General features: G+C 42.7%; 2 protein-coding genes across 5 annotated transcripts in view; both read right to left on the bottom strand.

Moving 5' to 3' along the window:
- The window catches only part of BTBD10 (BTB domain containing 10), a 58,762-nt gene extending 56,543 nt beyond the window's left edge, over positions 1-2,219 (bottom strand). Inside the window, exon 1 of one of the 4 annotated variants that reach the window (XM_077287223.1) lies at positions 2,082-2,219. The gene's annotated coding sequence lies outside the window, so the exon portion shown is untranslated. Of the gene's footprint in view, positions 1-1,940 lie in introns of all 4 variants that reach the window. The other 3 variants (XM_077287221.1, XM_077287224.1, XM_077287222.1) reach the window with 3 other exon arrangements.
- A 29,224-nt stretch (positions 2,220-31,443) lies between these two features.
- On the bottom strand, positions 31,444-37,402 carry PTH (parathyroid hormone). Its single transcript, XM_077292615.1, has 2 exons — positions 37,119-37,402; positions 31,444-32,985 (listed from the first exon to the last, which is right to left on the bottom strand). Exons 1-2 carry the CDS (start codon positions 37,202-37,204, stop codon positions 32,688-32,690), a joined length of 384 nt encoding a protein of 127 aa, XP_077148730.1. The 5' UTR covers positions 37,205-37,402; the 3' UTR covers positions 31,444-32,687.
- Positions 37,403-72,089: the final 34,687 nt, after the last annotated feature.

Raw genomic sequence — 72,089 nt, 5'->3', positions numbered from 1 at the left:
AGCCTAAATGTTAAAAACATTCTTTATGTCAGTTTGTTAAAATGCCTAAAATAGTTTATAAGTCAGAATACCATGCCAATTGTTCCAGCACACACATAGGCTCATTCAGCCGATCGCTATCCTGTCAGACTCCTTCATAAACATGTGTGTTCACATTCCCCAAATTTACTGCCATAAGGAAGAAGTTATAAGCCGCCAACAGAAGAGCTTATAACCAATAGAAACAGATTGAATCTGAAGGCTTCTATTTTTCCTTGCCAGCATACTTCAAAGGTCTGCAACCTCACAACAGATTATCAATGTGATAGAATGGCAACATGTATGGCATCCTGCAAGGCTATGGTGCCATTACAACAGCCAGGAAATACCATAAAACATGAAGCTCCTTCAAGACTGTACAAAGGAGCTACAGAGTTGCAAAATGAAGCAGATAACACAATCGGCAACAAATTATCTGGCGCTTCCTGCTCTCTATTGTGTGCACCATGTATCACTTCCTTACAAAGTCACAGACCAGAAAACACGTCATGTGACGCTCACAGACCACTAAGCTCATCATGTACTGAGAATATGAAATTAGACCTCAAACCAAGGCCAGAAAGCGTAACATTGGCACCAAACTGGGAGAAGGAGCAACACTGCACTTGTCATGTGCAAGACCCAAGCAGAGGGACAAGCGCCCTATCTGCATTCATTTCCTATGCACCATGACCTGTGCATGGCCCAGTCTGCAGTGCACAGCTGCCTGACCGGAAAACTGCGATTCCTTTCCTACCGGCATCTCTTCTAGTTAGTAGGCCCACCATGACATCACATGTCACAAAATCACCCTTGGCCTACTAATCATGAGAGGCGAGCGGCTCGCAGGGCACTGGTCTATGGCCCACAGGCTACCAATGTGCCCTCAGAATCAGGATCCTGCAAATCATTATGCTCATCTCTAGTCTCCAGAAAAGAAGCCATAAGCTTATTCTCCCCCAAATTATAGATTTTCGGAAATGTCCTATGATAGATTAAGCTGTTCCACATACAATCACGACCCCCAGATACTGAGACTACCGGCCCCCCGCTTCTCCAAATCACATTTCCCACATACACTACATATTGTACAATGGTGACAGAGGCGGCACAGAGCTACACCGAGGGGAAAGGCACTGTGCCCCACTGGGGGGGGGATACAGAGTTACACCGAGGGGAAAGGGGGCGCCCACGGAAAAGGCACTGTGCCCCCACTGGAGGGGATACAGAGTTACACCGAGGGGAAAGGGGGCGCCCACGGAAAAGGCACCGTGCCCCACTGGAGGGGATACAGAGCTACACCGAGGGTAAAGGGGGCGCCCATGGAAAAGGCACTCTGCCCCACTGGGGAAGGGGGGGATACAGAGCTACACCGAGGGGAAAAAGGCACCCACAAAAAAGGCACCCACAGAAAAGGCACCCACAGAAAAGGCACCGTGCCCCACTGGAGGGGATACAGAGCTACGCCGAGGGTAAAGGGGGCGCCCACGGAAAAGGCACTGTGCCCCACTGGAGGGGATACAGAGCTACACCGAGGGGAAAGGGGGCGCCCACGGAAAAGGCACTGTGCCCCACTGGGGGGGATACAAAGCTACACCGAGGGGAAAAAGGCACCCACAGAAAAGGCACCGTGCCCCACTGGAGGGGGGGGGGGGGAAAACACACAAAAGATATATATATATATATCTATCTCTGTCAGGGGGGCACACATGGCACATACCCCCAGCACGTACTACAGTAAACACCCCCAGACAGTGATTATTGCCCACAGTCCTGTGACACCTCCTGTAGCGCAGCCCCACAATCCTCACACCCCACGTACAAAGCCTGCCCACCCGGTCACCCCACAGACACTGTACCCTATTCCTGTCACAATACGGCTCCCTCTCCCGCGCACTGCCCGGCAGCCCCGACAATCCCACCTCACACGATGCTCCGCCGCCTCCCTGCTCCCTCAGCGCAGCGACCTCCCCCCACGTCCGGTCTCTCCGGTCCCGTCACTCCTCTTATACACACAGCCCCGCCAGGCCCAGACACCGCGGACTGACGGCCACCAACCTCACCTTCCGTCCGCCCTACACCGCCATCAGCGCCGCTCTCCCCAGACGCCGCGCAGCCTCAGTGCGTCAGCGCAAACACAGGACACCAAATATCGCGAGAAGAGGCTAAAGCGGGATCCAGCCACAAAATCCCGCGAGAACTCCAACCAAAGCTGCTGCATGAGACTGCGATAAATCCTGACGAGATTATTGTCTGTCACTCACATCTCAGGTGTGACTGTGAGCGACAGCAGAGAACGAGAGTGCAGCACAGCTATCATGTGTAGTCACTGACACCCCCGTGTGCGACAGGAAGGCTGGGGATTACATCATAGCGGGTATAGTAGTATAGTATAGTATGGCGGGCAGTACTATATAGCAGTTATATTCCTGTACATAGGGGCAGTATTAGAGTGGTTATATTCTTGTACATAGGGGCAGTATTATAGTAGTTATATTCTTGTACATAGGGGCAGTATTATAGTAGTTATATTCTTGTACATAGGAGCAGTATTATAGTAGTTATATTCTTGTACATATGAGGCAGTATTATAGTAGTTATATTCTTGCACATAGGAGCAGTATTATAGTAGTTATATTCTTGTACATACGGTGCAGTATTATAGTAGTTATATTCTTGTACATAGGGGCAGTATTATAGTAGTTATATTCTTGTACATAGAGGCAGTATTATAGTAGTTATATTCTTGTACATAGGGGGCAGTATTATAGTAGTTATATTCTTGTACATAGGGGCAGTATTATAGTAGTTATATTCTTGTACATAGGAGCAGTATTATAGTAGTTATATTCTTGTACATAGGGGGCAGTATTATAGTAGTTATATTCTTGTACATATGAGGCAGTATTATAGTAGTTATATTCTTGCACATAGGAGCAGTATTATAGTAGTTATATTCTTGTACATACGGTGCAGTATTATAGTAGTTGTATTCTTGTACATAGGGGCAGTATTATAGTAGTTATATTCTTGTACATAGAGGCAGTATTATAGTAGTTATATTCTTGTACATAGGGGGCAGTATTATAGTAGTTATATTGTACATAGGAGCAGTATTATAGTAGTTATATTCTTGTATATAGGAGCAGTATTATAGTAGTTATATTCTTGTACATACGGTGCAGTATTATAGCAGTTATATTCTTGTACATAGGGGCAGTATTATAGCAGTTATATTCTTGTACATAGGGGGCAGTATTATAGTAGTTATATTCTTGTACATATGAGGCAGTATTATAGTAGTTATATTCTTGTATATAGGAGCAGTATTATAGTAGTTATATTCTTGTTCATAGGGGCAGTATTATAGTAGTTATATTCTTGTACATGGGGCAGTATTATAGTAATTATATTCTTGTACATAGGAGCAGTATTATAGTAGTTATATTCTTGTACATAGGGGCAGTATTATAGTAGTTATATTCTTGTACATAGGAGCAGTATTATAGTAGTTATATTCTTGTACATAGGAGCAGTATTATAGTAGTTATATTCTTGTACATAGGAGCAGTATTATAGTAGTTATATTCTTGTACATATGGGCAGTATTATAGTAGTTATATTCTTGTACATAGGGTCAGTATTATAGTAGTTATATTCTTGTATATAGGGCAGTGTTATAGTAGTTATATTCTTGCACATAGGCGCAGTGTTATAGTAGTAATATTCTTGTACATAGGAGCAGTATTATAGTATTTATATTCTTGTACATAGGAGCAGTATTATAGTAGTTATATTCTTGCACATAGGCGCAGTGTTATAGTAGTAATATTCTTGTACATAGGGGCAGTATTATAGTAGTTATATTCTTGTACATAGGAGCAGTATTATAGTAGGTATATTCTTGCACATAGGCGCAGTGTTATAGTAGTAATATTCTTGTACATAGGGGCAGTATTATAGTAGTTATATTCTTGTACATAGGGGCAGTATTATAGTAGGTATATTCTTGCACATAGGCGCAGTGTTATAGTAGTTATATTCTTGTACATAGGGGCAGTATTATAGTAGTTATATTCTTGTACATATGGGCAGTATTATAGTAGTTATATTCTTGCACATAGGCGCAGTGTTATAGTAGTAATATTCTTGTACATAGGGGCAGTATTATAGTAGTTATATTCTTGTACATAGGAGCAGTATTATAGTAGGTATATTCTTGCACATAGGCGCAGTGTTATAGTAGTAATATTCTTGTACATAGGGGCAGTATTATAGTAGTTATATTCTTGTACATAGGGGCAGTATTATAGTAGGTATATTCTTGCACATAGGCGCAGTGTTATAGTAGTTATATTCTTGTACATAGGAGCAGTATTATAGTAGTTATATTCTTGTACATAGGGGCAGTGTTATAGTAGGTATATTCTTGCACATAGGCGCAGTGTTATAGTAGTAATATTCTTGTACATAGGAGCAGTATTATAGTATTTATATTCTTGTACATAGGAGCAGTATTATAGTAGTTATATTCTTGCACATAGGCGCAGTGTTATAGTAGTAATATTCTTGTACATAGGGGCAGTATTATAGTAGGTATATTCTTGCACATAGGCGCAGTGTTATAGTAGTTATATTCTTGTACATAGGAGAAGTATTATAGTAGTTATATTCTTGTACATAGGGGCAGTATTATAGTAGGTATATTCTTGCACATAGGCGCAGTGTTATAGTAGTAATATTCTTGTACATAGGGGCAGTATTATAGTAGTTATATTCTTGTACATAGGAGCAGTATTATAGTAGGTATATTCTTGCACATAGGCGCAGTGTTATAGTAGTAATATTCTTGTACATAGGGGCAGTATTATAGTAGTTATATTCTTGTACATAGGGGCAGTATTATAGTAGGTATATTCTTGCACATAGGCGCAGTGTTATAGTAGTTATATTCTTGTACATAGGAGCAGTATTATAGTAGTTATATTCTTGTACATAGGAGCAGTATTATAGTAGTTATATTCTTGCACATAGGCGCAGTATTATAGTAGTTATATTCTTGCACATAGGCGCAGTGTTATAGTAGTTATATTCTTGTACATAGGGGCAGTATTATAGTAGTTATATTCTTGTACATAGGGGCAGTATTATAGTAGTTATATTCTTGTACATAGGGGCAGTATTATAGTAGTTATATTCTTGTACATAGGAGCAGTATTATAGTAGTTATATTCTTGTACATAGGGGCAGTATTATAGTAGTTATATTCTTATACATAGGGGGCAGTATTATAGTAGTTATATTCTTGTACATAGGAGCAGTATTATAGTAGTTATATTCTTGTACATAGGGGCAGTATTATAGTAGTTATATTCTTATACATAGGGGGCAGTATTATAGTAGTTATATTCTTGTACATAGGGGCAGTATAATAGTAGTTATATTCTTGTACATAGGAGCAGTATTATAGTAGTTATATTCTTGACCACAACACAGTTTTGAGCGGGCACCATTTAACCAAAATATATATATAAGGGGATCTCCTAATGCATATCTCATATAGATACAACCACATAAAGAAAAGTATATGCATACAAAGAATGGGATCACCACATCAATAATAAAGTACAAAAAATTCAAGTTTTATTGCTGAGAACATCACACAAAAAGAACATCAAAAACAATTTAAAAAGCCCAAAAACATGGGTAGAGGTTACAGGTCCACTCAATAATAAATAGTAAATACCACAGAAGACATTGTACAGCCAGTTACAATAAAGTACATATTAATAGAATCATGTCTTTATAGCCAGATATTTTATACATTGTGCATGCTACTTTTTCTAGAGAGTGTCATTTCTCATAGGTATAATAAATATCACACTTGCAAAGCACCTATCCGAAAACCATCATACATGGCTGAACAGAATGCCACATCATATATTTGGTCACCAGGGTGTAACAAGTGGTAGACATCCCACACAATTTTCACCCAGAGCTCTCTAGTCTTACCCAACCAAGCAGGGAAATAACCCCTCAGATACTGGCATAGTAGGCAAGATAACCTCTGTAGGCTGTGTCAGTGAGAAGACCCACGCGTATCGACGCCTAAAGCGTCTTCCTCAAGGTCAGTAATCCAATGGTGATATGTTCCCAGTATTTAAGTAGATAAGTCAGATTCAGTTTACCTGTCAGGTGAGTAGAATAATGGCGGCGCAGACACATGGATACATCGGATCAGCGTGTTATGGAGGCTACTGATTAAGCTCAAAAGTTTTCTCATGAACTATAAGAGCTTTAGAATGAATATACCTTCGCCCATTCAAAGAACGCATACTTTGCCGCATACCTAGGATGGCAGATATATCCATCCTTAAAAAAGGCTCCTAGTTATGGAGATAGACCTCCCGTTGTTACAAACGGGTTGCCATGGCAACCACTGTAAACAGCACATTGGCGCATGCGCAGATATAAAGATAGCATACATACTGCAAGTGCTACTGCGCAAACGCCAACAATGGCAAAAAAGGCAATAATATACTAACGCATGCGCAATCAACGCTGCTTTATCCAGAGGTTTAATATATATATAAAACAACATGGTAGAAGGAACAAAAAATGGAGACAAATGACCACTAAAAAGTAGTTCGTCCTCTACTAAGAACGGGCTGTCAGAAACAGCCCTTTTGTAGATTGCATTATTTTCATCATGCACGTAGGTCAAAAAATAGAATGCCTGGCTATAATAGCCAATAAAGTCCAGGATCGCAGGTAACACAGCAAATGTATACATTATTAATGCCATAGATAGCAAGTAAAGGCATAATATACAATGGTCATTCCCTATATCGGGGAAAATGCCTCGGAAAGTGGAATGCATTTTTGTAGAAAAAGATAGTCATTAGGGATGTTCTTCACAAATTCCCCATGTGTACTGACAGGTTTGGACCCCTGGGTATCAATTTAATATGATGCCATGAGATCCAGTAATATGAATGTGTCTTCTTGAGACTACATAAAAGATATTTGACATTCCGTTAGGCCCAACCCTTTTACCACAACTAAGCTGTTAATTGCATATTGTATTTCAAGATGTATTAAACAAAGTAAATCAATATAATTATCTGTACAGTTTTAGGTTGAGTTAAGAAGTTGTAACTAGCTAAAGTAGCAAGAAGTGTCAGAACAAAAAAAAAAGAGAAGGAGAGGGAGGAATCCTTGAAGAGTCTTGAAGGTATTTCCGTAAATTCCTTGAGTAGATTTCTGTAATTTAAAGATGGCACATCTCCCACTAAATACAAAAGAAAGAAGAAGAAAAAAATTTCATGAATATCCAATACACATGCAGATCATATATAGCTGTACCCATGATAATCAACAAGAAACATAGGACTCGTCACTATAGTTTCTTGTAAAAACCTGTGTACAGCAATTCCTCATTTAGTCCAACTGGTGTTAGGCTTTTAAGCTCGTAAATCCAACGAGATTCCCTTCTTAACAGTTCAGTTAATTTTACCCCTCTAATACTGGGGGTGACTCCCTCCAACCCCATAACTCGGAGGGTCCTTGGGCTACCATTATGGTGTTCTAGAAAATGGGACACCACAGAAGAAATTTGTTTCCCCTTCTCTCTATCATTTCTAGCCTTTTTTAAAGGGAACCTGTCACTTGAATTTGGCGTGACCAGTTTTGGGTCATATGGGCGGGGTTTTCGGGTGTTTGATTCACCCTTTCCTTACCCGCTAAGGCAATATTGCCTTGCGCTGGCGTGTACTCCAGAGGACAGAGAATGAACTTCAATCCAATATTGCAGCCAGCATGCAGCCAGCGGGTAAGGAAAGGGTGAACCAAACACCCGAAAACCCCGCCCATATGACCCAAAACTGGTCCCGCCAAATTCAGGTGACAGGTTCCCTTTAAGGATGGATATATCTGCCATCCTAGGTATGCGGCAAAGTATGCGTTCTTTGAATGGACGAAGGTATATTCATTCTAAACCTCTTATAAGAGGAGCGCCGTTCGCGCATGCGCAATGCGATACCTCTCCAACTTCCGGTTCATGAGAAAACTTTTGAGCTTGCGCAGTAGCCTCCATAACATGCTGATTCGATGTATCCATGTGTCTGTGCCACCATTATTCTACTCACCTGACAGGTAAACTAAATCTGACTTATCTACTTAAATACTGGGAACATATCACCATTGGATTACTGACCTTGAGGAAGACGCTTTAGGCGTCGATACGCGTGGGTCTTCTCACTGACACAGCCTACAGAGGTTATCTTGCCTACTATGCCAGTATCTGAGGGGATATTTCCCTGCTTTGTTGGGTAAGACTAAGGGTACCGTTACACAAAACGATTTACCAATGATCACGACCAGCGATACGACCTGGCCGTGATCGTTGGTAAGTCGTTGTGTGGTCGCTGGGGAGCTGTCACACAGACAGCTCTCCTGCGACCAACGATGCCGAAGTCCCCGGGTAACCAGGGTAAACATCGGGTTACTAAGCGCAGGGCCGCGCTTAGTAACCCGACGTTTACCCTGGTTACCATCGTAAATGTAAAAAAAAAAAAAAACGTACATACTCACATTCCGGTGTCCGTCAGGTCCCCTGCCGTCCGCTTCCCGCACTGACTGTGAGTGCCGGCCGTAAAGTGAAAGCAGAGCACAGCGGTGACGTCACCGCTGTGCTGTGCTTTTACTATCCGGCAGTCAGTCAGTGCGGGAAGCGGACGGCTAGGGACCTGAGGGACACCGGAATGTGAGTATGTACGGTTTGGTTTTTTTTACATTTACGATGGTAACCAGGGTAAACATCGGGTTACTAAGCTCGGCCCTGCGCTTAGTAACCCGATGTTTACCCTGGTTACAAGCGAACGCATCGCTGGATCGGTGTCACACACACCGATCCAGCGATGACAGCGGGAGATCCAGCAACGAAAGAAAGTTCCAAACGATCTGCTACGACGTACGATTCTCAGCGGGGTCCCTGATCGCTGCTGCGTGTCAGACACAGCGATATCGTATGGATATCGCTGGAACGTCACGGATCATGCCGTCGTAGCGACCAAAGTGCCACTGTGAGACGGTACCCTAAGAGAGCTCTGGGTGGAAATTGTGTGGGATGTCTACCACTTGTTACACCCTGGTGACCAAATATATGATGTGGCATTCTGTTCAGCCATGTATGATGGTTTTCGGATAGGTGCTTTGCAAGTGTGATATTTATTATACCTATGAGAAATGACCCTCTCTAGAAAAAGTAGCATGCACAATGTATAAAATATCTGGCTATAAAGACATGATTCTATTAATATGTACTTTATTGTAACTGGCGTCCAGATGTTACAGCATAGTGGAGGGAATTTCATGAAATCCTGTCTCCACTATGCAGTAAAAGACGCATGCGGCACACCCGAGAAAACACATGCGGCGCGTCTTTTAACCCCTTCACCCCCAAGGGTGGTTTGCACGTTATGGACCGGGCCAATTTTTACAATTCTGACCACTGTCCCTTTATGAGGTTATAACTCTGGAACGCTTCAACGGATCCTGGTGATTCTGACTTTGTTTTCTCGTGACATATTGTACTTCATGATAGTGGTAAAATTTCTTTGATATTACCTGCGTTTATTTGTGAAAAAAATGGAAATTTGCCGAAAATTTTGAAAATTTCGCAATTTTCCAACTTTGAATTTTTATGCCCTTAAATCACAGAGATATGTCACACAAAATGCTTAATAAGTAACATTTCCCACATGTCTACTTTACATCAGCACAATCTTGGAACCAAAATTTTTTTTTGTTAGGGAGTTATAAGGGTTAAAATTTGACCAGCAATTTCTCATTTTCACAACACCATTTTTTTTTAGGGACCACATCTCATTTGAAGTCATTTTGAGGGGTCTATATGATAGAAAATACCCAAGTGTGACACCATTCTAAAAACTGCACCCCTCAAGGTGCTCAAAACCACATTCAAGAAGTTTATTAACCCTTCAGGTGTTTCACAGGAATTTTTGGAATGTTTAAATAAAAATGAGCATTTAACTTTTTTTTCACACAAAATTTACTTCAGCTCCAATTTGTTTTATTTTACCAAGGGTAACAGGAGAAAATGGACCCCAAAAGATGTTGTACAATTTGTCCTGAGTACGCTGATACCCCATATGTGGGGGTAAACCACTGTTTGGGCGCATGGGAGAGCTCGGAAGGGAAGGAGCGCCGTTTGACTTTTCAATGCAAAATTGACAGGAATTGAGGTGGGATGCCATGTTGCGTTTGGAGAGCCACTAATGTGCCTAAACATTGAAACCCCCCACAAGTGACACCATTTTGGAAAGTAGACCCCCTAAGGAACTTATCTAGAGGTGTGGTGAGCACTTTGACCCACCAAGTGCTTCACAGAAGTTTATAATGCAGAACCGTAAAAATAAAAAATCATATTTTTTCACAAAAATTATCTTTTCACCCCCAATTTTTTATTTTCCCAAGGGTAAGAGAAGAAATTGGACCCCAAAAGTTGTTGTACAATTTGTCCTGAGTACGCTGATACCCCATATGTTGGGGTAAACCACTGTTTGGGCGCATGGGAGAGCTCGGAAGGGAAGGAGCGCCGTTTGACTTTTCACTGCAAAATTGACAGGAATTGAGATGGGACGCCATGTTGCGTTTGGAGAGCCACTGATGTGCCTAAACATTGAAACCCCCCCACAAGTGACACCATTTTGGAAAGTAGACCCCCTAAGGAACTTATCTAGAGGTGTAGTGAGCACTTTGACCCACCAACTGCTTCACAGACGTTTATAATGCAGAGCCGTAAAAATAAAACAAACATTTTTTTCCCACAAAAATTATTTTTTAGCCCCCAGTTTTGTATTTTCCTGAGGGTAACAGGAGAAATTGGACCCCAAAAGTTGTTGTCCAATTTGTCCTGAGTACGATGATACCCCATATGTGGGGGGGAACCACTGTTTGGGCGCATGGGAGGGCTCGGAATGGATGGAGCGCCATTTTGAATGCAGACTTAGATGGAATGGTCTGCAGGCGTCACATTGCGTTTGCAGAGCCCTAATGTACCTAAACAGTTAAAAAAAAACACAAGTGACACCATTTTGGAAAGTAGACCCCCTAAGCAACTCATCTAGATGTGTTGTGAGAGTTTTGAACCCTCAAGTGTTTCACTACAGTTTATAACGCATAGCCGTGAAAATAAAAAATAAAAAAATTCTCCCCAAAATGATTTTTTAGCCCCCAGTTTTGTATTTTCCCAAGGGTAACAGGAGAAATTGGACTGCAAAAGTTGTTGTCCAATTTGTCTTGAGTACGCTGATACCCCATATGTGGGGGGGAACCACCGTTTAGGCGCATGGGAGGGCTCGGAAGGGAAGGAGCGCCATTTGGAATGCAGACTTAGATGGATTGGTCTGCAGGCATCACGTTGCGTTTGCAGAGGCCCTAATGTACTTAAACAGTAGAAACCCCCCACAAGTGACACCATTTTGGAAAGTGGACCCCCTAAGGAACTCATCTAGATGTGTTGTGAGAGCTTTGAACCCCCAATTATTTCACTACAGTTTATAACACAGAGCCATGCAAATAAAAAATATTTTTTTCCACAAAAATTATTTTATAGCCCCCAGTTTTGTATTTTCCCAAGGATAACAGGAGAGATTGGACCCCAAAAGTTGTTCTCCAATGTGTTCCGAGTACGCTGATACCCCATATGTTGGGGTAAACCCCTGTTTGGGCGCACGGGAGAGCTCGGAAGGGAAGGAGCACTGTTTTACTTTTTCAACGCAGAATTGGCTGAAATTGAGATCGGACGCCATGTCGCGTTTGGAGAGCCCCTGATGTGCCTAAACAGTGGAAACCCCCCAATTATAACTGAAACCCTAATCCAAACACACCCCTAACCCTAATCCTAACGGTAACCCTAACCACACCTCTAACCCAGACACACCCCTAACCCTAATCCCAACCCTATTCCCAACCATACATGTAATCCAAACCCTAACCCTAACTTTAGCCCCAACCCTAACTGTAGCCTTAACCCTAACCCTAGCCCCAACCCTAACCCTAGCCCCAACCCTAGCCCCAACCCTAACCCTAGCCCCAACCCTAGCCCCAACCCTAGCCCTAACCCTAGCCCCAACCCTAACCCTAACCCTAGCCCTAACCCTAGCCCTAACCCTAATGGTAAAATGGAAATAAATAAATTTTTTAAATTTTTTTATTTTTCCCTAACTAAAGGGGTGATGAAGGGGGGTTTGATTTACTTTTATAGCGGGTTTTTTAGCGGATTTGTATGATTGGCAGCTGTCACACACTGAAAGAAGCTTTTTATTGCAAAAAATATTTTTTGCGTTACCACATTTTGAGAGCTATAATTTTTACATATTTAAGTCCACAGAGTCATGTGAGGTCTTGTTTTTTGCGGAACGAGTTGACGTTTTTATTGGTAACATGATTGGGCACGGGAGATTTTTTGATCGCTTTTTATTCCTATTTTTGTGAGGCAGAATGACCAAAAACCAGCTATTCATGAATTTCTTTTGGGGGAGGCGTTTATACCGTTCCGCGTTTGGTAAAATTGATAAAGCAGTTTTATTCTTCGGGTCAGTACGATTACAGCGATACCTCAATTATATCATTTTTATTTATGTTTTGGCGCTTTTATACGATAAAAACTATTTTATAGAAAAAATAATTATTTTGGCATCGCTTTATTCTGAGGACTATAACTTTTTTATTTTTTAGCTGATGATGCTATATGGCAGCTAGTTTTTTGCAGGACAAGATGACGTTTGTAGCGGTACCATGGTTATTTATATCCGTCTTTTTGATCGCGTGTTATTCTACTTTTTGTTTGGCGGTATGAGAATAAAGCGTTGTTTTTTGCCTCGTTTTTTTTTTTTTTTTTTACGGTGTTCACTGAAGGGGTTAACTAGTGATATAGTTTTATAGGTCGGGTCGTTACGGACGCGGCGATACTAAATATGTGTACTTTTATTGTTTGATTTTTTTTATTTAGATAAAGGAATGTATTTATGGGAATAATATATATATATTTTTTCTTTATTTAGGAATATTTTTTTTCTTTTTTTTTTTACACGTGGGAATTTTTTTTTTTTCTTTTTTACTTTGTCCCGGGGGGGACATTACAGATCGTTGATCTGACAGTGTGCACAGCACTCTGTCAGATCACCGATCTCACTTACAGTCGTGCAGGCTGCAGCTTTCATCTGCAGCCTGCACTGCACCCGGAAGTAATCCCTGCAGGACCCGGATGCAGCCCCGCGGCCATTTTGGATCCGGGGCCTGCAGGGATAGGAGGTAGAAGACCCTCGCAGCAACGCGATCACATCGCGTTGCTCCGGGGGTCTCAGGGAAGCCCGCAGGGAGCCCCCTCCCTGCGCGACGCTTCCCTGTACCGCCGGCACACCGCGATCATGTTTGATCGCGGTGTGCCGGGGGTTAATGTGCCGGGGGCGGTCCGTGACCGCTCCTGGCACATAGTGCCGGATGTCAGCTGCGATAGGCAGCCGACACCCGGCCGCGATCGGCCGCGCTTCCCCCGTGAGCGCGGCCGATCGTGCTGGACGTACTATTCCGTCCTTGGGAATTAGGGCCCACCCCACATGGACGGAATAGTACGTCCAATGGCAGAAAGGGGTTAAGAACGCAGCATGTCCTTACATTGCAGAAAAAACTCAAGGACAACGCAGGTGACCTGCCAGTGACCTCAGGTGCAGATTCGGTCAGGATATTACTTGCATAATATCCTGACCAAATCCTGAAGCAATCCTGAACGTGGACACATACCCTTATAGTAGTTATATTCTAGTACATAGGGGCAGTATTATAGTAGTTATATTCTTGTACATAGGAGCAGTATTATAGTAGTTATATTCTTGTACATAGGAGCAGTATTATAGTAGTTATATTCTTGTACATAGTGGGCAGTATTATAGTAGCTATATTCTTATATATAGGGGCAGTAACTATAGTAGTTATATTCTTGTACATAGGAGCAGTATTATAGTAGTTACATTCTTGTACATAGGAGCAGTATTATAGTAGCTACATTCTTGTACATAGGAGCAGTATTATAGTAGTTATATTCCTGTACATAGGGGCAGTATTATAGTAGTTATATTCTTGTACATAGTGGCAGTATTATAGTAGTTATATTCGTGTACATAGGGGCAGTATTATAGTAGTTATATTCGTGTACATAGGGGCAGTATTATAGTAGTTATATTCTTGTACATAGGGGCAGTATTATAGTAGTTATATTCTTGTACATAGTGGGCAGTATTATAGTAGCTATATTCTTGTACATAGGAGCAGTATTATAGTAGTTATATTCTTGTACATAGGAGCAGTATTATAGTAGTTATATTCTTGTACATAGTGGGCAGTATTATAGTAGCTATATTCTTGTATATAGGGGCAGTACTATAGTAGTTATATTCTTGTACATAGGAGCAGTATGATAGTAGTTACATTCTTGTACATAGGAGCAGTATTATAGTAGTTATATTCCTGTACATAGGGGCAGTATTATAGTAGTTATATTCTTGTACATAGTGGCAGTATTATAGTAGTTATATTCTTGTACATAGGGGGCAGTATTATAGTAGTTATATTCTTGTACATAGGAGCAGTATTATAGTAGTTATATTCTTGTACATAGGGGCAGTTGTTGTGAATTCTATTTTTGGGCTCCCTCTAGTAGTCACAAGCGGTACTGTGTAGTGTTGTCTTTCTGCAGGTTGGCTGCATCAGCTGGTTCGTTATCCTTGGTTGGTTTCCTATTTAGCTCACCTGGAGACTCAGTTCCTTGCCTGCTATCAATGTATTCAGTGCTCTTCAGATTCCTTGTGTCTACCTTGCTCCCAGTCTCTCCAAGACAAGCTAAGTTTTTGTTTGATCATTTTTTGATTATTAGTGTTCATTATGTTTTTAGTCCAGCTCGCTAAAATGTGATTTCCTCGCTTGCTGGTTGCTCTAGGGGACTGAGTTTCTCCCCCCACACCGTTAGTTGGTGTGGGGGTTCTTGAAATCTCAGAGTGGATATTTTGTAAGGGTTTTTTACTGACCGCATAGATTCCCTTTTCTATTTTCTGCTATCTAATATTAGTGGGCCTCATTTGCTGAATCTGCTTTCACCCCTGTGTATGTGCCTTCCTCTTACCTCACCGTTATTATCTGTTGGGGGCTTCTATATCTTTGGGGATTATTTCTCTGGAGGCAAGAGAGGTCTTTTCTTTCTCTCTAGGGGTAGTTAGTTCCTCAGGCTGGCTCGGGACGTCTAGGATTTTTAGGCACGTTCACCGGCTACTTCTAGTGTGTTTGGATAGGTTCAGCTTTGCGGTCAGTCCAGTTTGCCACCTCCCTAGAGCTCATAGACGTCAAAATGGGTTGTGCTTTTACTGTGGTGATTCTACTCATGTTATCTCAGCATGCTCTAAACGCTTAAAAAAGAAATCTAAACCTGTCACCATTGGTACTATACAGCCTAAATTTATTTTGTCTGTTACTTTGATTTGTTCTTTATTGTCCTACCCGGTTATGGCTTTTGTGGATTCGGGTGCTGCCCTGAATCTGATGGATTTGTCGTTTGCCAGGCGCTGTGGTTTTGTCCTGGAGCCTTTGGAATTTCCTATTCCTCTGAGGGGAATTGATGCTACGCCATTGGCTGAGAATAAGCCTCAGTATTGGACGCAAATGACCATGTGCATGACTCCCGTACATCAGGAGGTGATTCGCTTTCTTGTTCTGCATAATTTGCATGATGTTGTCGTTTTGGGTCTGCCATGGCTGCAAGCTCATAATCCAGTTTTAGATTGGAAAGCTATGTCTGTGTCAAGTTGGGGTTGTCAGGGAATTCATGGCGATACTCCGTTGGTGTCTATTGCTTCTTCCACTCCTTCTGAGGTCCCTGAGTTTTTGTCTGACTACCAGGATGTATTTGATGAGCCCAGGTCCTGTGCCCTGCCTCCTCATAGGGATTGTGACTGTGCTATAAATTTAATTCCTGGTAGTAAATTCCCTATGGGACGACTTTTTAATTTGTCTATACCAGAGCATGCCGCGATGCGGAGTTATATAAAGGAGTCTCTGGAGAAGGGACATATTCGCCCATCCTCTTCCCCTCTTGGTGCAGGTTTTTTTTTTGTGGCCAAGAAGGACGGTTCTTTGAGACCTTGTATAGATTATCGTCTTCTGAATAAAATCACAGTCAAATTTCAGTATCCTTTGCCACTATTGTCTGATTTGTTTGCTCGGATTAAGGGTGCCAGTTGGTTCACCAAGATAGATCTCCGTGGTGCGTATAACCTTGTGCGCATTAAGCAGGGAGATGAATGGAAAACAGCATTTAATACGCCCGAAGGCCATTTTGAGTACTTAGTGATGCCTTTTGGACTCTCTAATGCTCCTTCTGTGTTTCAGTCCTTCATGCATGACATCTTCCGAGAATATCTGGATAAATTTATGATTGTTTATCTGGATGACATTTTGGTCTTTTCTGATGATTGGGAGTCCCATGTGAAGCAGGTCAGGATGGTGTTTCAGGTCCTGCGTGCTAATGCTTTATTTGTGAAGGGCTCAAAATGCCTCTTCAGAGTACAGAAGGTCTCCTTTTTGGGTTTTATTTTTTCTCTTTCTACTGTGGAGATGGACCCAGTTAAGGTCCAGGCTATTCATGACTGGACTCAGCCCACGTCTGTTAAGAGTCTTCAGAAGTTCTTGGGTTTTGCTAATTTTTACCGTCGTTTCATCGCTAATTTTTCTAGCGTGGTTAAACCTTTGACGGATTTGACCAAGAAGGGTTCTGATGTGACTAATTGGTCTCCTGCGGCCGTGGAGGCCTTTCGGGAGCTGAAGCACCGGTTTTCTTCAGCTCCAGTCTTATGTCAGCCAGATGTCTCTCTCCCCTTCCAGGTCGAGGTTGATGCTTCTGAGATTGGAGCAGGGGCTGTTTTGTCGCAGAGAAGCTCTGATGGCTCTGTGATGAAGCCATGTGCTTTCTTTTCAAGAAAGTTTTCGCCTGCCGAGCGGAATTATGATGTTGGTAATCGGGAGTTGTTGGCTATGAAGTGGGCATTTGAGGAGTGGCGACATTGGCTCGAAGGAGCTAAACATCGTGTGGTGGTCTTGACTTATCACAAAAATCTGATTTATCTTGAATCTGCCAAGCGCCTGAATCCTAGACAGACTCGTTGGTCGTTGTTTTTCTCCAGTTTCAACTTCGTGGTCTCATACCTGCCTGGTTCGAAGAACGTGAAAGCTGATGCACTTTCTAGGAGTTTTGTGCCTGACTCTCCGGGAGTTTCTGAGCCGGCTGGTATTCTCAGAGAGGGAGTGATTTTGTCTGCCATTTCCCCAGATTTGCGACGAGTGCTGCAGAAATTTCAGGCGGATAGACCTGACCGTTGTCCACCAGAGAGACTGTTTGTCCCGGATAGATGGACCAGCAGAGTTATTTCCGAGGTTCATGAGTTATTTCTGAGGTTCATTCTTCGGTGTTGGCGGGTCATCCTGGAATTTTTGGTACCAGAGATTTGGTGGCTAGGTCCTTCTGGTGGCCTTCCTTGTCGCGGGATGTGCGTTCCTTTGTGCAGTCATGTGGGATTTGTGCTCGGGCTAAGCCTTGCTGTTCTCGTGCCAGCGGTTTGCTTTTGCCTGTTCCGAAAAGGCCTTGGACGCACATTTCCATGGATTTTATTTCGGATCTTCCAGTCTCTCAGAGAATGTCGGTCATCTGGGTGGTGTGTGATCGTTTTTCCAAGATGGTCCATTTGGTGCCCTTGCCTAAGTTACCTTCTTCCTCCGATTTGGTTCCTCTATTTTTTCAGAATGTGGTTCGCTTGCACGGCATTCCTGAGAATATTGTGTCTGATAGAGGATCCCAGTTTGTGTCCAGGTTTTGGCGGACTTTTTGTGCTAAGATGGGCATTGATTTGTCTTTTTCGTCGGCTTTCCATCCTCAGACTAATGGCCAAACCGAGCGAACTAATCAGACGTTGGAAACTTATTTGAGATGTTTTGTTTCTGCTGATCAGGATGATTGGGTGACTTTTTTGCCATTGGCCGAGTTTGCCCTTAATAATCGGGCTAGTTCTGCTACTTTGGTTTCGCCTTTTTTCTGCAATTCTGGTTTCCATCCTCATTTTTCCTCGGGTCAGGTTGAGCCTTCTGACTGTCCTGGGGTGGATTCTGTGGTGGATAGGTTGCAGCAGATTTGGAACCATGTGGTGGACAATTTGAGGTTGTCACAGGAGAAGGCTCAGCGCTTTGCCAACCGCCGCCGCGGTGTGGGTCCCCGACTTCGTGTTGGGGATTTGGTGTGGCTGTCTTCTCGGTATGTTCCTATGAAAGTCTCCTCTCCTAAATTCAAGCCTCGCTTCATCGGTCCTTATAAGATCTTGGAAATCCTTAACCCGGTGTCTTTTCGTTTGGATCTCCCAGCATCGTTTGCCATTCATAATGTGTTCCATAGGTCTTTGTTGCGGAGGTATGTGGTACCTGTGGTTCCTGTTGTGTATCCGCTTTTTGGGCTCCCCTGGTGGTTGCTGGTGGTACTGGTGACTTGTTTGCACTTTGCTGCTTCTGTTCACCTGCTTCCATCAGTGTTTGGGAGTTTCCTATTTAGCCTTGCTCTCCAGTCATTTCCTTGCCGGTCATCATTGTAACCAGAGTCTTTCGGTTGCATGTTCCTGCTACTAGTCTGCTGATCAGCTAAGTGGACTTATTGTCCTTATCGTTTTTGTATTTTTGTCCAGTGTACAGTTTTGTCATTTTCTGTTGCTGGAAGCTCTTGTGGTCTGATATTGCCACTCCTGTGTGATGAGTTGACACAGGAGTCTTAAAGTAATTTCAGGATGGTTTTTTGAAAGGGTTTTCAGTTGACCGTGAAGTCCTCTTTTGTATCCTTCTGCTATCTAGTAAGTGGACCTCTCTTTGCTAAATCTACTTTCATACTGTGTATGTCTTTTCCCCTGAAATCACCGTTAATATATGTGGGGGCTGCTATCATCTTTGGGGAATTTCACTAGAGGTAAGCCAGGTCTGTTTCTTCCTCTACCAGGCGTAGTTAGTCCTCCGGCTGGCGCGTGGCATTTAGGAAGCCGTAGGTATGCTCCCCGGCTACTATTAGTTGTGTGGTAGATTTAGCTCACGGTCAACTCGAGTTTCCATCACCCGAGAGCTCGTTCGTTATTTATATGTTTCTAACGTTCCCTTGCCATTGGGAACCATGACAGTATGACCGGCCCGTGTTAAACTTGATTGTGTACTTGGATGATATTTTGATTTTTTCTGATGACTGGGAGTCTCATGTTCAGCAGGTCAGGAGAGTTTTTCAGGTTTTGCGGGAGAATTCTTTGTGTGTAAAGGGTTCAAAGTGTGATTTTGGGGTTCAAAAAATTTCCTTTTTGGGGTACATTTTTTTCCCCTTCTTCTATTGAGATGGACCCTGTCAAGGTTCGGGCTATTTACGACTGGACGCAGCCTACTTCTCTGAAGAGTCTTCAGAAATTCTTGGGCTTTGCTAATTTTTATCGTCGATTTATAGCTGTTTTTTCTGGCGTTGCTAAACCTCTGACGGATTTGAGTAAAAAGGGTGCTGATGTTGCCAATTGGTCCCCTACTGCTGTGGAGGCCTTTCGGGAGCTTAAGCGCCGCTTTTTGTCTGCCCCTGTGTTGCGCCAGCCTGATGTTTCTCTTCCCTTTCAGGTTGAGGTCGATGCTTCCGAGATCGGAGCGGGGGCGGTTTTGTCGCAGAAAAGTTCCGACTGCTCAGTGATGAGACCTTGTGCGTTCTTTTCGCGAAAATTTTCGGCCGCCGAGCGAAACTATGATGTGGGTAATCGGGAGCTTTTGGCCATGAAGTGGGCATTTGAGGAGTGGCGTCATTGGCTTGAGGGTGCCAGACATCAGGTGGTAGTTTTGACTGATCACAAGAATTTAATTTATTTGGAGTCTGCCAGGCGCCTGAATCCTAGACAGGCACGTTGGTCGTTGTTCTTTTCCCGGTTTGATTTTGTGGTCTCGTACTTACCGGGTTCTAGGAATGTGAAGGCAGATGCTCTTTCTAGGAGTTTTGAGCCTGACTCTCCTGGGAATTCTGAACCTGCTGGTGTCCTTAAGGATGGGGTGGTTTTGTCTGCTGTCTCTCCAGATCTGCGACGTGCTTTGCAAGAATTTCAGGCGGATAGACCTGATCGTTGTCCGTCTGGTAGACTGTTTGTTCCTGACGATTGGACCACTAGAGTCATCTCGGAAGTTCACTCTTCTACTCTGGCAGGTCATCCGGGAATTTTTGGCACCAGAGATTTGGTGGCTAGATCCTTCTGGTGGCCTTCCCTGTCTCGAGATGTGCGTGTTTTTGTGCAGTCTTGCGATGTGTGTGCACGGGCCAAGCCTTGTTGTTCTAGGGCTAGTGGGTTGTTGTTGCCCTTGCCTATTCCTAAGAGGCCTTGGACGCACATCTCTATGGACTTTATCTCGGATCTCCCTGTTTCTCAGAAGATGTCTGTCATCTGGGTGGTGTGTGACCGTTTTTCTAAAATGGTTCATTTGGTGCCATTGCCTAAGTTGCCTTCCTCATCTGAGTTGGTCCCTCTGTTTTTTCAAAATGTGGTTCGCTTGCATGGTATTCCGGAAAACATCGTTTCTGACAGGGGTACCCAGTTCGTGTCTAGATTTTGGCGGGCAGTCTGTGCCAGGTTGGGCATTGATTTGTCCTTTTCGTCTGCATTCCATCCTCAGACCAATGGCCAGACGGAGCGAACTAATCAAACTTTGGAGACTTATTTGAGGTGTTTTGTGTCTGCGGATCAGGATGATTGGGTTGCCTTTCTGCCGTTGGCGGAGTTTGCTCTTAATAATCGGGCTAGTTCTGCCACTTTGGTTTCTCCTTTCTTTTGCAATTCAGGGTTTCATCCGCGTTTTTCATCTGGTCAGGTTGAATCTTCGGATTGTCCTGGAGTGGATGCGGTAGTGGATCGGTTGCATCGGATTTGGGGACAAGTGGTGGATAATTTGGAATTGTCCCAGGAGAGGACTCAGCAGTTTGCTAACCGTCGTCGTCATGTTGGTCCCCACCTTCGCGTTGGGGACTTGGTGTGGTTGTCTTCCCGTTTTGTCCCTATGAGGGTTTCTTCTCCCAAATTTAAGCCTTGGTTCATCGGTCCTTATAGGATTTTGGAGATTCTTAACCCTGTTTCCTTTCGTTTGGACCTCCCGGCATCTTTCGCTATCCATAATGTGTTCCATCGGTCGTTGTTGCGGAGATATGAGGTACCGGTGGTTCCTTCTACTGAACCTCCTGCTCCTGTGCTGGTGGAGGGTGAATTGGAGTACGTCGTAGAGAAGATCTTGGACTCCCGTATTTCCAGACGGAGACTTCAATATCTGGTTAAATGGAAAGGCTATGGTCAGGAAGATAATTCTTGGGTAACTGCCTCTGATGTTCATGCCTCGGATTTGGTTCGTGCCTTTCATAGGGCTCATCCAGATCGCCCTGGCGGTTCTTGTGAGGGTTCGGTGCCCCCTCCTTAAGGGGAGGGTACTGTTGTGTATCCGCTTTTTGGGCTCCCCTGGTGGTTGTTGGTGGTACTGGTGACTTGTTTGCACTTTGCTGCTTCTGTTCACCTGCTTCCATCAGTGTTTGGGAGTTTCCTATTTAGCCTTGCTCTCCAGTCATTTCCTTGCCGGTCATCATTGTAACCAGAGTCTTTCGGTTGCATGTTCCTGCTACTAGTCTGCTGATCAGCTAAGTGGACTTATTGTCCTTATCGTTTTTGTATTTTTGTCCAGTGTACAGTTTTGTCATTTTCTGTTGCTGGAAGCTCTTGTGGTCTGATATTGCCACTCCTGTGTGATGAGTTGACACAGGAGTCTTAAAGTAATTTCAGGATGGTTTTTTGAAAGGGTTTTCAGTTGACCGTGAAGTCCTCTTTTGTATCCTTCTGCTATCTAGTAAGTGGACCTCTCTTTGCTAAATCTACTTTCATACTGTGTATGTCTTTTCCCCTGAAATCACCGTTAATATATGTGGGGGCTGCTATCATCTTTGGGGAATTTCACTAGAGGTAAGCCAGGTCTGTTTCTTCCTCTACCAGGTGTAGTTAGTCCTCCGGCTGGCGCGTGGCATTTAGGAAGCCGTAGGTATGCTCCCCGGCTACTATTAGTTGTGTGGTAGATTTAGCTCACGGTCAACTCGAGTTTCCATCACCCGAGAGCTCGTTCGTTATTTATATGTTTCTTACGTTCCCTTGCCATTGGGAACCATGACAGGTTCCTTCTGTTGAGCCTCCTGCTCCGGTGCTGGTCGAGGGCGAATTGGAGTACGTGGTGGAGAAGATTTTGGATTCTCGTATCTCTAGACGGAGGCTTCAGTATTTGGTTAAGTGGAAGGGCTATGGTCAGGAGGATAATTCCTGGGTTGTCGCCTCTGATGTTCATGCGGCTGATTTGGTTCGTGCCTTCCACGCGGCTCATCCTGATCGCCCTGGGGGTCTTGATGAGGGTTCAGTGACCCCTCCTCAAGGGGGTGGGTACTGTTGTGAATTCTATTTTTGGGCTCCCTCTAGTGGTCACAAGCAGTACTGTGTAGTGTTGTCTTTCTGCAGGTTGGCTGCATCAGCTGGTTCTTTATCCTTGGTTGGTTTCCTATTTAGCTCACCTGGAGACTCAGTTCCTTGCCTGCTATCAATGTATTCAGTGCTCTTCAGATTCCTTGTGTCTACCTTGCTCCCAGTCTCTCCAAGACAAGCTAAGTTTTTGTTTGATCATTTTTTGATTATCAGTGTTCATTATGTTTTTAGTCCAGCTCGCTAAAATGTGATTTCCTCGCTTGCTGGTTGCTCTAGGGGACTGAGTTTCTCCCCCCACACCGTTAGTTGGTGTGGGGGTTCTTGAAATCTCAGAGTGGATATTTTGTAAGGGTTTTTTACTGACCGCATAGATTCCCTTTTCTATTTTCTGCTATCTAGTATTAGTGGGCCTCATTTGCTGAATCTGCTTTCACCCCTGTGTATGTGCCTTCCTCTTACCTCACCGTTATTATCTGTTGGGGGCTTCTATATCTTTGGGGATTATTTCTCTGGAGGCAAGAGAGGTCTTTTCTTTCTCTCTAGGGGTAGTTAGTTCCTCAGGCTGGCTTGGGTCGTCTAGGATTTTTAGGCACGTTCACCGGCTACTTCTAGTGTGTTTGGATAGGTTCAGCTTTGCGGTCAGTCCAGTTTGCCACCTCCCTAGAGCTTGTCCTATGTTTGTTACTTAGCTGGAGTAATTTGTGATCCTCAACCACTAAGGATCATAACAGGCAGTATTATAGTAGTTATATTCTTGTACATACCAGCAGTATTATAGTAGTTATATTCTTGTACATACCAGCAGTATTATAGTAGTTATATTTTTGTACATAGGAGCAGTATTATAGTAGTTATATTGTTGTACATAGGAGCAGTATTATAGTAAAAACAAAAAAGAGGAGAGGCCAGCACTGCTTATGGTCAGGACACAATACATAAGGTGCACATGCACATAACTAAACATTTGAAATGCTAAATGTCTCATATTTGAAATACAGTTAGAATTCAGTATGTGCATGTGCACCTTTTTGTATTGCGTTCTGACCATAAGCAGTGCTGGCTTCTCCTTCTCCTTCACACCGGATCCGTTTTTTAGCAAATTTGCCGGATTTAGCCTGAAACAAAAAACCTGATGTGTGAAAGCAGTATTATACAGTATTATAGTAGTTATATTCTTGTACATAGGGGCAGTATTATAGTAGTTATATTCTTGTACATAGGGGCAGTATTATAGTAGTTATATTCTTGTACATAGGGGCAGTATTATAGTAGTTATATTCTTGTACATAGGGGCAGTATTATAGTAGTTATATTCTTGTACATAGGAGCAGTATTATAGTAGTTATATTCTTGTACATAGGAGCAGTATTATAGTAGTTATATTCTTGTACATAGGAGCAGTATTATAGTAGTTATATTCTTGTATATAGGGGCAGTATTATAGTAGTTATATTCCTGTACATAGGAGCAGTATTATAGTAGTTATATTCCTGTACATAGGGAGCAGTATTATACATAGAGAGTAGTATTATAGTAGTTATATTCTTGAGGCAGTATATATTGTAGTACATGTAAAGTGTTGCTGTCGGTTCAGAACTTGCAGCAGCATGCCTATATCTGTCAGGCCGGTTTCACACATCAGTGGCTCCGGTACGTGTGGTGACAGTTTTCTCATGTACCGGAGACACTGACTCACGTAGACACATTAAAATCAATGTGTCTCTGCACATTTCAGCGTGTTTTCATGGACCATGTGTCCATTTGAAAAACACGGAGACATGTCAGTGTTCGTGGGAGCGCACGGATCACACGGACCCATTAAAGTCAATGGGTCCGTGTAAACACGTACCGCACACGGATGCTGTCCGTGTGCCGCCCGTGTGCCCACTGAGTACCACACGGACCCTGCAGGAGACAGCGCTACAGTAAGCGCTGTCCCCCCAGCGTGTGGTGCTGAAGCCGCCATTCATTTCTTCTCCCCAGCAGCGTTCGCTGGAGAGAAGGAATGAAAAATCAATGTTTTTTTTATTATTTTTGTGTTTAAAATAAAGTTCCCTGTCACCTCCCGCCTCCCACCCCCTGTGCGCCCGTTCGCTGGCATTAAAATACTCACCCAGCATCCTCGATGCTTCCTCTCAGCGCCGCAGCTTGTCCTGTATGAGCGGTCACTTGGTGCCGCTCATTACAGTGATGAATATGCGGCTCCACCTCCCATAGGGTGCTTCAGCACCACAAGCAGGGGACAGCGCTTACTGTAGCGCTGTCTCCTGCATGGTCCCTGTGGTCCTCAGTCGGCAGACGGCTGCCGCACGTGTGCCACACTGATGTGCCACGTGAGCACACGGACACACGGACACGGATAGCTCCGGTACCGATTTTTCCGGTACCGGAATTATCTGGACGTGTGAGACTGGCCTCAGCAGCTTCTGTCTCCTCTTCCCCCTCCCCTTTCCATTGAATTGTATAAGCACCAACTGTCATCTCCAATCTCAGTAATGTGAAAGTCTAAATTCACTGCAGACAAATTTAACCTGCAAATTGAGAGTATTGATAATGAAGATCTGTCCAGGAGGAGAAGGAAGTGGATTTCTTTGTTATGTTATAAAGTTACTTATTTTCACACATTCTGTTGATTTTTTTGGAAAAATCTAATCTATATGCTTTACATTGATCTTGTATTTTCTATGTTGGGGATTTCTGTCTTTATCAGCATGCGTAATGGGGTTGAAGCTCTTGTACACAAAATGTATTATATTGCTTTATATATTGCTAAATCCCCTTTAAGATGTCAATAATGAAAACTGGTCAGCAGATGAGTTATTAAATTTATAGTAACGATTGATGCTGCTTCCTTTTGCCTTTTTTACACTTTTAAATCTGATTTTGCAGAAAATTTATGGATTGCGTGTGCCATTTTTGAAGAATTTAACCAAAACATGATTAAAAATATCAGAACACAAAAAAAAGAAAAACAGCAAATGATGACTCTGAGCCTAAGATTTTATGGTAGATTTTTTGTATCTGTTTATTGCTAGAGATGAATGATATTTAGCAGTTGCTGATATTTTATTCATGTTATAGCTTATACCTGGACTTTTTAGAGTTTTGTGTGTCCATCAAGAATGTGTGACAATTTTGAAAAAAATAAAATTGGAGTTCGGGCAGAGGTTTTATGGAACTTGTAATGGTGTCGGACTCCCTCTGATTTGATATTGATGATCTTTGCTGAGGAGAGATCATCTATATCAATAGATTGGAAAACTTATTTAACCTCTTAACAACCAAAAAATGATATATCTATAACTGGGCAGGTCTGGGTGTGTGGAGCGGCCTCAGGAGCTGAGCCTGCTCCACAAGCTGCTGATGCAGGCTGGATTAAATAGCAAGTATCTGTGTGTAATGCTCCTGGTGTTGCAGTGTATATCATAAGCGATCAGACAATGGGAGAGTCAAATCCCTTATGGGGACTAAAAAAGTTTTAAAACTTCTAATCACCACCACCTTCTCCCCCACTAAAAATAAATTAAAATTGTTTAGTTTTGCCTTATCTGTAAAAGTCCAACTGATCAAAATATACAATACATCGAAAAAAGAAAAATAAATCAAAACAGATTTTCAGGAATAATACTTCTGTAAAACAAAATACAATAAGAAGCGATCAAAATGTATCCCAAAATGGTATCATCAGTTCGTCATGGAAAAAACAAGCCCTCACATAACTTCATCAGTGGAAAAATAAAAACGTTATGGGTCTTGGAAAATGATAGCAGAATAATCAAATGATTATTTATTTTACAAACTCCTAAAAAAAACTGCTATGGAGAATGATGCTTCCAGGTCATCTTTACTGCGGAATCAGCACCGTTCGTAAAAAAATAAAATCCAAACAAAATATGGCAGAATTTCATTTTTTCTTAACATTTTATCCCACTTGAATTTTTCACCTTTTTCAGTACATTATATGGTAAAATGAATGGTGTCACTCAAAACTACAACTTGTACCACAAAAAAAAAAACCCAAGCCCTCATATCTGGAGGAGAGAAATAAATGAAAGCACAAAAACTAAAAATCAGCCAGGCATTAAGGGGTTGCAGTAAAATTCCTATATTCATAAAACCGCTGGTATACTCAGTGTGTCAATGAATTGTAAGTTGCATGTTACAAGTGATCATTTTTCTGTGATAATGGTATATTTACCAGCAAGGATTATATTAACCAATGATCCTCACTTGCCTGCTTCTATTTTCGGGACAAGTATCATGTTATTTTTATTGCCTTACTGCAGATATGCGCCCAATATATCTGTATGACGATAAATTTGGATACATCCCGCACACTCATTTTAAGCTGAATCCTTTTCAGCCATATAATGGGATGTGGGTTATAGGGATGATTTACAGATTTGATGCAGAATAATGACACTTGAGGGGCTGCACACCAGCCAAAGTTCCTCCACTGACGGTGTCACCGGTGTAACCACTTTTTTAGTGCCATCAGATTGACCACATGAAAGTGTTTTCTGTTTATATGAAGCGTAATGGCTTCAATACAATGCAGCATCAATACTAATTCGATGTGGGTAACCCTCTCGGAAAGGCACAGTTCAGTACTTTTATTAGCAGCTGTCCCTGGCATTACAGTGATGTCCTATATGATTTTTTTTTTTTTTGCATTGGCGAGTTTGATTTGCCAATAGTATCACAGTAGGATATACAGTAAGGACCAAAAGTTTGGACACACCTTCTCATTTAAAGATTTTTCTGTATTTTCATGACTATGAAAATTGTACATTCACACTGAAGGCATCAAAGCAAAAGGTGGCTACTTTGAAGAACCTAGAAAATAAGACATAATTTAAGTTGTTTTACACTTTTTTGTTAAGTATATAATTCCACATGTGTTAATTCATAGTTTTGATGCCTTCAGTGTGAATGTACAATTTTCATAGTCATGAAAATTCAGAAAAATCTTTAAATGAGAAGGTGTATCCAAACTTTTGGTCTGTACTGTATCTACATTTTTATTTTTTTGCAGACAGTTTCTCCACAAAAAAAAAGGATTCGTGAAATGGCACAATCACCGTAAGGGGTCTCCGATAATGGATAGTGTCATGATCCAGGCCAGGTTTTGTATCCTCTCTCTCTTTGCCGATCTGGTCATGTCAAGGGTTAACTTTTCTCTGCCTTGTTCTTGCATCAGATTAGCTATTTCCACTGCATCCTGCAGTCAGTGTCAGTTATAGTTTCTGCCTACGGTGTGTGTAGCTGACTCTGCGTACCCTGATTCATCCTGTGTCAGGACTCTGAACATTTTTTACCTTTTGTGCATTACTGCCCTTTTCCAAGATGGCGCCTTTGGTCTCATGTGCACTGTGTCTTCCTGCTATAAAACTCCACCCCAGCCTTCAGTCTGTGCTAGAGTATTCTGACTTGCATCCAGCTCCTGACCTCTGATTACTCCCTGGCTATATACCTGCTCCTGTGAACCTGTGTGGTGATCCTGCTACTCTGCTCTGAGTTCCTGCTGCATACACCAGTTTCCAGTAATCCTCCTTCATCTGCTGCTCGTGTTTACTTCCATCTCATTTGCTGGACGTGTAAGCTGTTTCTGCTCTGCAAAAACCTGAGACTATTAACCAGGCCTCCCTGGTTGAGCTAAGATATGATTTGAACTGCCTTATAAGCTTATCTATCTGTGTTTGGACTAAGACAAGGATTTATTCGTGTCAAGTATCCTCAAGAATAACTGTGCTTCATAGACTTTCTGCTTGATTGCATTTTCCTCTGAAGTTTCCTGTAGACTGCTAAGCTGCGTTTAATATTTACACCAAGTGTTGTGGACTTGAGTTTCTCTCTGCACCTGTTTGAATCACTGTGTGATAATATAGACTTTACCACTTATAAAACTGTGTCCTGTAGTTGTCTTGTTCCACGCAAAGAGTCTCCTGAGTTATCCCCTATAATTATTACATCCTGCTGCTTTTTCTGACTGTACTTGTGTCTGTTTATTCCCCTTTCCATCCCGACTCTGTGTTCCCCTTTCGTGTTTGGAAACCCTGGTACCTTGGACTTGGACCTGCTGTTTTGTCTCTTGTCTTTGGCATATCTGCTCCTGACCGGTATTGACCCATTTGGCTTGTTTCTGACTCTGTGCTTGGTTATTCCTTTGGTACTTCGCTACAGACTAATATTGACCCGGCTTGTTTTACTATTCCGCTGCCACCTGGTGGTGGCCTCGCTGCTGTGCTGCAGGTCTGTTCCTGCTGTGCGCAGTCCTCCGTCCCCTCTATTGCCATCTAGTGGAACTGCATCTACCTGCATAGCAGCAGTGTAACAGATAGCACGCGTACCCTAAAAAAATGGTGTGTGAAATCAGCTTTACTCCTACCTTTCTTTTTCTGAGCTCCTCTCATATGATTTATTAACACAAATTTCAGCTGTCAGTAGTCTTTTCTGCTTTCTCCATCGGAATTGCCGGAGACATATGTAGCGCGCCCATCCCTGCTACATTTAGAACAAGACTGCAGAGCCTCAGTTTCAGGGCTCAGGATCGCTGGGGTTTCACACGGTCGGACCCCTAATAACCATTTTTTTTCCTTTCCCATGGATAGGGGATAACTTGATTTTTTGTGGGGAATATACTTTTAAAACCATGCATTTTCAGAACGAAAATCACATTTCCATTATTCAGACTATAGCTCAGTGTAATGTACAGGATTCCTGGATATGCAGAATACTGCAATTATTACACATGTAACAGATTTCCCATACAAATATCTGTTTTATTAATTACAGAATAGAAAAATATGAAAACAATAAGTTATGCCCGGTACTTTACATTATAAAAAAATAAATACAATTAAAGTGCTTTTTACATAAACAGAAATGACCATAAAAAAACCAAAAACATTTTGTCTTGTTTCAGTGGAAAATGAAGATGACTCGAACACCAAAAATGTGATGACAAAGATTTGTCTAGAATAGTCCGAGACGCTGGTGCAAACACTAAAAACCCACTACGTCTAAAGGAATGTAAATCTTATACAAATAAAAGGGTTAAAGGAGATTATAAAATATGAGGAAACTTCAAAGGAAAACATCTTATTAAGTAAATGTCACAAGAAGTGTTTTATTGCCCATTTATAACCACTATGAAATTTTAAAAAAACGTAGTAAATATCTCTGGAAAGGCTTTTATTCAAGTACACTGCCTTGAAACAGTATTCATATCACATTGTTTCACGTTACGCCCACAAACTTAAATGTATTTTATTGGGATTTTATGTGATATACCAACACGAAGTAGCAAGTATTTGTGAAGTGTAAAAGAAATGATACACGCTTTTCTAATTATTTTAAATTGTGAGATGCATTTGTATTCAGCCCCCCAGAGTCAATACTTTGTAGACCACCTTTTGCTGCAATTACTACTGCAGTCTTTTGGGGTCTGTCTCTACCAGCTTTGTACACCTAGAGGTGACATTTTTGCCCCTTCTTCTTTCCACACTCGCCCTCGCTCAGTGAGATTGGATGGAGACGTCTGTGAACAGCAACTTTCAAGTTTTCCAACAGATTCTCAACGGGATTTAGGTTTGGACTGTGACTGCGCCGTTCACACACATGAATATGCTTCAACCTAAACCATCTATTGTAGCTCTGGCATGATGTTTAGGGTTGTTGACCTGCTGAAAGGTGAACCTACACCCCAGTGTCAAGTCTTTTGCAGCCTCTAACAGGTTTTCCTCCAGGGTTGCCCTGTATTTAGCTACATCCATCTTGCCATTAATTCTGACAAGTTTCCCTGCCCCTGCTGAAGAAAAGCCTCCCCACAGCATGATGCTGCCAACACCATGTGCGATGGTAGGGAGGGTGTTTTTAGTGTGATGTTTTCTGACATACATAGTGTTTTACATTGAGCCCACAAAGTTCTATTTTGGCCTCATCTGACCAGAGCACCTTCTTGCATATGCCATGTAGGGGACACATCGAGCATGTGAAGGTGCTCTGGTAGATGAGACCAAAGTAGAACTTTTGGGGCCAAATCCAAAACGGCTATGTATGGCAGAAAAGTAGCACTGCATATCACCCTGAAAACACCATCACAAACATGGTGGTGGTTTCATGCTGTGGGGAATCTTTTCTTCAGCAGGGACAGGGAAGCTGGTCAGAGTTGATGGCAAAATGGATTGTGCTAAACACAGGGCAATTCTGGAGGAAAACCTGTCAGAGGCTGCCAAAGACTTCAGACTGGGGCATAGGTTCACCTTCCAACAGGACACCTTATACATCTTGCCAGAGCTACAATGGATGGTTTAGATCAAAGCATATTCATGTGTGTGAACAGCGCAGTCACAGTCCAGACCTAAATCCCATTGAGAATCTGTGACAAGACTTGAAAATTGCTGTTCCCAGACATCTCCATCCAATCTCACTGAGCGAGAGCGAGTGTGCAAAGAAAGGGCAAAAATGTCACCTTTAGATGTGTAAAGCTGGTAAGACAGACCCCAGAAGACTGCAGCAATAATTACAGTGAAAGGTGGTCCTGCAAAGTATTGACTCTGGAGGCTGAATATAAATGCACCTCACTTATAGTGTTAAAATACAGTATAATGCAGCAATTGCAGTGACAGGTCGTCCTACAAAATACTCAGGGTGGGGGGAGGGCTGAATACAAATGCACCTCAGAATTTTCAGATTTAAATTATTAAAATAATTAGAAAACTGCATCATTTCCTTTACGCATTACAAATACTTGCTACTTTGTGTTGGTAAATAACATAAAATCCCAATAAAATACATTTAAGTTTGTTGTTCTAACATGAAAAAAATGTGGAAAAGTTCACGGGGTATGAAGACTTGTTTCAGGCACTGCAAATAAACCATTTTCTAATAAATTAAAACCTGAATACCAGTTTACTGTTTATATAGATATAATATTCAGAAACAGATGAGTGAAGATGCAAAATAAGTAACATATGTACACACTGACTCCAACAGTAGAATAGTGAGTGCAGCTCTGGAGCATAATACAGGATGTAACTCAGGATCAGTACAGGATCAGTAATGTAATGTGTGTACACAGTGACTGCACCAGCAGAATAGTGAGTGCAGCTCCGGAGTATAATACAGGATGTAACTCAGGATCAGTACAGGATCAGTAATGTAATGTATGTACGCAGTGACTCCACCAGCAGAATAGTGAGTGCAGCTCTGGAGTATAATACAGGATGTAACTCAGGATCAGTAATGTAATGTATGTACACAGTGACTGCACCAGCAGAATAGTGAGTGCAGCTCCGGAGTATAATACAGGATGTAACTCAGGATCAGTACAGGATCAGTAATGTAATGTATGTACGCAGTGACTGGACCAGCAGAATAGTGAGTACAGCTCTGGAGTGTAATAGAGGATCAGTACAGGATAAGTGATGTGTATATATACACAGTTACTCAATGTAGATTATATCTAAATGTAAACAGTAAAATGGTGGGAAATTGTTAAAGGGTGGCATAGGCAGGTCAACCTTGTATTGGTCATCAATTGCAATTCAGCTACTATATTTGGCAGTGGGAGAACAGGGTGGAGACTTCAGAGTAATAAGATGCTAGGCGATCATTTATGAAAACTGAACAATTGGCGATGTGGCCAGTACTAACCACCAGTAATAACCAATTTTAAATCCTTAAAGCTTGGTGAAGATAATAGTTGAACTTTGACCAAATGTGTTTGCCCTAGTTCTGACTACAAGGAATGCAGGAAAGATAAAAAGTAAATGAAGATACAAGATACAGGCACATACTTAAGTTTCTATGCACTATGTCGTGACCACAGAGGGGTAGTATACACATTTTGCATTAAAAGAAGTACTTCTGTCAGTTTTGGGGGGCAATCAGTGGTGAACTAAGGATGTGTATTACAAATATCCCAAGATTTCGGTATCAAATATTGGCAGGTATATAAACAATATGATAGAGGGGAGGTTTGGTCTTTACTATTCTTTCTCTTTGCTATAGTAAGCAATATAAAAAGGCATGTTCTGTACTGAGTGTGGGGGGATATCACTGAATGTCGGGCTTTAAGTAGTTCTCTATGTTGGGTTTCATGCCGTGCCTGTGAGATTTCTTCCCGCTTGTTCTCTGGTTGGCAGGCTGTTTGGTCCGGTTGTCCACTGACTTATCTTTCTTGTGCGTTTTCTGCGGTTTGCTTTCAGCCACCTTGGCAGTGGCTTCCTGAGTGGTGCTGACGGATGCTGGGTACAGGTTCTGCAACTTCAGCTGCAACCACTCCTGTCTCTGCAGCGTGTGCCTGAAATCTCCATAATTGTGCATGAGCTGCATCTCGCTTACTGCTCGCCTCCTGGAATAAATACATACAAATCAGGGTTTTTCAGAGCAGCAATTTACCAATTTACCTACATAGTTTTATAGGTTGCATTTTTTTGCATTTTGCATTTACAGGTTGCATTTTTTGTTGTTGCAATGTACCTAATATTTGCAGCAAAATACACATACACTGTATTTATCAAAGGCATTGCGTACATATATATATATATTTAAGTATATATATATATATATATATATATATATATATACTGTATATAGAACCTATTTGTGTGATCTTTTAACTGGGCTGACAGCAGTAAGTCCAAGTCCTGCATCTGTTGTAAAACTACCTAATTGTGCTTGTTGCATCATCCATTGAGCATTCCCATTTTATTACGTTTTTTTTCTTTTGGATAGGTGATAATTTGTTGAGGGGGTTCTCACTGATCTCGAGAAAGGGGCTATGAAGTTCTTCATTTAAATCGAGAGAGAGCCGCACATCTATGCCACCTGCTTAACTGACAGCTGCTTTACCTGAAGTCACACATTGTCAGTCCAGCAGGAGGAGATGGCGCTGGGCTGGGAATAAAGCTGGAGTGACAGAGGCTACAGTTTTATTATAGTTGTTTGCATATCAATTAAAACGCTGATATCTTAGTAATGAGAGAACTGACCGGCCACGTAAATGTATTGCTCGACTTGTCTTTGAAAGAACAACATGCACATAAAAATAGTTTGGGGTGTTAAATCCTGCCGGCCAATTACCTTTAAACAACAATCACATAAAATTTGACACCAAAACCCAATAAGAAATCACTTCACTATGAAAAACCAACAGTGAGTAGTTGATCAATATTTGTTAATCATTCTACTAAAAAAGAACACAATAATATTAAATAAAGAAGAAATGGACTAGATTTTTGCCATCACAGGATAGCCTCAATAACCAAGATACAAAGTGATAGTCAATAAATGCTGGACAAAACAGTTTGGTGTATTTGCTCACTTTTAAACTTGGGCAAACCTGACGGGTTTTACAAGAGGAAGACGCATCAGGACATATCAGCGTTTCTTTTTGTCCTAAATCACCTTTTTTGTTGTTTCCTGAACGCTTGCTCCATCAGTTTTATTTGACAGCGGTTTTTTTTTTTTTTTTTTGCTGTTTATTGTTTTTGGTTCGTCTTTTTTTTACTGGTATTTTCCTGTTTATTTATTCTCCATTAAATAATGAAGAAACTGCTAGTATTTTCTGAAGCGAAAATGCTGGGAAAATGCTCAAAAATATGATTGGAGCCTTCCAATTGACTTGTATATTAAAGTACAGAGCGTTTTCCTGAGCAGATGCTGCCTGAAGAATGGTCAGCTAACTTGGCATCTTTGAAGTTTGAAGTGGTAAAAAGACGCTCAAAAGCCTGAACATATGCACAGCAAGTCATTTTCACGTAACAATGTATATGTTAATTCTTTTGAGCATTTTCTGAGCTCTTTTTCAGGTGGAATCTGACAGTCCCTAGTGGTTCCTACGTGAGCTAAGATGGCCATAACCACAGATTAGATGATGGCAACTTGGACCTAGGCTACCTGAAAGGCCGTCAAGCACTACACGTTCCTCCTAAACAACCGGAGAGCAGAGTGTAAATTACCTACATAAGGGAAAGTGTGCTGAAGTAGAAATAGATCCCTGAGTGAGTAAAACAAACCATGAAATGCAAAATAAAGGGTTAAATACGTAATGTTAGGGAATATGCCACCTACTTCCTAAAAAGACACAGAAGATAGGTGCAGGATAAAGAACATAAAAGACCAGCAGAGATGATAAACCCTAGCTGGTCTTTCACTGACTTGAGTAAACTACAGCAGTATGTCTGGAAATCCAAATGAGACTATCACCAGCAGGGCGAAAGTATATAAAGCCTCACAAGAAAGGTGATAGGGCAGACAAATGAGTAAATGAAAACACCTGTTACCCTAAAAAGACAGAAGCAAGGATAACAAACTAAACAACAGGAGCAAAGTGTATCTGCTGTGGCTCAGGGCACAGAGAAGCCGACCACAAAGCAAAGGCTCAAGGGATTGAACTCAGACACATGATAATACTCTTATTGTTCCTATTTAGCCATACACAAAGATCCTTCCTAATCTCAAAGGTTGGCATCCGGAAATATCGGCTGAACATCTTATCAGTTGCTTACATTATGAGTTATATTAATTGGATGATTATTTTTAGCAAACTTCCTGCGGTAATCTTGCTTATGGTTAGTTAAATTATGGGGCATTGGCAGGGAAAGCCAAAAAAAAGTGGAAGCACCGTATCATTTATATGCTACATGGCGCCAACCACTGCACTTAGGAGGGGTTTTTGTGTAGGGCTAAATAAAGACAGCAACACGTTTTTTTTTGTCCAGCACGTATAGCTATTATTTTTCCACCTGTTTATTGAGGCTAATTGAGGCTATCCTGAGATAGATAAAATTTGTCCTATTTCCTCTATACATAAAATTGTGTGCTTCACTAGTAGCGTGACTGACAAATATTGGTCAACTTTTCACCTTTTGAGTGCCATAGTGATTTTCTTATTGGGTTTTAGCATCAAGTTTTATTTGATGCAAATGCAAATCTAATAAAGAGCATGGTCCCAATTCATCATCGTTTTTTGTACACTTTTCTGTAGTAATATCTTCCATTAATTTTTGTCTTTTTGGATTTTTCCTCAATAACTTTGCTTACATACACTCACCGGCCACTTTATTAGGTACACCTGTCCAACTTCTTGTTAACACTTAATTTCTAATCAGCCAATCACATGGCGGCAACTCAGTGCATTTAGGCATGTAGACATGGTCAAGACAATCTCCTGCAGTTCAAACCGAGCATCAGTATGGGGAAGAAAGGTGATTTGAGTGCCTTTGAACGTGGCATGGTTGTTGGTGCCAGAAGGGCTGGTCTGAGTATTTCAGAAACTGCTGATCTGCTGGGATTTTCACGCACAACCATCTCTAGGGTTTACAGAGAATGGTCCGAAAAAGAAAAAAAATCCAGTGAGCGGCAGTTCTGTGGGCGGAAATGCCTTGTTGATGCCAGAGGTCAGAGGAGAATGGGCAGACTGGTTCGAGCTGATAGAAAGGCAACAGTGACTCAAATCGCCACCCGTTACAACCAAGGTAGGCCTAAGAGCATCTCTGAACGCACAGTGCGTCGAACTTTGAGGCAGATGGGCTACAGCAGCAGAAGACCACACCGGGTACCACTCCTTTCAGCTAAGAACAGGAAACTGAGGCTACAATTTGTACAAGCTCATCGAAATTGGACAGTAGAAGATTGGAAAAACATTGCTTGGTCTGATGAGTCTCGATTTCTGCTGCGACATTCGGATGGTAGGGTCAGAATTTGGCGTAAACAACATGAAAGCATGGATCCATCCTGCCTTGTATGGAGCATCTTTGGGATGTGCAGCCGACAAATCTGCGGCAACTGTGTGATGCCATCATGTCAATATGGACCAAAATCTCTGAGGAATGCTTCCAGCACCTTGTTGAATCTATGCCACGAAGAATTGAGGCAGTTCTGAAGGCAAAAGGGGGTCCAACCCGTTACTAGCATGGTGTACCTAATAAAGTGGCCGGTGAGTGTAGATGCTTTAGAGACAGATTCATGAATTGCTACTTTTACCAAATGTAAAAAAAAAAAATTGTGGATCTCACACCAGTCACTCCTCACTGGAGAAAGGATTCTGGAGGAGTTTAAATTTGTGGTGCTTTTTAGTACCAAAAGATGCAAACACTAAAGGCAAAAATAAAGAACGCTTTTGCTACAAATTCATGAACCGCATGAGCCCTTTTTGATGAATTTAGCTTAAAAAAAACAGCAGAATTCAGAAGTAAAAAAAACAAAAAACAAGAAAAGTGACTTTGGTAAGTCACAAATGATGAATAGGTGGCCAAAATGTTTTTAGAAGGGTAAGTTACTGTGTTTAGTTGGTTTCGCACTTATTGGCCCATCAAGTAATGTTATTCCTTATGATGTGTCTAGGGTGATGGATCTATTTACTATACCAAAAACAAACAAACATAAAACCAGAACACAGAATGCTCGTCATGTTTGGTGCACATCTTCTATTATTTTCATTAAACAGTTGCAAAGATTTTAAGGAAACCGCAGAACACTCACGTCACAGGTTTTCCTTCATATCCAGAGAAGAGCGACACTCCGCACAGTATGAGCCCAATTTTGGTGAGGTCTGTTATAAAATTCATGGCGGCTGCAAAAAAAAAAAAATCACATCATTTATGTTTGTTTCATTATTCCAAGAGAAAAGAATGTCAGCACTGACTATGAAGACAAAATGAATATACATCGAATCCCTGCGGTTTATTCAGCACCAAGTCTAAACACTGCAGACAAGATGTAATATACGAGGAATACGAAGACTAAAGGGAGAGACACTTGTAGACTCTCCGGGGCAGAGGGGGTGGAAGTCATTATTAGAGGACCGCGTTCAGATAACGTCGTGTCCCAGCATGCTCGGGTGTTATCCGAGTATCTTGGGTGTGCTCGAATAATATGTTGGAGTCTCTGCGGCTGCAAGTCTTGAGGCAGTTCGACAGCCGGAACACATGCGGGATTGCCTGTTTGTTAGGCAGCCGCAACACATGTGGGGATTGTCTAACAGCCGCTAAACCTGCAGCCGCAGGGACTAGAACATATTTTCTGAGAACGCCGAAATACTCAGATAACACCTGAGCATGCTCGGATAACATATTATCCAAGCACATTCGCTCATCAATAATAGGCAATGAAGAGACTGGACCCCATTGTAAGGATCCAGTGCCTCATTCTAAGGATCGCTAGAGGTCAATAGGGATAGAGGATAACTTTAAATTCTGGGACCACCCTTCAAAAGGTTTAGGCAGATGGCCATATGAATGGGACCACAATGCTCAGATTTAGATTGTGAGCCTCATCGGGGACAGCGATGATAATGTGTGCGAACTGTAAAGCGCTGCGGAATATTTTAGTGCTATATAAAAATAAAGATTATTATTATTATTACAGGCCGTGGCTCTCCCAACCAGAGCGTGAGAGCTGCATAGAAATGTATGAAGCTGTCCGGCTCAGGTCAGGAGAGCCGCGGCCAATCTGAGCATTACGGTCCGATCTCGGTCCAACCGTTAGGATGTGCTCATGCACTGCAGCTTTATTACATTTATTCATCAGTGATTCTTGCTTTCAAAAATGCAAAAAAACAATATTTCATGTAAGTGCATTAATTATAATAATAATAGTAATTTTATTTCTACAGCGCCGACATATTCCGCAGCACTTTACATTATAGAGGGGACTTGTACATACAATAGACATTACAGCATAACAATAAACACATAGATCAAAACAGACACCAAGAGCAATGAGGGCCCTGCTCGCAAGCTACAAACTATGAGGAAAAAGGGGAGACACGAGAGGCGGATGGTAACCTTTGCTTTCGTTGTTCGGACCAGCCATAGTGTAAGAATCGGGTGTTCATGTAATGCTGCATGAACCGGTTACCAGCCAGAATGTGTGAAAGTACAGACACAGAGGGCTATTAAATGCATAAAGCATGTGAGAACATGATGCGAGGAACCTGGTTATGGTAAAAAATTTTGAATGGGCAACACAGGGATAGTTATATTAATGCGTTGAGACGGTAGGCCAGTCTGAACAAATAAGTTTTTAGGGCACACTTAAAGCTGTGGGGATTAATCGTATTAACCTGGGTAGTGCATTCCAAAGAGTTGGTGCAGCACGTGAAAAGTCTTTGAGACAGGAGTGGGAGATTCTGATTATTGAGGATGTGAACCTCAGGTCATTAGCAGAACAGAGGGCACGGGTAGGGTGGTAGGCTGAGACCAGGGAGGAGCTGTAGGGTGGTGCTGAGCCATGGAGAGCTTTGTGGATTAGGGTAATAAGTTTATACTGGATTCTGGAGTGGAAGGGTAACCAGTGGAATGACTGGCACAGGGTAGAGGCATCAGTGTAACGATTGGTGAGGGATATGATTAATTAATGTTAATTCTAACATTGCATTTTTTGTCCCTTCCGATGCTTTTATCATGTGGTTTATTTATTATCTCATTGAGACATGAATGGAGAAAATCACAGCCTCATAGAAATTACAGGAAAACTGCATACCTACCATAGTCTGAAACTTCATCTACTAAGTGCATGTGGGTTTACAATGTGTTACATTATGGGCTTTTACCATCATTTTTAGCCATCACATGTGAATGTGCCCTAATGTCACTGCATAACAATCTGGATATTCATCAGAGAATCAGGGAATGTCTTGATGTAATTACTAATTTGGGTGGCAGCTCTCTATGCTGTAGACCCCCAGATGGGGAATGCTCTGTGTCAGATGCTTCTCTCATCACATAAAAATGAGCAGATAATATTTCATTTGTTTTTGCTACCACACTGACCAGACAGGATCTAAAACTTCTGAAGAATGTTAAGCACTTTTCAAGGGACCATTTGCAAATAAATCAATCCGATTCCGGAACAGTAACCTATCTGAAATGCAATGTCCGTTGCATTGTACAAGTCATATCACTGAATTTCTCCACACCACGATCCACAATCCAGGTCCCTTATTCACTGTTCTACCAGAATGAAATCTGCACCTTGCCGACATCCTGAGCTCTGCTGTAATGACTGGTCTCCCTTCTAGATACATTTTTGGCATAAATCACAGTCCCATCTTCATCTCTATTCTCTTTCTTACTCTGTTCATTGAGATCAATGCAGAGAAGAAGGATGTTAAATGCAGTCATGTCAAGGACCAACACTGAGCTCTGGGCAAGTGCGTAAAGCCCATTTACACTGATTGGTTTCTGCCTATAAATCAGCACTGGGTTAGGTTCCCAGCTAAGAGAATCCCCTTATCGCGATTGCTGGGTGAACATGAATTGGCCAATTTATACACTAAGTATTCTCAATATTTCCTATTATCTAGTGCAGCAATGCAATTCAAATTTCATATATTTCATGTTTACATGCTATAGCGCTACAGAGTGCTACTTTATTTGTTGGTTATATATGGAGATGGATACTCTTAGTTTGCACGCCCATTTTTTGTTTAGAAGTGTGTTGTGAATTTGGTTTCTGGGCTCCCCCGGTGGTTTCTGGTGGTACTGCACTTGTGTGCTTCATCTCCTCTGTTCACCTGTTTTCCATCAGTATGTGGGAGTTTTCTATTTAGCCTTGCTCCTCAGTCATTTCTATGCCGGCCAACAATGTTACCAGAAGCCTTTCTGTTGCATGTTCCTGCTCCTAGACTACTATCAGCTAAGTTGGACTTGTTGTCCTAAGTTTGTTTTGCATTTTTGTTCCAGTTCTCTGTGATTGAATATTTCTGAGGCTGGAAGCTCTTGTGAGCTGAAATTGCCACTCTGGTGTCATGAGTTGATGTTAGAGTCTTAAAGTAATTTCAGGATGGTATTTTGAAAGGGTTTTCAGCTGACCGTGAAGTTCCCTTTTCTGTCTTCCTACTATCTAGTAAGCGGACCTCAATTTGCTAAACCTATCTTCATACTTCGTATGTCATTTTCCTCTAAAATCACCGCCAATATATGTGGGGGCTACTGTCTGCCTTTTGGGGAAAATTTCTCTAGAGGTAAGCCAGGTCTGTATTTTCCTCTGCTAGGGTCAGCCAGTTCTCCGGCTGGCGCTGGGCGTCTAGGGATAAAACGTAGGCACGCAACCCGGCCACTGTTAGTTGTGCGGTAGGTTTAGCTCATGGTCAGCTCGAGTTCCCATCTTCCTAGAGCTAGTCCTTTTGTATGCTTAATTACGTTCTCTTGCCATTGAGAACCACGACAGAAGTGATGGTCAGTCTTTTGATATTTATAAATCAGCCCTGATCACATATCTACTGTAGGGCCGGCATCCCTGCACACTTATCCCCTCCCCCTGCAGGGACGCAGACTCACTCGCTGCCATTTCCCCCATCCCCCACTTCTTCATCTGGCTGCTGCTCGGGGTCTGCTCACAACTCGCAGATCCCTGGGCAATGTGCTTAGGGCATGCACGTGCTCCCTCCTCCTTTCAATGGCTGGGAGACACTTATTATTTAAGGCACCTCCACCTGAATGGAGGTGCCTGAGCAACGTCTTAACTCGGTTGTCTGTACGCTTGCTAGTTGTCTGGTCCCCAGTTCCCACCAGTCAATTTACCTGTCCTGTACCTGTCTGCCCATATTTGCCTTGTGTCCCTGTATTCCAGCCTTGCCCGCCAGCACCTACCTGCCTGTACATTAGCCATGCCCACCAGCACACACTTGCCTGTATATCAGCTGTGCCTGCCAGCACCCTCCTGCCTGTATACCAGTTGTTTCAGCCTGCACTTGTCATGCCAGTCTGTATACCAGCTGTACCTGCCATGCCAGTCTGTATACCAGCCACACCTGTCTACACGTGCCCTGTTTCCCAGTATTCCTGTCGTACCTGTTGTGAATTCCGTTCTCGGGCTCCCTCCTGTGGTCGTGAATGGTACTTTGGTGAGTTCTGTCCTTGGACACCCTCTGGTGGCTTTGAGTGGAACTGCTGATCTTTGAGGTTGGCTTTCTCAGCTGCTCTCGTTATTTGCTTCTGCTGGCTTCCCTATTTAACTCTGCCCAGGTCGTTAGTCCATGCCAGCTGTCAATGTCTCAGTACTGGTTCAGATCTCTCTTGGACTTCTCAGATGACCTGTCTACTCCAGCAGAAGCTAAGTCCTCGCTAGTTCATTTGCTGTTCATTGCTTTTTGAATATATTTCTTAGTACATGCTATGTTTCAGTCCAGCCTGCTATTATGATATTTCCTTGCTAGCTGGAAGCTCTGGGGGTGCAGAGCTGCACCTCCACACCGTGAGTCAGTGTGGAGGTCTTTTTGCACACTCTGCGTGGTTTTTGTAGTTTTTATTACTGACCGCATAGTTCCCTTTCCTATCCTCTGTCTGTCTAGAGAAGATTCGGCCTCCTTTGCTAAAATCTGTTTCATTCCTGTGTTTGTTACTTCCTCTTAACTCACAGTCAATATTTTTGGGGGCTACCTTTACTTTGGGGAATTTCTCTGAGGCAAGGTAGGCTACTATTTCTATCTTTAGGGGTAGTTAGCTCTTAGGCTGTGAAGAGGCGTCTAGGGAGAGTTAGGTACGCTCCACGGCTATTTCTAGTGTGTGTGATAGGATTAGGGATTGCGGTCAGTAGAGTTACCACTTCCTCAGAGCTTGTCCCAGGTTTTTCCATTTTAACCATCAGGTCATTTCGGGTGCTCCTAACCACCAGGTCCATAACACGTACCTGCCTGTACTTATCAAGTCCGTCTAGTCTTGACTGTTCCATCTGCCTGCCCCTTTTAGGGTCAGCTGCTGTGCGTCCAAGGTCTGTCCTGGAATATCACCTGGCGACCATCTGGAGCTAAGTCTAACCTCCTGCGCCTCCAGGCTCTCCTCAGATCACAGCGTAGTGGTTCCACTACTCCCGTTAAATCTACAAGTCAATCTTATAGGTTTGTTCACACGAAAAGCAGAAAAAACTGTCTGTGGACATAATCCTTAATATGATCAGTCTGTCCCCATACAGCGTGGAGGTTGTCTGTAGCACATCCCCTATTTCCGCAGGAAGACGTGCTGCTACCAATGATGCAATCAGCTAAAGAATGACTATTTTGCTAATTTGTTGTCTGATTAACATTATGTTTACGTGAGTCCATGATCTGGAATGAGCGTTCTTAACCAATCAGATACCAGCTATGAAATATTAAAGGGATTGTCCAGTGAAAATAAGTTATCAACTATCAACTTGATAGGTGTTAACTTATTGATAGGTTAGTGTCCGACGGCTGCAACCTGCACCAATTGGTAGAATGGGGAATTTTGTCCCCAATGGGGCACCTTGATACTCATTATGAAATGGAGTGGCAGGTCTAACATTTTTATTCTGTATGGGACTACCTTAAAAAGACGGGCACAGCGATTGTCAGTCCCATAGTGAATGAACGGTGAACACGGCTGCTCCATTCCAGAGAGGATAACATTTTGCTGTTTTGCCGACTTATGCCGGTCCCAGCTGTCGGACCCTTACCGATCCCTATATGTGGGCATAGGGAGTGACCTGTCCGTAAAGTGGATCAGGGCAGATAGAAGCCACCTCTGACCTGCCTCAGACTAGCCCCAAAGCCAGATTTTCAAAGTATGTGTTTTCTGAAATGTTGCAGTGTTTTGGAGTAAAACATATAAGGCTGCAATAACACAGCCAGCGGTTTGGGCAGCTTGAATTAGATGACCGGTTCCCTTTACTGCAAGAACTATATATGAGCCCTGCACTTACCAGACAGCAGCTTCATTCTGTGCTGTACTTAAATTATCACATCATATCACATCAATCAACTAGTAATTGCAACTAAAAACTGTGCACTCACAGTGCCGCTACTCTCTTATGTACCTGCAATAGGAGTATGGGTTGTTGCTTTATATGCAGCCCCTTTACCTATTGCTCTAACATATATATGACATAAACTGGGGTCCTACAGTCCACAATGAACCTTTCAATGCTGGTATGAAGCAAATTATGTTTTTGCTAGATACATATGAGATACCGTATTTTTCGCACCATAAGACGCGTTTTTTTTCCCAAAAAAATTGGTAGGAAAGAGTCCCTTCTTCAGGATGCAGGCAGCAGAAATGTGTCCACGCCGAAGCCCGGTGTCCACGCTGCTGTCCGGTGTTCACGCTATCTACGCCACGGCCCTGGGTCTACGGCGAGCGCATCACCGGTTTCCCTGCGGCCATCTTTCTGAAGCCGTGGGCCGCCAGGGGATTCAGGAAAATGGCTGCCGGAGGCCGCGTGTGCGCAGATTGACATCTCGGTGGCACTTGGCTTCAGGAAAATGTCCGCCGAGATCTCAATCTACGCCTCTGGCGGCCATTTTACTGAAGCCTTCAGCGGCCCATGGCTGCTGTCCAGTATCCACGCTGCTGTCCGGTGTCCACGGCGAGCGCATCACCAATTTCCATGCGGCCATCTTCCTGAAGCCATGGGCCGCTGAAGGCTTCAGGAAAAAGGCCGCCAGAGGCAGTGCATGTGCAGATTGAGATCTCAGCGGCCATTTTCCTGAAGTGGAGTGCTGCCAAGATCTCAATCTGCACACGCACGGCCTCCAGCGGCCCACGGCTTCAGGAAGATACCAAAGGCAAGCCGGTGATGCGCTCGCCGTGGACACTGGACAGCGGCGTGGACCCTGGACAGCGGCGTGGACCCTGGACAGCGGCGTGGACACCGGACAGCGGCGTGGACACCGGACAGCGGCGTGGACACCGGACAGCGGCGTGGACACCGGACAGCGGCGTGGACACATTTCTGCTGCCTGCATCCCAAGGAAGGGACCCTGCTCAGGTGCACTTCTCACTGCCCATCTCCGCAGCATCACAACACCTCTGCCGCCGCTGATCTGCTGCCACAAGCCCCCGATAAGCCTGCGTTCACACCCTAAGACGCACCCCCCATTTTCCTTCCAAATTTTTGGAGAAAAAGGTGCATCTTATAGTGCGAAAAATACTGTATAAAAAAAGTGAGGTGGACATTATTGGGCCCACATGGCGTAGTGACGTTTCGGCTCACATGAGCCTTTCTCAAGCAATGAAAGCAGTGTATGAGCAGATATACCGTATATAGGAGTAGTTTAGCAAATTTAAATTATTAGATTTCTAAAAACTACAGTACAATATATTATTTCATCAATTGTGCAAATTACAGTATATAACATTAATACATCAATTCAAAGTACCTGTAGTTTATATAAAGTGCTTAGTGACCATGGACAGTGCTTAAAATACATTTAATTATTAAATTGATGCATCTGTAATAAATTGATTTAGGATTGACTCACCTGGTATGGATTGCTATATTTCATATTAGAGCAGACATATGCGCCGATCTCGGCGTCCTTAGATTATTACTGCCGCAGTGCAAATGCATGTAGAAAAGCTACGGAGACACCATCACGTGTTTCTCAACGCAAGCAATGAATAGCCAGGTCTTTCACCGGGAAGGAACAGCCACGGGAAGGGCAGCATCCAATAAAGGAAAACGACCTATGCCAAAACATGATATCCATCCACAGACAGCTGTTTCGGGGTATTTGCCCCTCATGAGTGTGGAGTAGGAAACTGGCTATTAGGAGCAGTGCCTGGCATGTCTCAGTGCATCATAGATCTGTCACAAGCTGAACAGCCAATGGAAGCGCGAGTGTGGCAGGATTTACTCACACACAAGAAAATCACAGGCATATCCGCACCATGTTTAGTGTGGCATATTAGTGATGCATACTGCGCCGATGCAGCAATCCGCAATAGAGATCCGCAATACTTCCACCGCAATGCCACCAATGTCATCATCACATTGGCTTCAACAACTTATTTATTATTCTTATATTCATTTTTAGCCAACTTGTTAGAGCGGTATATTAAAGTTAAAATAAAATAATTGTTATTTATAAAAATAAAGTAAATTCTTCCATGGAGGTGGCCGTAGAGATTATTATTATTATTATTTATTTATATAGCACCATTAATTCTATGGTGCTGTACATGAGAAGGGGTTACATACAAAGTTATAGAAATTGTTTACAGTAACAAATTTACAATGACAGACTGGTACAGAGGGGAGAGGACCCTGTTCTTGCGGACATACATTCTACGGAATAATGGGGAAGAGACAGAAGGTCGGGGGTGCAGCAGCTCTGGTGGTGGTGAGGCGGTAGCTTCGGTAGTGGTGAGGAGGCAGCAGAATGGTTATTGCAGGCTGTAGGCTTTCCTGAAAAAATGGGTTATCAGTTTCCATCTGAAGGATCCAAAGGTGGTGGATAATCGGACATGTTGAGATGTGGAATTCCAGAGGATGGGGGATATTCGAGAGAAATCTTGGAGGCGGTTGTGTGAGGAACGAATAAGTGTGGAGGAGAGAAGGAGGTCTTGGGAGGATCGGAGATTGTGTGAGGGGAGATATCGGGAGATTAGTTCAGAGATATATGGAGGAGACAGGTTGTGGATGGCTTTGTACGTCAGTGTTAGTAGTTTGAACTGGATTCGTTGGGGAATTGGGAGCCAGTGGAGGGATTTGCAGAGGGGAGAAATGGGAGTAGCGAGGAGAGAGATGAATTAGTCGGGCAGCAGTGTTAAGGACGGACTGGAGAGGTGTGAGGGTGTTAGAAGGTAGGCCACAGAGGAGGGTGTTGCAGTAGTCGAGGCGGGAGATGATGAGGGCATGCACAAGAGTTTTGGTAGATTGAGGGCTGAGGAAGGGACGGATCCTGGAAATATTTTTGAGTTGGAGGCAACAGGAGGTGGCAAGAGTTTTGACGTGTGGTTTGAAGGACAGGGCAGAGTCGAAAGATACTCCAAGGCAACGAATTTCAGGTGCGGGCAGGGAAGATACGCGAGATGGAGAAAAGATGAGGAGTTCGGTTTTGTCTACATTGAGTTTTAGGAATCGAGAGGTGAAGACGGAGTTTATTGCGGATAGACACTCTGGGATTCTGGACAGCAGAGAGGTGACATCTGGGCCAGAGAGGTAGATCTGAGTGTCGTCTGCATACAGGTGGTACTGGAAGCCATGGGACTGAGATTAGTTATATATATCCTAATGGGGTATCACGAGAATAGGGATAATGGTAATGAACTCTTACCCTGGCAATACGAACAGACCCCTTGATGGGATTACTTTCGGTTACCAATTGTCACGCTCACGCCCAGACTGATAAACGTGAGCCAAGGGGGTTTGTGGGCCCAGTGTGCCACGAACCAGACTACCCTGGAAGGGGAGTGACTATGACAGCTGCCTTGGTCTTCTCTGGAGCCTCTGATGGTGAGGTCAGACTTGTGCGGCAGGCAGCTGCCAGGTGCTACTCCAGGGTGGTGTCTGGCTTTGGCTGCTGATCCCACTTGGAGAACAGGAACACTAGGACAGGTGCAGGCATCAGGCAGAACAAGCAGATGAACACTGATGAAACTTAGGCTGGCACGGCTGAGACACAGGGCTGGCAGAGACACAGGACTGGCAGGCACGGCAGAGACACAGGGCTGGCAGGCACGGCAGAGATACAGGGCTGGCAGGCACGGCAGAGACACAGGGCTGGCAGGCACGGCAGAGACACAGGGCTGGTTGGTGTGGTGTATGAAGGAACAGGTTGGGACCTGTTCACACAGGAGGTGCAGGTAAGGAAACAAGCAGTAAGGAATGAAGTATGAAGGAACAGGTTGGGACCTGTTCACACAGGAAGAGAACCGCAAGGCTGTGGATAGGAGTGGTAGAGCAGCAACAGAAGCTAAGCAGAGCGGAACCACAAGGAATGCGGAGAGGAGCTGCAGCAAGAGATTTTTGCAGCAGCAGGAATGGAGCAGAGTAGAACGGAGCAGAACCGCAGGAGTGCGGAGCACTGGCAAAGTCACAAGAGCCGCAAGAGTGCGGAGCATAAGCAAACAGAAGACACAAGGGAAGACACAGCAGGGAAAGAAGCCATAGACAAGGAGACAGAGGTAGGACAAAGTTCAGACAAGGTAATGGGACAAGACAAGGTACCAGAACAAAGACACAGGGACCAGGATATTTTGCCTCGTGGAGGGCAGACAGACCAAAACAAGGACACAGACACTGAGACCAATATATACAGCCTCCTGGAGGGCAGACAAACAAGATCAAGGCAAAGCAAGGAGAAAAGCCTCCAGAGAAGGAACACAGAGCAAGGCCTGGCAGCTCAGAAGCTAAACACTGAGTTTAGACATATTGCACAGGCCCAGTCCATAGGGTGGAGCTGCCCTAAATACTGGAGGCCTCTTGGTAATTGGTCAGGACAGGTGCGCCCTGTATCTATGAGAACTAGAGAGTTCTGGCACCACCCCCTATGCACACAGCCAGGCAGCATGCAGAGAGCAGGCAGAAAGCAAGAGACACAGAGCATGGAGCCGGCAGCAGACAGAGATCACAACATGACCTGGAGCAGTGGGTAAGATGGTGTGAGAGATGAGAGGCCATGCCAGGATGCCAGCAGAGTTGTTACACCAATGGTACTAGTGGGAGGCATAGAACCCCTCCGGGTACATATGCCTCAACCAATGTGACCATAAAGCTATAAATGGGTATATACACCAATCCACAACCCAATATAACCCCAAATCATGTACGGATTAGTAGAATAGTATTCTTTTGTTTATTACACCTCACTTTTTTTATATAAATATTGGAGTGCTCCTTTCCTTTTTTACGTCTAGATTTTTGGCAAGCATTGGATGATTTGCTGGGTAGGCCTGGGCACCCGCTGACTAAATAGTGTCCTGTTCCATTTTTTCTCAAAGATAGATAGATAATAGATAGAGATAGATAGATAAGGTTACACACTTTGAACAAAACATTTCCTTGCTATAATGGGTAAAAAAAAAACATTGAATATTGGACTATGGAGTGCTGCCTTTTAGATGGATGGATATGGAGGCTCAGTGGTTAGCAGCCTTGCAGCGCTGGGGACCAGGGTACAAATCTAACCAAGGACAACATTTGTAAGGAGCTTGTATGTTCTCCCTGTGCTTGTGTGGGTTTCCTCCGGTTATTTGGTTTCCTCCCACACTCCAAAGACATGCTGATAGGGAAATTAGATTGTGAGTCCCAATGGGGACAGTGATGATAATGTCTGTAAAGCGCTGTGGAATTAATGGCGCTATATAAGTGAGTAAAATAAATAGATACAAATCCAGAAAAATCAGCACATAGATCAATAGATAGGAATAAGATAGCTATAAGTATAATAAGAAATTGATAAATATAGAATACTAGATGGTGGCCCGATTCTAACGCATCGGGTATTCTAGAATATGTATGTCCACGTAGTATATTGCCCAGTCACGTAGTATATTGCCCAGTGACGTAGTATATTGCCCAGTGATGTAGTACACAGCACAGAGCCACGTAGTATATTGCCCAGCCACGTAGTATATTGCCCAGTGACGTAGTATACAGCACAGAGCCACGTAGTATATTGCCCAGGCACGTAGCATATTGCCCAGTGACGTAGTATATTGCCCAGCAATGTAGTATATTGCCCAGTGACGTAGTATATTGCCCAGTGACATAGTATATTGCCCAGTCACGTAGTATACAGCACAGAGCCAAGTAGTATATTGCCCAGCGACGTAGTATATTGCCCAGCGACGTAGTATATTGCCCAGCGACGTAGTATATTGCCCAGCCACGTAGTATATTGCCCAGCCACGTAGTATATTGCCCAGTGACATAGTATATTGCCCAGCAATGTAGTATATTGCCCAGTGACGTAGTATATTGCCCAGCAATGTAGTATATTGCCCAGTGACGTAGTATATTGCCCAGTGACGTAGTATATTGCCCAGTGACATAGTATATTGCCCAGTCACGTAGTATACAGCACAGAGCCAAGTAGTATATTGCCCAGCGACTGTTGTGATCCGGTGACCTTGGAGCCGCATGAGAGACTTACTCAGGAGTAGGTGGTACCTGTACTGACCGCAAACCCTAAACTAACACCGCAACTAGAAGTAGCCGTGGGATGTACCTAACACGTCCTAGACACCTCGACACAGCCGGAGGACTAAATACCCCTATAGATGGAAATGGGAATTCTATCTTGCCTCAGAGCAGAACCCCAAAGGATAGGCAGCCCCCCACAAATATTGACTGTGAGTATAAGAGGAAAGACACACGCAGGCAGAAAAACAGGATTTAGCAAAAGAGGCACTTCTAGCTAAATAGAAAAGGATAGGACAGAATTCTAAGCGGTCAGTATTAAAATCCTAAAAATATCCACAGCAGATAATACAAATATTCTACATCTAACTATAGACATAGAAAGTATCTGCATCTCCTGAGAATCCAGCATGACTGAAAAATCCAAACAAAGTCTAAGCTGGACAAAAACACAATGAATTGCACTGAATTGCAAAGCACACTGCATGTGTGCACAGAGACAAAAAACAACAGACACTTATCTTAGCTGAATTGGCAGCAGGGCATGAGGAGCCAGAGAGAGATACAATCCCTCCAAGAACAATGGACAACTGGCCAGGACTCATGGATCCTGCACACCTAAATACCTAATAGAGCTGCAATCAGCAGAAACACCTGCCCTGGATTACAACCCCAAGACAACTGCACTACCACCAACAACCACCAGAGGGAGCCCAAGAGCAGAATTCACAACAGTACCCCCCCCCCTTGAAGAGGGGTCACCGAACCCTCACCAGAGCCCCCAGGCCGATCAGGACGAGCCAGATGAAAGGCACGGACCAAATCAGCAGCATGGACATCAGAGGCAAAAACCCAAGAATTATCCTCCTGGCCATAACCCTTCCATTTGACAAGGTACTGAAGCCTCCGCCTCGAAAAGCGAGAATCCAAAATCTTCTCAACCACATACTCCAACTCCCCATCAACCAACACAGGAGCAGGAGGATCAACAGAGGGAACAACGGGCACCACATATTTCCGCAATAAAGATCTATGGAAAACATTATGGATGGCAAAAGAGGCCGGAAGGGCCAAACGAAAAGACACCGGATTGATAATCTCAGAAATCCTATAAGGACCAATAAACCGAGGCTTAAACTTAGGGGAAGAAACCTTCATAGGAACATGACGGGAAGACAACCAGACCAAATCCCCAACCCGAAGTCTGGAACCAACACACCGACGACTGTTAGCAAAACGCTGAGCCTCCTCCTGAGACAACACCAAATTGTCCACCACATGAGCCCAAATCTGCTGCAACCTGTCAACCACAGAATCCACAGCAGGACAATCAGAAGGTTCAACTTGCCCCGAAGAAAAACGAGGATGAAAACCAAAATTACAAAAGAAGGGCGAAACCAAGGTAGCCGAACTAGCCCGATTATTAAGATTATTAAGGGCAAACTCGGCCAATGGCAAGAAAGCCACCCAATCATCCTGATCAGCAGACACAAAGCATCTCAAATAAGTTTTCCAAAGTCTGATTAGTTCGCTCGGTCTGGCCATTTGTCTGAGGATGAAATGCGGAAGAAAAAGACAAATCAATGCCCAGCCTAGCACAAAAGGCCCGCCAAAACCTAGAAACAAACTGGGAACCTCTGTCGGACACAATATTCTCCGGAATACCATGCAAATGAACCACATACTGAAAAACCAACGGAACCAAATCAGAAGAGGAAGGCAATTTAGGCAAAGGCACCAAATGAACCATCTTAGAAAACCGGTCACAAACCACCCAGATAACTGACATCCTCTGGGAAACCAGAAGATCTGAAATAAAATCCATAGAAATATGCGTCCAGGGCCTCTCGGGGACCGGCAAAGGCAAAAGCAACCCACTAGCACGGGAACAACAAGGCTTGGCCCGCGCACAAGTCCCACAGGACTGCACAAAAGAACGCACATCACGCGACAAAGAAGGCCACCAAAAGGACCTACCAACCAAATCTCTGGTACCAAAAATACCAGGATGGCCAGCCAACACAGAACAATGAACCTCAGAAATCACTCTACTAGTCCATCTATCAGGAACAAAAAAGTTTCCCCACTGGACAGCGGTCAGGTTTGTCAGCCTGAAATTCCTGCAGAACCCGTCGCAAATCAGGGGAAATGGCAGAGAGGACCACCCCTTCCTTCAGAATGCCGACCGGCTCAAATACCTCAGGAGAATCAGGCAAAAAACTCCTAGAGAGGGCATCAGCCTTAACATTCTTAGAACCCGGAAGATACGAGACCACGAAATCAAAACGAGAGAAAAACAGGGACCATCGAGCCTGTCTAGGATTCAGCCGTTTGGCAGATTCGAGGTTAATCAGATTTTTATGATCGGTCAAGACCATAATACGGTGCTTGGCTCCCTCAAGCCAATGTCGCCATTCCTCAAACGCCCACTTCATAGCCAACAACTCCCGATTGCCGACATCATAATTGCGTTCAGCAGGCGAAAACTTACGGGAAAAGAAGGCACACGGTTTCATCAAGGAACCATCAAAATTCCTCTGAGACAAAACGGCCCCTGCCCCAATCTCAGAAGCGTCAACCTCAACCTGAAACGGAAGAGAAACATCTGGCTGACGCAACACCGGGGCAGAAGTAAATCGGCGTTTAAGCTCCTGAAAGGCAGAGACAGCCACAGGGGACCAATTCGTTACATCAGCGCCTTTCTTCGTCAAATCGGTCAGGGGTTTAACCACACTGGAGAAGTTAGCAATGAAACGGCGATTAAAATTAGCAAAGGCCAAAAATTTCTGAAGGCTCTTCACGGATGTGGGCTGAATCCAATCATGAATGGCCTGAACCTTAACCGGATCCATCTCTATAGATGAGGGAGAAAAAATGAAGCCCAAAAAAGAAACCACCTGCACTCCAAAGAGACACTTAGACCCCTTCACAAACAAAGCATTATCACGAAGAATCTGAAATACCATCCTGACCTGTTTCACATGAGACTCCCAATCATCGGAAAAAATTAAGATGTCATCCAAATATACAATCATGAATTTATCAAGATAATTCCGGAAGATATCATGCATGAAGGACTGAAAAACAGATGGAGCATTAGAGAGCCCGAATGGCATCACAAGGTATTCAAAATGGCCTTCGGGCGTATTAAACACAGTTTTCCATTCGTCACCCTGCTTAATACGAACAAGATTATATGCCCCCCGAAGGTCAATTTTAGTAAACCAACTAGCCCCCTTAATCCTGGCAAACAAATCGGAAAGCAAAGGTAAAGGGTATTGAAACTTGACCGTGATCTTATTCAAGATGCGATAATCAATACAGGGTCTCAAGAGCCATCCTTCTTAGCAACAAAAAAAAATCCCGCTCCCAACGGTGAAGAAGATGGCCGAATATGCCCTTTCTCCAAAGACTCCTTAACATAGCTCCACATGGCGGTATGTTCCGGCACAGACAGGTTGAAAAGTCGGCCCTTAGGAAACTTACAGCCTGGAATCAAGTCAATAGTACAATCACAGTCCCTATGTGGTGGAAGGGAACTGGACTTGGGCTCATCGAATACATCCTGAAAATCAGACAAAAACTCTGGAACTTCAGAAGAGGAGGAAGAGGAGATTGACATCACAGGAACGTCATTATGAACCCCCTGACAACCCCAACTAGTCACAGACATAGACTTCCAGTCCAACACAGGAATATGTATCTGCAACCATGGAAAACCCAGCACAATAGCATCATGCAAATTATGCAACACCAGAAAACGACAATCTTCCTGATGGGCTGGCGCCATGCACATGGTCACCTGTGTCCAAAACTGGGGTTTATTTTTAGCCAACGGTGTAGCATCAATGCCCCTTAAAGGAATAGGGTTCTGCAAAGACTGCAAGGGGAAACCACAACGCCTGGTAAATTCAAAGGCCATTAAGTTCAAAGCGGCGCCTGAATCCACAAACGCCATGACAGAAAATGACGACAATGAGCAAATCATGGTCACAGATAACAGAAATTTAGGTTGTACAGTTCCGATGGTAACTGAACTAGTGATTCTCTTTGTACGCTTTGGGCAGACTGAAATGACATGAGAAGCATCGCCACAATAAAAACACAACCTATTCTGACGTCTGAATCCTTGTTGTTCCGTTCTAGACAGAATCCTATCACACTGCATAGGCTCAGGCATCTGCTCTGAGGACAACGCCACAGCACGCACAGTTCTGCGCTCCCGCAAGCGCCGATCAATCTGAATGGCCAGAGACATAGAATCACTCAGATCAACAGGCGTGGGAAACCCCACCATAACATCTTTAACAGATTCAGAAAGACCCTTTCTGAAAATTGCCGCCAAAGCATCCTTATTCCATTTAGTCAGCACAGACCATTTTCGAAATTTCTGACAATACAATTCTGCCACGTTATGACCCTGAGACAGGGCCAACAAGGTCTTCTCCGCTTGATCCACGGAATTTGGTTCATCATATAATAATCCTAGAGCCTGAAAAAAGGCATCTACATTAAGCAAGGCCGGATTCCCAGATTCCAGGGAAAATGCCCAATCCTGAGGGTCGCCACGCAGCAGGGAGATGACAATTTTAACCTGCTGAATGGGATCACCAGAGGAACGAGGCTTCAGAGCAAAAAACAGTTTACAATTGTTTTTAAAACTCAAAAATTTGGACCTGTCCCCAAAAAACAAATCAGGAGTAGGAATCCTAGGCTCTAAAAGCGGAGTCTGAACAATATAATCAGAAATACCCTGTACCCTAGCAGCAAGCTGGTCTACATGAGAAACTAATCCCTGAACATCCATGCTAGCACAAGACTCCTCAGTCACCCAGAGGAAAAGAGGGAAGAAAAGACAAAGCAGGCTACAGAAGAAAAAAAAAAGGCTCTTTCTTCCCTTCTTCTGAGATGCATTTAACTCATTGTTGGCTAGTTGTACTGTTGTGATCCGGTGACCTTGGAGCCGCATGAGAGACTTTCTCAGGAGTAGGTGGTACCTGTACTGACCGCAAACCCTAAACTAACACCCAACTAGAAGTAGCCGTGGGATGTACCTAACACGTCCTAGACACCTCGACACAGCCGGAGGACTAAATACCCCTATAGATGGAAATGGGAATTATATCTTGCCTCAGAGCAGAACCCCAAAGGATAGGCAGCCCCCCACAAATATTGACTGTGAGTATAAGAGGAAAGACACACGCAGGCAGAAAAACAGGATTTAGCAAAAGAGGCACTTCTAGCTAAATAGAAAAGGATAGGACAGAATTCTAAGCGGTCAGTATTAAAATCCTAAAAATATCCACAGCAGATAATACAAATATTCTACATCTAACTAAAGACATAGAAAGTATATCTGCATCTCCTGAGAATCCAGCATGACTGAAAAATCCAAACAAAGTCTAAGCTGGACAAAAACACAATGAATTGCACTGAATTGCAAAGCACACTGCATGTGTGCACAGAGACAAAAAACAACAGACACTTATCTTAGCTGAATTGGCAGCAGGGCATGAGGAGCCAGAGAGAGATACAATCCCTCCAAGAACAATGGACAACTGGCCAGGACTCATGGATCCTGCACACCTAAATACCTAATAGAGCTGCAATCAGCAGAAACAACTGCCCTGGATTACAACCCCAAGACAACTGCACTACCACCAACAACCACCGGAGGGAGCCCAAGAGCAGAATTCACAACAGCGACGTAGTATATTGCCCAGCGACGTAGTATATTGCCCAGCGACGTAGTATATTGCCCAGCCACGTAGTATATTGTGGCAATATACTATGTCGCTGGGCAATATACTACGTGGCTGTGCAATATACTACGTCGCTGTGCAATATGACATTATTGCCCAGCGACGTAGTATATTGCCCAGCCACGTAGTATATTGCCCAGCCACGTAGTATATTGCCCAGTGACGTAGTATATTGCCCAGTGACGTAGTATATTGCCAAGTGACATAGTATACAGCACAGAGCCACGTAGTATATTGCACAGCGACTGTTGTGATCCGGTGACCTTGGAGCCGCATGAGAGACTTTCTCAGGAGTAGGTGGTACCTGTACTGACCGCAAACCCTAAACTAACACCGCAACTAGAAGTAGCCGTGGGATGTACCTAACACGTCCTAGACACCTCGACACAGCCGGAGGACTAAATACCCCTATAGATGGAAATGGGAATTCTATCTTGCCTCAGAGCAGAACCCCAAAGGATAGGCAGCCCCCCACAAATATTGACTGTGAGTATAAGAGGAAAGACACACGCAGGCAGAAAAACAGGATTTAGCAAAAGAGGCACTTCTAGCTAAATAGAAAAGGATAGGACAGAATTCTAAGCGGTCAGTATTAAAATCCTAAAAATATCCACAGCAGATAATACAAATATTCTACATCTAACTAAAGACATAGAAAGTATATCTGCATCTCCTGAGAATCCAGCATGACTGAAAAATCCAAACAAAGTCTAAGCTGGACAAAAACACAATGAATTGCACTGAATTGCAAAGCACACTGCATGTGTGCACAGAGACAAAAAACAACAGACACTTATCTTAGCTGAATTGGCAGCAGGGCATGAGGAGCCAGAGAGATATACAATCCCTCCAAGAACAATGGACAACTGGCCAGGACTCATGGATCCTGCACACCTAAATACCTAATAGAGCTGTAATCAGCAGAAACACCTGCCCTGGATTACAACCCCAAGACAACTGCACTACCACCAACAACCACCGGAGGGAGCCCAAGAGCAGAATTCACAACAGCAACGTAGTATATTGCCCAGCGACGTAGTATATTGCCCAGCCACGTAGTATATTGTGGCAATATACTACGTGGCTGGGCAATATACTACGTCGCTGTGCAATATGACATTATTGCCCAGCGACGTAGTATATTGCCCAGCCACGTAGTATATTGCCCAGCCACGTAGTATATTACCCAGTGACGTAGTATATTGCCCAGTGACGTAGTATACAGCACAGAGCCACGTAGTATATTGCACAGCGACGTAGTATACAGCACAGAGCCACATAGTATATTGCCCAGCCACGTAGTATATTGGGCAGTCACGTAGTATATTGCCCAGTGACGTAGTATACAGCACAGAGCCACGTAGTATATTGCCCAGCCACGTAGTATTTTGGGCAGTCATGTAGTATATTGCCCAGCCACGTATGTCACAGGTAAAAAAAATAAAAAATAAACATATACTCACCTTCCGCAGGCACGTTGTAGTTCTGTTGCCTGTGTGGGGTGCAGGCGGCAGCTTCCGGTCCCAGGGTGTGATGACGTCGCGGTCACGTGGCCGTGACGTCATGGCAGGTCCTTTTCACGCAGGACCTGTGGTGTCGTCGCGGTCACATGACCGTGTCGCGGTCACATGACCGTGACGTCACGGCAGGTCCTTCTCGCGCAGGACTTGTTATGACGTCGCGGTCACATGACCGTGACGTCATGGCAGGTCCTTCTGGCAGACCATCCTTGCCACCGGAACGTGCCGCATGCATGGACCGGCCGGAGCATCGCGAGGAGCGGGAGAAGGCGGCAGAAGGTGAGTATCTAATGATTTTTAATTTTTTTTATTTTTAACATTAGATGTTTTTACTATTGACGCTGCATAGGCTGCGTCAATAGTAAAAACTTGGTCACACAGGGTTAATAGCGACGGTAACGGAGTGCGTTACCCGCGGAATAACGCGGTCCGTTACCGCCGGCATTAACCCTGTGTGAGCGGTGACCGGAGGGGTGTACACTGTGTTCCAAATTATTATGCAAATTGGATTTAAGTGTCATAAAGATTTAATTGTTTTGTTTTTCAAATAAACTCGTGGATGGTATTGTGTCTCAAGGCTCAGTGGATCACTGAAATCAATCTTAAACACGTGATAATTAGTTTTCCAGGTGATTCTAATTAAAGGAAAACTACTGAAAAATGATGTTCCACATTATTAAGCAGGCCACGGGTTTCAAGCAATATGGGAAATAAAAAGGCTCTCTCTGCTGCTGAAAAGCGTTAGTGTAATGCATTGGACAAGGTATGAAAAAATTAGATATTTCACGAAAACTTAAGAGTGATCATCATACTGTAAAGAGATTTGTTTATAACAAACACCGACCTTGCGGATATAATTGTTAGTAACATAATCCCTTCTACAGGACGTGCCCATTGCACTCCAATGGGGAAAAGAAGGGGCAAAACTCCCATATACATGTATACCTATAATCTACAAAGAGCATAATGCCCCAAAGCAATAATGCACAACATAATCAATATAATCTAAAACCTATAAATTTTATTGACAAAGTACAAAAAAATACAGAGAAATGAAAAAACAAGTGTTGAGGATATGGTGCATGACTCATAAGTACACCAGCATGGATATGCACACATAAAGAAATTGTAGGGGTGCAGTCACAGGACCATATAAGGCATATAGTCTATCAAATCAAACAGTAAGGTGCAAGAAGTGTGTATACACATTCGGGTGGGGGAGGGACAATGATCTTAGGTAAAATAACCAGTTACCCTATAGTAGGAATATGCCCCGTCCTAACTAGCACCCACCCATATTACAACTGCCCGGAAAGTGCAAATGTAGCTAAGCCATGGACCATAAACTATGCTTACCCATGTGTGCAGTCTCCTATGTAAGGTGTCCTGTAAATAGCCCCGACGCGCGTTTCGCGTTTAGAGCTTCCTCGAGGAAGCAAAGCTTCCTTGGAACATACCAGACCATCCAGATACAAAAGAAAACTGGAGGCATCATACCAAAAAAAGTATACAAAAGTTGATTGTTTATTCATAAGCCCATTTGGCAAAGTTTCAATACGAGAACCTTTTTCAAGCCCAAATCTATCAAATGTATACATACAGTACAGACCAAAAGTTTGGACACATTTTCTCATTTAAAGATTTTTCTGAATTTCCATGGCTATGAAAATTGTGCATTCACACTGAAGGCATCAAAACTATGAATTAACACATGTGGAATTATATACTTAATTTCAGTTGTTTCACACTTTTTTGTTATGTCTTATATTCTAGGTTCTTCAAAGTAGCCACCTTTTGCTTTGATGACTCCTTTGCACACCCTTGGCATTTTCTTGGTGAGCTTCAAGAGGTAGTCACCGGGAATGGTTTTCACTTCACAGGTGTGCCCTGTCAGGTTTAATAAGTGGGATTTCTTGCCTTATAAATGGGGTTGGGACCATCAGTTGTGTTGTGCAGAAGTCTGGTGGATACACAGCTGATAGTCCTACTGAATAGACTGTTAGAATTTGTATTATAGCAAGAAAAAAGCAACTAAGTAAAGAAAAACGAGTGGCCATCATTACTTTAAGAAATGAAGGTTAGTCAGTCCAAAAAATTGGGAAAACTTTGAAAGTGTCCCCAAGTGCAGTGGCAAAAACCATCAAGCGCTACAAATAAACTGGCTCACATGAGGACCGCCCCAGGAAAGGAAGACCAAGAGTCACCTCTGCTTCTGAGGATAAGTTTATCCTAGTCACCAGCCTCAGAAATCGCAGGTTAACAGCAGCTCAGATTAGAGACCAGGTCAATGCCACACAGAGTTCTAGCAGCAGACACATCTCTACAAAACTGTTAAGAGGAGACTTTGTGCAACAGGCCTTCATGGTAAAATAGCTGCTAGGAAACCACTGCTAAGGACAGGCAACAAGCAGTAGAGACTTGTTTGGGCTAAAGAACACAAGGAATGGACATTAGACCAGTGGAAATCTGTGCTTTGGTCTGATGAGTCCAAATTTGAGATCTTTGGTTCCAACCACCGTGTCTTTGTACGACGCAGAAAAGGTGAACAGATGGACTCTACATGCCTGGTTCCCAACGTGAAGCATGGAGGAGGAGGTGTGATGGTGTGGGGGTTCTTTGCTGGTGACACTGTTGGGGATTTATTCAAAATTGAAGGCATACTGAACCAGCATGGCTACTACAGCATCTTGCAGCGGCATGCTATTCCATCCGGTTTGCGTTTAGTGGGACCATCATTTATTTTTCAACAGGACAATGACCCCAAACACACCTCCAGGCTATTTGGCCAAGAACGAGAGTGATGGGGTGCTGCGCCAGATGACCTGGCCTCCACAGTCACCAGACCTGAACCCAATCGAGATGGTTTGGGATGAGCTGGACCACAGAGTGAAGGCAAAAGGGCCAACAAGTGCTAAGCATCTCTGGGAACTCCTTCAAGATTGTTGGAAGACCATTCCAGGTGACTGCCTCTTGAAGCTCATCAAGAGAATGAAAAACACCAAAAGAGGAAAAATTCAAGAAAACACACCAAAAACAATCAGAGATGCTTACCTGTCTAAATGGGCCTCAATACAAATGCACAAGCAGGCTGCAGCATACCCAAATAAAATCAGGGATTGGCCGTGTAGTACACCAATGTATGTATCTTAGTGCATTGGTGTACCACACGGCCAATCCCTGATTGAAGGCTGGCTGTTTCATTAGCTATTGCACCTGTGCATTTGCTATTTTATTTGGGTCCGCTGCACCCTGCTTGTGCATTTGTATTGAGGCCCATTTAGACAGGTAAGCATCTCTGCCTGTTTTTGGTGTGTTTTCATCAAGAGAATGGCAAGAGTGTGCAAAGCAGTCATCAAAGCAAAAGGTGGCTACTTTAAAGAACCTAGAATATAAGACATAATTTCAGTTGTTTAGCACTTTTTTGTTAAGTATATAATTCCACATGTGTTCATTCATAGTTTTGATGCCTTCAGTGTGAATGTGCAATTTTCATAGACATGAAAATACCAAAAAATCTTTCAATGAGATGTGTCCAAACTTTTGGTCTGTACTGTATACATACTGTTAAGAAACTTTCATTGCATTGTTGATTGTTTAGAGACTCTTTATAGTCGTAACATTTTTTTTCTAGATCGAAAACCCTGGCACCTCCTATTTCAGGGCAGATTATATAATAGATGATGTACTAAAAGAGGAACCTGGTCCTATTTGTTTCTATAAATTGCATCAAAGTCTAAACTTAACTGAGAACACGTGGTTGTTGGAATGTAAACTTGCTTTTTGAAGCTTGCACATATTGTAATGTAACCTTGCTGCTTTCATGGTGTAATATGTAAACCAATACCTAGAGAGGATGCAGCTTATGTCATGCCCTTTCCTGATACTTTACTTCATCTCTTTGCCATTCATCGGACATCACTCCTCTCTTAGGTGAGATTTATAACTGCAGCCCACCAGCTTCCACTAAGAGGCATTTCAAGGAGTCGTGTTGCTACAAAAACATCCATTTACTATCATTTACTTTGAATGTGTCACTGTTAATAGACCGCCCATTACATTGCCAGATATGTTTGATACATCCTAGTTATTTGTTACAGGTGTCAAATTGGGATTTCAGATTTAATGGAAACTGGGATACAAAGTTTAGGTATGTGATCTGCCATTAATTATCATAAATTCTGTGTAAATTTGTGCAATTGCTCCAATGGATTTGGCTTTAAAGTAACATGCAATGCAACTATTAACAAAATCAAGGAAATACTATTATGTTTGTGCTCAACTTTTTTTTTTTTTCATTACCTCGTGCAATATAAGTCATGCTACATTGAAAAAGAAAATATCCTTTTTTCTTTTTTTTTTTCAAAACAAAAAATGTTCTCTTTTTGCTCTTTGTATTGGGAAATTTCGTCTTCAATCTTGTATCTTATGCAATTGAATTTCCATTCACAATGGTTTATGGTAAGTTTGCCTTACTGGTAATGCTACAAAATAATGTTTTATAGATGACCCAATGAAGGGCATGGACACTTGTGCATTTACATTTGACAGCATCATCTACCTTTAGGGTTGTAGCCAATGGGAAATCAGATACTATGTCAAATTGTTAAAACCTGGTAACAGGTATAAACAAAAAAAATAAATAAAATCCCTAAATACTCTTAGTGCTACATCAATAATAAAACAGTACTACACGTTATAATTAAAGACATCTATTTTGGAGAGTCTGGTCAAGTATGTAAAGTTTATGGGGGGGAGGGGAGGTCTCCTAACTCTCTCCCAACAGATGATGCCAGGGAAGACAAGGATCAGGCATGTCGAATTTTAATGCCCAATCCTTTTGTTCCCCTAGAAATAAGCAGCCACCAGAAAAGTTTGTCAACAACGGAAGCCCCTCTTTCCAGTAAACACACACATGCGTGCCTGAAATAACCGTAATGTACATGTTTATGGGGGAATAGGTCTGAAGGAAAAAAGTTGATGGTCAAATGAGCATTCAACAGCTTTTATCAGTATATTAAATTGAATTAAAAAAAAGAAAAATAAATAAATAAAAACCATCATTTATACTCCTATTAAAGATTTTAACTGTTAATTAGCATTCATGACATTAATTTTAAAAATCACAGGCAGGAAAAAAAGCAAATGCAGAAAAGTCTCTGCTGTTTTACTCACTGACTGGAGATGAAATGTTGGACTTGGCAGAATCCAGCTGTGTAAAATTAAGTGCTGAGGTTATCCAGCTATTTGATGAACTGGCTTTGTGAAACTTGTGTGAGTAATTTTATGGCCCATGTGAGCCAATATACCCAGCTTTATATCTTCTCGGTGTCTGTCACACCCATCTGCCAAGCCAACCTCTACCTTATAGGGCTCACTCCTTACACCCACTGGAGTCCAAAGACCACCCCTGCAATGATGAGGTTATGTCACTACAGTCTTTTTCAGCTTTCCCTTATGTCCAACTCTGCCTCAAGATGTATTGGGTGAGTCAGACACCATGGGTGCGAGGGCTGATCAATGTCGCTGCTTGTCCAAAATTAGGGTTCTGCAAAATTTGTGGCTGGAGAATAGAAACATGCATTGTCCTGCACCCTGAGAATAGCACCAAAAATAAATTACTCAGTGTCGTATGGTCATCATGACCCATAGAAATAACAGCCTCATTATATATCATATTATCTGTATGGGGGGAATATTTGAAGTCAGTCTTGCTTTGACGGTCTCACGATCTTTGATAAATTTGGTCCATCTTTAGTTATAAAACTTCTGTCTGGATCTGTTTTTTCACTTTGTGCAACTTTTTGGCAACTTATTAAAAAGTGCATTTTATGGCAGCCCTGGATAAATAACAACCACCCCCTCCCCTGATTGGGCCATTCACCCATTTATTGCCCACCCTTTTTTCCGAGGCTACCTTAACCACCAGATGCCACTAGAACCAAGGTGCAGAGCCTGACCTCAACTAAATACAATCATTGTAATCCAGCTTTAGTTTCATTGTCTGCTCACCTGCCTTCTTCTTGCCTCTAATTACCCCTTGTGTTTTACTGACTCATTTTTACAGGTCTCCGAGAGATACGGTTTCGATCTTAAGGAGACATCACTATAACCACTTGTTTTTTACTACCTGGAAAATTGTACTTCCCCTTTGTTTATGTAGTTATTTAGTCTACACCCGGCCGTCCACATGATGCTTGATCCGAATGTTCTTTATCTTTGTTATAATGTTGCTCTCCTACTCTTCTGGATCAATTGTGTAATTCAATTTCTCAATGTTTACTTTGTGATTGGCTGCTGTGGGTCATATTCCTTGACCCTGTTATGTTGTGTTATGAAAAAAACTTTTTCTTAAATAAAGAATTAGAAAAAAAAACAAAACAGTGCATTGTATCTTCCTCTAGGTTTTTGTTTAGTTACATTTAGGTAAGACATAACTAATTAGCTCTTGTAAATTGCTACAATGAGGCATCTACACAAGAATGTATTATAGTAACGTACATGTCCAGGATTGATACAAATTGATGATACAATCACCATAGACTGCTATGGGTTTATAATGAACCATTGCTTGTAGGGGAAAATACTGCACCTCACTGAGGCACCATATGATGACACATGGAGCCTACAATCTATGGAGATTCCAAGTTATGTGCCATCTAGGTATTAAATGTATGCATTAACTAGAATTATAATCTTACAATTAAAATGTTATAATAAGACATGAAGCTTTCATTGAGGTTTGGATTTGCCAGTTTTGTTTTTGTCCCATTCTACTGGCTACATGGCGATAGATGGATGATCTAAAATGGACATCTGCTTCACTTCAATATTGTGTGTTCTGTTGAACAAATAACAAACGTTGTTGATTTCGACAATGTTCCTCATAAATAAAGAACAGAAGCGTTACATAAAGCTCTTGAGACACCAGTGCAAAATTTGGGACATCTATAATAATGGTGACTACTTATGTGGCAGCACCTCGATAACTTCCCCCCTGATTAGGAGAAAATAAAGATTGGGGTTTTGTACGCCAGTGTTGATGAAGAGGGCACTGGTGTACTGGTATAATGAATTTGGAGCATCTTTCAGAGACCGTGCGCCACCGCAAGCAATGTACTCCAGTCCATTATATTTTTGTAGTAAGTTCTGTCACTTTTGTTGTGTAAGCGATGATGAATTTGCCAACCAAACTCTCTCCAATATAAGCTCCATACACTTTTTAAAAAGTTGGCAAAGTTGTCCAGGACTGGTGATACCAAGAGCAAAGGACACAAAGAACACAATAAACTACGTTCTTGTGACACCACCGGGAAAAAAAAGTACAAACAGACGATCGCTGAGGTCCTGACTGCTGGAATTATTATTATTATCTAATATTATAGCGCCATTTGTACCATGGCTTTACATGTGATAGGGGGTATACATAATAAAAATGGGTACAGCAATCTTAAACAATAGAAGTCACCGGCTGGCACAGGAGGAGAGAGGACCTTGCCCGCGAGGACTCACAGTCTACAAGGGATGGGTGAGGATACAGTAGGGGAGGATAGAGCTGGTCGTGCAGTGTTTTGGTGGAACGAGGATTGCTGCAGGTTGTAGGCTACCACCGATCAAGAGATGTGTGGTCCCAAATGTCCCTTATGTGAGCGGAGCACTGCTATAATTGTGGTAGTCATACATGGTCAACACCGCTCCATTCACAGGAGGGGACTTTGAGCCTCCAATTTCCCGGGATTGCGAGGGACCCGTATTGATACCTTAATTGTAATAGAACGTTGCTTAACTTTTCAGTTATTAATAAAAAGGATTTGCTTAGATACAAGTTGAAAACTCTTTTAAGAAGACGCATTACACAGATCATTTCCCAGATCATATTACGCTATGCACCTTACGAATGGGAAGGTTTTCACAAACAAACATTGTAATGAATGTTAAAAAGCAAGGAATTAGGAAGCGTGTATCGCCTTTGTTAAGTGACCATCTTACTTTTACTTCTGAACTTGCAGAAATATGCAGGAATCTCAAACATCTCACAAAAAGTTTTGAAGAAGGACTTGTAAATTCTTGTTATGCCTGATTGCTTATACCCCTTAGTAGATGTTCCTCTTTTTTCTTTTTCTTGTCTCTGTTCTCTGCTTCTTTGTAATGTGATCTTTGGTCTTATTAAAGAAGTCAGAATTCTGGCACAAAACGTCTTGGAATGTTGCAAATTTTTGCTCAACTTTGATTTTGCCCTTTTGTCAACAGTCCTGACTGGGTTCACAAAATTGTTGAAAAGTGTGCAGAGCTTAGAAGGGATGCAAGAGACAAATTCATCATAAATTACACCACAAAAGTGTTACTTAAATTACTACTAAATTGTACCCGCAAACAGTACAGCTCTAAGATGGTCCTTAATTCATTAACAGTCAGATGCCTCTTAATAAATTCGGCAGCAGTTTGCTCCGGTGCACTATTCATCAAAACTGCTGTACTAAAATGTCATTCTCAATTAATTGAGCCACAAATCATCCTAAAAAAATCCTTTTTATGAACCACAACCAAAATGCAAACCCCTGAACTCTAGGCTTCCAAACTTTATTATTACTTTGATACAAGCGCTGAAGGTGTAGCACAAGAACTATGGGACAAACGAGGGGGAGGGTATACAAGGATTATACAACGCTTGTCTTTTCTATGCATCTAAAGCATCACTCAAATTGTACGTGGCAAACATTCTGATAAAAAAGAAATTGGTACTGATCTGATTATCTGCTTATAATAAAAAGGGTTATGAAAATTGTTCTAGAAAAATTAGACTATTACAGCGAGAAATGGGGAATGGTAAGATTTGATTATATTGGTAAGTTACATTTTTTTTATTTTTTTTTTTAAACAAAGCAGACTCCGAAAGTATACCCTGCCTGCACTTATGTTCCTAATTGGTCTTTCATTACTTAAGTCCTTAGCTCAAAATATAATAGAACTGAACTAAAGTCTAAGAAGAGACAATGAGACATAACAGGACTTAAATGGTATTGTCCCATTTTGGACATTTTTGGAATATGGCATGTCCCAGCCCTCACACCCGCATCTATTCAGGTGTTGAATTGAAAAGGTAGCTTCATATGCACAGCTCTTTTCATTCATTTTCTTTTTTTTCTTTTTTAGTTCCAAAAAATTGTAGAGAACACTTTTTCAGGAATTTTTGGAACCCACATACCAATAAATGGAGACAGCCATGCATATGTGGCAAAATCTTTATTCCCGACCGTGTAAGACAGGGCCCCATTCTGTACAAGGGTCTCAGTGGGGCGTGGGGTCCATATCTATCGGACATTTATTGCACAAAACCATTGGCTATGCCATAAGTGACCAAGAAGGGAATAAATCCAATTATATTTAGACTGTGAGCCCCTAAGGGGGACAGTGATGATGGCGCCTGCAAAGCAATGTGGAAATCAATGGCACTATATAATTGAGTACAATAAATAAATAAACCCTTTAAACCTGTTTTTTTTTTATGTCACTATTTGTTTCTTAGGGGCATAACGTCTTTACCATTTGAATCACTTTACTAAATACAATGCAATTCCATGTATACATATTCAATCAGGGTTACTTTATGCAAACAATAACCTTTGTCAATGACACTAAAGTGATCAGATCCACTAAAAAAATAATTTGGGCTGAATTTGTAAATAATATCGTAACACTATATGGTGGTATTATATGGGCTGGAATAACTATCTAAAAATGGTAACTGGGTGGTGGCGATTACCCGGTCCTGCTTGTTTCTTTAAATGCTGTTTTCAGTTTCATTTAATAAAGTGGTTATCCCACAACTCATTAAAGGTCGCAGTTTAATGTGTTGTCAAAAGAATACTTACAGGTTTCAGTGGCATTGAAGCTGTCTGTCATACTGGTGTTTGAGTTATCACTAAGGCCTCTTTCACACTTGCATCGGTACGGGTCCGTCGCTATGCGTCGGGCCGACGTACCGACGCACGTTGTGAAATTTGTGCACGACGTGGGCAGCGGATGTAGTTTTTCAACACATCCGCTGCCCATTCTGAAGTCCAGGGAGGAGGGGGTGGAGTCCCGGCCGTGCATGCGCGGTAGAAAATGGCGGACGCGACGGACACAAAACATTCACTTGAACGTTTTTTCGTGCCGACGGTCCACCAAAACACAACAGATCCGTTGCACAACGGACGCGACGTGTGGCCATACGTCGCAATCCGTCGCCAATACAAGTCAATGGGAAAAAAACGCATCCTGCGAGCACATTTGCAGGATCTGTTTTTTTCCAAAAACGACGGATTGCAACGTGCGTCACACGACGCATGTGTGAAAGAGGCCTAAGTAACCACCTTCTTGTTCCTCTTCCAGTTTTTCTAACGTATTCCCATATTTTTTAAGGACATTAATTCTGGCCCCTCCAAAAACTTGCAAAAGTTTAAGACAAAAGTGATCTTTTCCCAGCTAAACCAAGAAGGGAACTTTACATAAAGACTGTATACAAGACTTTACAATGTAAAGACAATAGACTCGTCACCCATCACGCCAAGCAGTGCAAGACATTACTTAATCTTGTCATAAACCCTGGCTGAATATAGAGCATCTCCTTCATTAGTTGTACCCTACGCCATGCCATTGGTTGTAAACCTACAGTACCTACACAGCGCAGGAATATCCCATCAGTAAGTCATTCTGACCTGTGACTCACTGCCTGCTCCTGAGGCTGTGAACACAGCTGTCCTGTCATTGTTCATGTTTCAATTAACCTGTAAGTATAGCCATGTGTTAAATGCAAACAAATGTTTTGTAGGAGCGTTTCTGAATGGAATAATGGAATATGCAGCGGTGATGTCATTGGTGTTAGATACCAGACAACTTCAGAATTAGCAATGCCTTTAAACAAAATGCTAATTAAGATAGAGACTTCCCTTCTTTTCCAAGCAATGACGCAGAGGGGACATCAAATGATTGTTTGACATGGAGTCGCCTGATAAATGGAAGCAGCGTATCATGGTCACGCCAAAAATGAACAAAATTATAACTATTCCAATACTGTGTACATGTATACAAGTTCTATAATATTACCACTCTATGCAATAACATAATCATTATAATACTGCTGCCTATGTAAAAGAATATATCTACTATAATACTGCCCCCTATGTACAAGAATATAGCTACTATAATACTGCCCCATATACAAGAATATATCTACTATAATACTGCTCCTATGTACAAAAATATAACTACTATAATACTGCCCCCTATGTACAAGAATATAACTACTATAATACTGCTCCTATGTACAAGAATATAACTACTATAATACTGCCCCTATGTACAAGAATATAACTACTATATTACTGCCCCTATGTACAAGAATATAACTACTATAATACTTCCCCCTATGTACAAGAATATAACTAATATAATACTGCCCCCTATGTACAAGAATATAACTAGTATAATACTGCTCCTATGTACAAGAATATAACTAGTATAATATTGCCCCCTATGTACAAGAATATAACTACTATAATACTGCCCCCTATGTACAAGAATATAACTACTATAATACTGCCCCTATGTACAAGAATATAACTACTATAATACTGTATAATACTGCTCCTATGTACAAGAATATAGCTACTATAATACTGCCCCTATGTACGAGAATATAACTACTATAATACTGCTCCTATGTAAAAGAATATATCTACTATAATACTGCCCCCTATGTACAAGAATATAACTACTATATTACTGCCCCTATGTACAAGAATATAACTACTATAATACTGCCCCTATGTACAAGAATATAACTAATATAATACTGCTCCTATGTGCAAGAATATAACTACTATAATACTGCTCCTATGTACAGGAATATAACTACTATAATACTGCTCCTATATACAAGAATATAACTACTATAATACTGCTCCTACGTAGTATGTACACGAGTATAACTACTATAATAATGTCACCTGTGTATAAAAATACAACCATGTATAGTACTCCCTAGATGGCAATATAATTGATGCGTAGATATTATAATTTTCTGGGATAATTTATGCAAATGACTTTGCCCTAATGTTATTAATACTGAATGTAGAATTAAGACCTTATCTTCATGGTTCATTCCGACTCCATACTTTGCCCTCTCCGTGAATTGAAGGTGCATTCTTTCTTCTAATATCCGTTCTATGTCCCATATGTGCCAAATTGCAAGCGACTTAAACGGGCAAGGGGTTAATACTCTGTGTCACATTATTGGGATAATTACACAAGTACTCCATGGCCCTAAAAGTGTTTTGAAATCTTTTCAAGTAGGATAAATGGTTGTCACCCGTGTCAGGAGAGCATTCCTGCACCGCTTTTAGAAAGGTTACATCACTGACAAGTCAGGCATCGCACTTCGCCATCCGCCAAAAGACTAAACTGTAATAAATATTAGGATTGGCCCTATTTCAGCAACACTTGCACTATGTAGTAATTCAAAATGAACATATTTCAGATTACACTTAGTTCAGGTTACCGCAGGGGTAACAGGGTTTTCTTGTGGAAAAAAAAAATGCATCCAAATAATACACAGGAAATACAATGATATTTGTTTGATGCAACAGATGCATAGAAGTGCTGCTACAGTGACAGCTGCAAATGGCAGTAGTGTGTTCTCCAACAAGGAATACAAAAAACACACATACTCACACTAAAAAACTAAGTGGTTGTATGCCATAAAGGTTGTAAGGACTCATTCAGATGCAAGTTTTTTGAATATGAGAAAAACGGACTGAGTTTCATCAGTTTTTTTTCACTGATGATAATGGGAAAAAAATGTCTCCGCTTTCTCCTATCAGGGCTCATTCCAACGTTCGACTTTTGCACACGAGTGTTATCAGTGACAGCACTCGTACCTGTGATAGTACGGGGCCATTCCCACGTCTGTGATTTTTTTGGGTGTCGATTTGCGTAAAGTCAAGGAGACATATCTGATTTTGATCCTAGGGTTGGATCAAAATCGGCAATGCAAGTCAAAGGGTCCATAAAAAAAAAAAAAAAATCGGACTGCATTCAGATGACATCCGAGTGTGGTATGATTTCACGGACTGTCAGAAAGGAGAAGATGGAGAATGTTTGCTTTTTTAATTTCTCCATGTACGAGAAAATCATATGACACTCGGGCCACGCTGATCAAAATAGTTTGTTTTACTCATAAGTAGAAAATTTGGGTGTCTAAATGAGGCCTCAGTCAGTGAAGATCGCACCACACACGGATGGTATCAATGTGCTGTCCAAATTTTTCACAGACCCATAGACTTTCATTGCAGAGTTTAATTCGACACACTGGTTAATATTGTACATATCTCCGCAATTTTGCACAGAGCAAAAGATCACTGACATGTGAACAACCTCATAGACTATCACAGGTATAAGTGCTATCCGTGAAAAAGATCCATGTTCCAAATAACTTGAAGAACTGACCACATATCTGCTGTGGATATTGGTTTGCACATTGTTGCACATTTCGAATTGTTGGGGTCTAAAGACCTTAAGAGCTTCAATGCACTGAACAGGAGGAGTGGCCGATCACTGGACAAATACTCGTCTACTCGCTATAATGTACGATAGTATTGGCACACACATCTTAATCCTGGAATTCAGGTCTGTTATTCAGTCTTCAGGCTCCCTCGCCATGCCATGTTGTAAAGAGCCCCACTGATATCAGCCAGCACCGTTCTCATAAGTCATTTCCTGATTTATTTTTTTTTCATCCTAAATAATCCACAATCAACTTCAAGTCTTAATGCTGAAAAATTGAGAATTTGGGAACCCCAGCAACTCAGCCACGAAGTGGGGCCACTTAAACTTGCACAGTAGGTTTGCCAAGTGAGTGATGAGGAGCAGGGGGCAGAAAAGTCACTAACGCTCTGCTGACTCTCATAACTGCAGAGTCCAGACCTCCTCTGGCATTAACATCAGCACAAACACTGCACTGGAGCTTCATGGCATGGGTTTCTATGGACGAGCAAACCTATCATCAAGCACAATGCAAGTTGTCAGAGGAAGGGGGATCACCACCACTGGCTTCTGGTGCAGTCGAAACATGTCTGCGGAGCGAGGGATGACACTTCTCTATCTGCCATTTGATGCACAGCTCTGGGTTTGGTGAGTACCAGGAGAAATGTACTTGCCTGACTGCTTTGTGTCAGCTGTAAAATTTGGTCTAGGAGGGATAATGCCATAGGAGTGTTAATTAGGGGTAGCTTGGGCCCCTTATTTCCAGCTAAGATGGATCTAAGGCTATGTTCACATTTGCGGTCAGCGCCGCAGCGTCGGGCGCCGCAGCGTCGCCGCATGCGTCATGTGCCCCTATATTTAACATGGGGGCGCATGGACATGCGTTGTGCTGCGTTTTGCGCCGCATGGCCGCAAACGTTGGACGCAAGAAACGCTTCAAGTTGCATTTTTTTTGCGTCCAACTTTCGGCCAAAAAGGACGCATGCGGCGCAAAACGCAGCGTTTTAGCGTGCGTTTTGCCGCGTTTTTGTTTGCGTTGTGCGCTGCGGCGCCGACGCTGCGGCGCACAACGCAAATGTGAACGTAGCCTAAAGGGAATCTGTCAGGAGATTCATGATTCCCAAACCGCGGGCAACATGTATGGCAACCTGGCTGCAAGATTGCAGTTAGGTATCTGTCTCGGGTGTGTCAGTTGTGACAGTCATCCTGGATCCGGCTGTAAAAGGTCATTGCGATTAGCTCTGCAAGCACCTTCTTGATTCTTGCATCTCTGTTACGGAGTGATATCCATCTCCATCTAGGACCTAACAGTTACCTCCACCTTCTGCTGCTAATTAACACAAACTTGCTGAAGGTTTAAACACCTTCAGTCTCTTCAGCAAGATGCTGGTGTTAGTTCAAGTTCCATCTGTCTTGTTGGAAGTACTAGCAGTAAGCTAGTGTCTTCTTGGAGTACTCGCTGGCATGACATCTCGGTGGTCTTCTCAAGCTAAGTATATCCTCTTGTTTGTCCACCCTCTCTGTCTTTAGTTGTAGTGGGGCATGACTAGTGCTCAACCCCGTCCCCTCCCTTTCCAGGGTCTATTGCTAGGGTCTGGCAGGAGATAGGTTCCTGCTCAACGATAGGTGCAGATCCTATTTAGGGATGTCAGGCAAGACAGGGTTTTGTTAGATCTGCCTAGGGGTCTCCACTCCCCCATTCCCTAGTGTTTGGGCTTCCCCTCCCTCTTCCCGTGGTTTGTGCAACTTGCTTCTCCCTCACCCAGCGTGATGGTATCTTATTCTCTGAAACACTTTAGAGTTTCAGAGAAAATATATTTTGAAGA

This window comes from Ranitomeya variabilis, chromosome 2 (assembly GCF_051348905.1).
Source record: "Ranitomeya variabilis isolate aRanVar5 chromosome 2, aRanVar5.hap1, whole genome shotgun sequence".
In the NCBI taxonomy this organism is placed as follows: domain Eukaryota; kingdom Metazoa; phylum Chordata; class Amphibia; order Anura; family Dendrobatidae; genus Ranitomeya; species Ranitomeya variabilis.
This window is presented reverse-complemented; position numbering and strand designations above follow the sequence as displayed.

Coding starts and splice junctions, on each gene's coding strand:
- PTH (XM_077292615.1), bottom strand. CDS start 37,204: ATGAATTTTATAACAGACCTCACCAAAATTGGGCTCATACTGTGCGGA. Junction 32,986..37,118: donor TATGAAGGAAAACCTGTGAC/GTGAGTGTTCTG, acceptor TATTTATTCCAG/GAGGCGAGCAGTAAGCGAGA.